At 35.4% G+C, this 72,089-nt stretch overlaps 1 protein-coding gene across 1 annotated transcript; it reads right to left on the reverse strand.

Moving 5' to 3' along the window:
- Nucleotides 1-2,038: 2,038 nt before the first annotated feature.
- LOC110459244 (transcriptional regulator ATRX-like) lies at nt 2,039-41,148 on the reverse strand. The gene is made up of 31 exons (XM_021511410.1): nt 41,031-41,148; nt 39,002-39,030; nt 37,174-37,298; nt 36,632-36,721; nt 35,949-36,070; nt 34,990-35,170; nt 32,612-34,471; nt 30,629-30,997; nt 28,974-29,113; nt 28,215-28,272; nt 27,545-27,728; nt 27,055-27,277; nt 24,303-24,506; nt 21,948-22,101; nt 21,311-21,420; nt 20,421-20,570; nt 19,469-19,646; nt 18,715-18,852; nt 17,839-18,014; nt 16,614-16,847; nt 14,749-14,945; nt 14,295-14,359; nt 13,203-13,383; nt 11,871-12,138; nt 11,113-11,237; nt 9,225-9,402; nt 8,441-8,626; nt 7,977-8,160; nt 6,940-7,109; nt 6,215-6,319; nt 2,039-4,935 (listed from the first exon to the last, which is right to left on the reverse strand). Exons 2-31 carry the CDS (start codon nt 39,028-39,030, stop codon nt 4,801-4,803), a joined length of 6,519 nt encoding a protein of 2,172 aa, XP_021367085.1. The 5' UTR covers nt 41,031-41,148; the 3' UTR covers nt 2,039-4,800.
- Nucleotides 41,149-72,089: the final 30,941 nt, after the last annotated feature.

Genomic DNA, 72,089 nt, shown 5'->3' on the forward strand with positions numbered 1-72,089 from the left:
GCGATTCCTGAAAAATCATTTCCGGTCAGTGTGTCTCTTTGTGGCATAATAACTTTCTACCGCTCCAAATAAACTCTGTCCCGCAGTTATCCTAAATATTTCACGCAATGGACACGATGACCTCGGTGAACAATTTGATAAAGAAATATTCTCGACATCGCATGTTTGTATTACCAAGGCTTATAATTTCCCACGCTTTTGTTTTTTAGACTTTGGAAATGGCTGCATGGGTTACTGATTCTTTGTCTTTTGTCCAAAATATCTTAAACATTTTCTCTTCATAAGGACACATTCCTGATCTTTTTTCTGTAATTAATTAGAGAGGTTCGCGATGATATATTCTATCTTTCCAATATTCTGTTTTGTTCCTCTATTTTTAACCTTTGCATGCTGTTTAATTTCTATCTCTTGATTTCAGTTTTGTTTCAACTGTGTTTCAGAAATTGCCGTCTGATTTGTTTTAAACATAATTGACTATTGTGACCTTGAATATGAGTCAAGGTCATTTCTTTACCCAAGCATGCCACCAAGATGCTCGGCATTTATGATGACCTTGAATATATGTCAAGGTAATTTCTTTCCTTATACTTTGTAGCACTTACTGCCAGCCAACCACTGGCCATATATGCATAGATCATGACTCAAGAACTCGCGGTGTTTCAGACAGCGTTATGAGGGCTTTTAGGTTCTTCAGAAGACGCCTCTTTAGTGTTACAACATATTTGATCCCGATGACCTTAAAAATAGGTCAAGGTAATTTCAATTCCCGTATTTTGTAGCACTTATAGCCAGCAAGCTACTATCCATACAACATGACTCAGGACTGTTTGTGTTTTAGAAATACAGTCGTTTAAGTGTTTTATTACAATTGGCATTTGTGACCTTAATATGGGTAAAGTTTTTGTTCTTTTGCATACTTTGTGGCATTTCATGACATATATCATGACTATACAACCCTTTGGATCTCAAGAAAAAGCTTTTGAACAATAGATTTGACCCCTGTAACTTTAGGTCAAAGTAATTTCTTTTCCCGTTTCGTAGCACGTATCGCCAGCAAACTTATGGCCATATTACAAATTTAACCTTTGACCTTGAATAAACGACAGTCATTTATTTTTGCACTCTGCAGCATTCCACGCCAGGAAGTTACTGCCCAAATATCTTGACTCCATGTCCTCTGGTTCTTCAGAAAGACCTTTGAATGTTTAAACATTAGAGTACTGTACAATGTATTGTAAAGTGCCAACGTTTATATAATTTTCCTAAACAAACTTAAAATTGTTGTATATTTTTACATAATAGATATCAAAATGACATATATATATAAATATCAATGCTTTTTTCAAGACACCTGAAATTTTACCCGTTTTGCTTTAGGAAGGGGCCAGCCCCTTCTCGCAAATCTAAATTAACATCACCTCTGGATAATTTGGTTGTTATTGGTCCTAAGGGTTCAGAAAAATTTCAAAGAGAGGTACCACAGATGACAAAGGAACCCAATAGCTTAGCCAGTTAGTGAAAAGTTTCTTCTATCAATTATACATATCTATAAAGTTCACGGAGACAATTCCTTCACTCTATTAAAGAAGTAGCCCCTACAATCTTTGTTTATATAAAATTGAATTTGCTCGACTTAGAGATACTTCAAAGCATAGTATAGATTATTTTAAAAATGCTGACCACTCCCATATAAAAAGCTGGGTTGGATAGTCAAGTGTTACACATCATATGAACAGCTATGGTCATTTAAGGCTGTACCAGAGGTAGAGAAAAACCAATGATCTGTGGCTAGTACCTGGCCCCTGCCCCCACGTAGGCCTCAAACCCACGACCCAGAGGTGGAGGGCTAGTGATCGAAGTGATCGCAGAACATCAGACACCTCACCAGTGCCCACCATATTTACTTAACAGTACATGTACACTCAATAAAGATGAAGTATTGATGAAACACCATAGCATAAGCTAACTAGGCCTTTGTTGAGTTGAGTTAAAAAAATGTTTGGTCTTTCAAAAAGGACAAACAAAAATAACGTTGTGTTTTTAAATACCAATTTATTTGTGGACTATACATATCAAAGCATATAAATACAATGTACATGCGCAAACAGATGTAAACGAAAAATTGATTTAAAACAAGTTTTAATCATTGTTGTCCAAAATAAGCCTAAAATGTACATTTTCAGGTAAATTGGTTTAAAATCATGTTAATGTCCAAAATAATATTCATAAAATTGATGAGAACAAAAACTGATCAAATGCATTCTTCTAAAATGACTAAAATAATACCTTCTTTTGAAGTTTAATTCCATATTTCATTGCACATCTTTCACTAGAAGTATAATGTTGATCTATCATGAAAACTGTTTTATTGGAAGTGATCAGCAGAAAAAAATGCCATAGCTACTAGAAATATCCATTAAATATTAATAATCATTACTTACACAAAATTTAAGGAATGCTGTTTATAAAACGAGTTTACATAAACTTCCCTGTAGTCATCCTAATGAAAACCACATTAACTTCCCGTTTGTTGTACAAATCATAATGGCATTATTTTAAACAAAAAAACTGAACATTGTGATGATGTATTTCTCTAACAAATGGAGTATATACCTGTAATAGCTCTTTAGTGGAGATTCAATAGGAATTATTTAGTTGTAAGAGGCTATTCCATAAATAATTCAATCACCCATACATTTTTACACTGGACTTGCCCAGTCTTTGATTTGGTAAGGTTCAAATGTGACTTTAGGGGCAAGTGGGTTCATTGTATTGGGGAGGTGGGAGGCACCTGTATTAATATATTGTGGATGGTGGGGTTAAAACCAGATTTGCCTACAATTTCTTACATCAAATCACTTTTAATATTTGATAGGTAATAGGGTCTCTGAAAAAGAGTGCCTCCCATCCCTCCCTTACATTCATATTTGGAACAGCCCTATATTTTGGCCTGATTACTTTTAACCTGCAAGACTGTCCAGGTCTTACAGGTAATATCTGTGTTACTCTGGTAACAGTACTGAAACCATGTTACTAATTGAAACAAAACAAAAATCAATTAATTTGAATAAGACCAGATTCTCACATCACCGCAAACTCATGTTTTTCTACATCAAATCTCAAGCTACCAAAGGTTTTAGTGACCTTAGAAGCACTAGAAAAACAAAAGCACCAACACACACGATAAATGATGTAAAATACCTTAACATTACAACATTGGCTCTACTTTAATGACTTGTCAATCCTCGCACAGAAAACATGAATACCAACCAAGAGCTGACCTACCCATCATCCCATGCAAGACTTAACCACACGCATATCCTTTCATTCTATCTGATCACAGTCAAAAGTGAAAAGCTGAGGACATAAATAGTGTGCACAATGTATATTTTTACAATCTGAATGGACTCAACTGTTCCCAATTACATAAACAGCATCATAAATAAGGTAGAATCAATGTACAATTAAACCACATCCTAAACAGGTCAGGAGCATCAGATTATAATCTTGTTCTCCTGAAAAAGTCATGTGTAACAGATGTTCATCCTGTGCTCCTGAAAATGTCAGATACACCATACTAATTATAACTCTGTGTTCCAACAAAAATCAGGCACACTGAAATATAGCCTGGTGTTCCCACTGATGTCGGGTATTCAGGGTTTGTACAAGATTTTGACTATTTCAAAGGACTTAAAACTTCAAGGAGCTTCAAATACAAACATACAGATCATTATTATTATTATTTCTTTGAATAATCAGAATATTGCAATATGAGCAAATATCAATGCACAATGGGAAACTTTCAGAGATGTTTAAATGCAGACACCAAGAGTTTGACAAAGCTAAGAGGATTCTATCAAATTCATCAATCAATTCTGTAGTCTGTCAAAATTAGAACTATGGCATGAAAATTAAAATTTCATTCTAGGACTTTTTAGGACCAGTCATTAAAATTTACATACTTTTTCTATTCAGTTTCCATTTTTTCCCCCAAGAAATTGTATACAAACCCCGATAGTGTAGGACTATAATCATTTACCATTTCAACAATGAATACATAACGAGTGCTTTGTAAAATACATAAAGAGTGCTTTGTAAAATATGCAAAATTGAAAGTTGACATAAACATTATTACAAATGCCTCTAATTAATATCCTTCAATATTCAAATAAATTTGTCAATTTTAATCATGCTAAGACCAATTTAAATCTAACAATAACAACAAACTATACTCAAAATTTAGATTGCCTTGCTAGACAGTTGAGTGTTGAGTTATGTCCCTTTTTCTAAATGCTTTATGTTCATGATCACACAAGTTTTATTAGTTCAATTTAAAAAAAAAAAAAATCACATTAATTTAAAGCATCCATTTTTTTCCTGGTGGTATTTATACAGACTAGAACAAAGATTTTTTTACATATGACAATGTCACAACTGGTCAAACCCAATACATGGGTCCAGTTCTGCTCAACAACATCTTGCCAAGGTTTATACTTTACCGATACAAAAATATCATCTATAACGTTTATTTTCAAACTCGAATGCTCAAAAGAATCTTGAACAATAATAAATTATCCACAACCCTTCAGTAAGGTGTTATTAAGCTAAGCAGACTAACACGCTCAGAAAAAGATATTGAGAACATCATTCCTTCTGTCAATCGGCTGTGCTTCTTCATTTTGGTTTTATAATATATACTACTGTAAGATCATCATGCTGTGGTAACCCGCATCCTCAGTGTCCAATCCACAGCAGAATTTGCGTAAAGAGCACAATATCTGTAGCCTATGTCCACAAGGATTATCTCCTGTTGTTGGGCTGTTGATCAAAGTTACTCCCCATCCTCTGGTGTGCGTTCAGCTGCTGCTGCTGGCGCTGGATCTGGGCCTGGATCTGATGAAGCTGCTGCTGGTGCTGCATTTCACGTTGTTCCAGCTACAACACAAAACAGATATCTGTACTTAAAACTGGCTTCAAAAAGGCAGGTCTCAAGTCTCTCTACTGGTCAGAGACAGGTTTGTTTTCTCTACCGGTCTGAGGCTAATGGAGTCTATAATACAAAAGTATATGGGATATGGAATACACAAAGGTGAGAATCTTTTAAAATATTTTTGGTAAAAAATCTGGCACAAGAGGCGGCCTGTATCGCTCACAGCAAAATATTCACATTAAATATTATATTGCACTACAAATATTTCCCTCACAAACTTTGTCGGCTCCATCAGTTGAAACTACCAGCCAAATAATATTACAACATTCTATCCTTTTTTTTTCTTTTCTTCAGAACTTGTTTGAAATTTTGTTAGCTCTATCCCAAAAGGCTACCACCCAAATCTTATGAATCCATTACTTTTGGTTCTTCAGAACAAATAGCTTGAAATGTTGTTGACCTCTGTGACCTTTAAAGTAAGTTGAGGTCATTTTCATTTGCAATCTTTGGTGAGCTCTATCCCAGGAAGCCACCAGCCAAATATTATAATTTTATGCCTTTCGATTATTCAGAAGAAGTCGTTTGATGTTTTTGACATATTTGATCCCTGTGACCTTGAGAGTAGGTCAAGGTTATTTTCATCCTCAAAATTGTCGGGCTCTATCTCAGAAAGCCAACAGCCAAATATGAAGATTCTATACATATACCTTTTAGTTCTTCAGAAGAAGTCGTTTAAAAAGTTTGACATTAGGATTAGAAAAAAATACTGTATACCTACAGTATAACACCAATTTTAGCTCCATGCCAGTGACCTTAGGACAAGCAATAACTGTATGTTTCTTAGGTGGTGTCACTTGCTGGATGCAAGATTTTCATAGTCAGTCTAATGACATTTTAACAGGCTTAAGCTTGTTATGTCATAGTATTCCGTCTTTGCGTATTGCAGAGTTATCTTCTCTTGGGAGCAGATATTGATTGTTATGTCACTTGGTTGTGAGAGTAACGTCATCAATTTTTGAGAAAACGACATAATTTTCTCACACAAACCAATGACGTAACAATCAACACCTGCTCCCAAGAGAAGATAACTCTGTAATACGCAAAGATGGAATAACACTATCATCAGACTGATGGCACAATAGTAAGGGTCATTGAGTAAACCAATGAGGAATACATCCATCTCACACGAATGTAGAGGTGGGAGAAAGGTCTGTTCTTTCTATTTCCCCTTGTCTCTATTCTCTCTACGGGGCAAAGACAGGTATATCATTAAGCTGAGCTTACCTGTCGTTTCTGCATTTCCTGCTGCTGCATGTACTGACTTGTGATGATGTGACGTATAACGCCCTGTACTCTGGCCGTCAGCTGGTCCTCAGGCAGGTTTGGGAACTACAATCAACAAACAACAAAATCAAGTTCCTTATTTAAAAACACTACTATTATATTTCACCGATTTCAATTCAAAATAAATTTTAAACTAAAGATTGTTTTAGTGAACAAATACCTGTTTCCCCTTATCAGCCACTGTGCATATTTGCTTTACATTTATTATTTGATCTTTCACCACATGATGAATGTCCAGCTAAACTTAATATAGTCATTAGTGCACTGCAAACCCACCTGGGGGTGATTGCTGGTAAAGTTCAAGTTTCATAAAGGTATATTTTACGGTTTAAAAGTTACGGACCAGAAAATATTTTCAGAACCAGTACTAACAACATGTTTCCTTTCATTTCAAGGGGAGATATAATTCACCAACTTTTAGAAATTTTAGAATATTTCATTCTTACTAACTCTAGTGTCAAAGCTCACTCCAACACGTTTCCTCAGTATTCCCTACAAATTCTAAATTTAGGGTATATTTATAAATTTTCAGGATCCTATAACCCCCCTCCAACATCATTCTTAGTGATATAGGACAGTCCCTGATAAAAATGTTTGGTGTAAAGCTGTTTTGGAGACAAAAACGTGAATTAGGGGACACTTTAATGTTTGCGAGTCAAACATACCCTGGTCTTCATATCCTGGACCAACTGCAGCAGGTTCTGCTGGTTGAATGGCATGTTGGAGCCAGGCATACCACCCATTGCTGGGAGCCTTAGGCCGCCTTGCTGCATCAGCATATTCATGTTAATGTTAGGGCCCATTGCCCCAGCCATTCCTTGGAAGTTGTTCATACCTAGAACACACAAAATTATATATTCATATATTGTATTTTCTTCAATTATATTTGATTACAATCTAAAGAACTGTCAGGACTATGGACCTGGTGAGCATAGGCTGCATTCATTTATCGCAACCCAAACAGTTGAACCAGAGTTGTTCGTTTATGAAAAAAGGTCGGACCTAGAATTCTGTTGTTGCTTTCAGGCGAGTTGAAAGGGGCCCTAGAAAAAGTCTTTCTTAAAACAACAGTCTTTGTTCCAAATATGCCTGATGTGTTCCCCACATTATTTTAATTGTCAGAGCTAACTGTTAAATTTCTAGAGTGTATCAAGGACCAAGTGACTTGAGTGAATAATAAAATAATTTCAACCACTATTTTCAACTTGTTGTAGTCAGTCAATATCTTTTACAAATTTTATCATGCGATCATTATTTCTAGAATTTGAACTTCATTGTCATTCGTTTCTATCGGTCAAGTTTTTGTATTAAACTTAAAACATTTGTACAAGTTCATCTTGAGATTATCTTAGAAGTATGAAATTGTTATACAATGTAAATGTTGTACTTCTGATTGATTATATTAACCTGTTTAAAGAATATAATAGTTGTGACAATTTAGAGAGTTCTAAAACACATTCTTAGCAATTACTAAGCAAATTTACAATCGACTTGTAAATTATCAATGCTGTTTGTCTGACATATCACTGATTAAGCTGATCATATCTTCCCTTAGATATCTACTTGTTGACTGGCACCCTTCCATGCAAACTTTGTGACTCTAGTTTCCACTATTTTAAAATCAGATATCACATGATTCCTTTCTTACTACGCTATATGCACAAAGACCAGATGTGGACTGTAGCATGACATATTGACTAACCCATGATCTGCTGGCGGACATTATTTGCGATGCCTTGCTTCTCCTCCTCAAACTCTTTCCAAGCCGCCTGCCTCTCCTCCTCAGTCAGCTCCTCACTTATCTGGTTTTCCAGCAGCGAATCGTGCTTATGGTAACAACAAATCCATTCCTTGTGGCTCTGGAGCATCTCAGCAAGCATGTGGTCCTACAAAGATTTTTTTAATAAACCATACATCAACAGATGAACATTTTTTTTTATCCAGACAAAACGAATCTTTGTACTGCATATTACTTCTGCATAATCTTTTTTTCTTATTATTTGTCCAACTATTCAAAAATTCATGTTTTATCTTGTTAATGGTCTTTGCACAAAATGATCTGGCCAACTGTTGACAACCCAAATATTTAACCACATCCTGGTAATATTATCACACTTAAGGGTTATCGCTAAAATTGAACTGCGACAGCCGATTGTCATTAAATACCTTCGGCAATTCTGGTGTTGGCTTCTCTTCCCTGTTGGGATCGTCTAATCTGTCAGGTTTGAAGGTGTATAGGACCTGGAGGTCGTGGGAGGTGAAGTGACGCTCTATTTGGTGTTCATCTACTACACGCTGAGACAATGACTGCTTTGTTACTTGTCGTTCATAAATCTTCTCCTCCATGGTGCCCTATATCATGGCCACACAAGATAGAAATGACTCAACAAAGCAATCAAGGATAGACATTGCTATAAAAGTTCAATGTTTTTTTTCTACCTGTAAAAATTTCCCACCTCTCATCCCGACACCTTTAATTCTAGCTCAAGTGGCTGGATTGTGAAATGGCAGGTTTACTTAGAGACTGTATAGAAAGGAGGAAATATGCCACAAAGCAATCCCACTTTTTTCGTCAGTTTTCATTTTATTTTTGTTTTGCTTAAAACGTTTGCCGAGCATCATCTGTACCAAACAAATAAAGATTTTTGGAAACTTGCTGCTTATTTTCCCATCCCATTATAAAAATTAAGAATCATCAGTTAAAACAGGGTCTGCTCGCAAAAGATTATCAAACTTCCAGAGAAGAATTAAGACTGGCTGTAAAGCTAGATTCCTAATAGACAGCCTGCCAAATGAAGTCATGCTTTGTTCTTCACTCGTCTTGTTTTACATACACCTGTAGTTTTAAAACCCTCCTTAATTGTTCACAGAGTCTCATTCACCTAACAGTTTATCCCCTTTGCCTGCTGTATTTCACCACATTTCTAACTATATACATGTATGTACTGACCTGTGCTAGGAATCGGTATATATATACAGGCTTGTTCTGTCCAAATCTGTACACCCGGAACACAGACTGCACATCATTTGACGGATTCCATGAAGCATCAAATATGATGACCCTGTTAGCTGCGACAAGATTGATTCCCAGACCACCAGCCTTTGTGGAAATAATGAACAACCTCGCCCTGCAAACAAGAAACTCAATAAGTCTAGAACTTGCCAGCTTCACTTGATAATTAACAAGGTGTCAATGTGGCCTTTATCGCTTACTTATTCTTGATTTATTTTCGAACTACAAACGAAAGAAATATCTAATGAATATTTTTTTTATTTCAACAAGAGGCCCAGAGGGTCTGTATCACTCACCTAGATAATAAAGAAACCATGGGAAATTATTCTTATTACATAAAGTCCCTCCAATGGTACAGAAGAAGAAGAAGGATTTAAAGGTTTAAACATCGAATTTCCCTATTGGGCCCCACAACTCGCAGCACCCAGAAGGGCCAAACCCACCGTTTATGCAAAATTAAGTCCCCTTGGCCAAAGGATGCTCCAGACCAAATTGGGATATCCTTTCATCCTTATGATAGAAGGATTTCAAAGGTGTTTACCTGTATTTCCCCTATTGGACCCGCTCCTCTGCCCCCAGGGAGAGTCAAAACCTACCGTTTATACAAAATTGAGTCCCTTTGGCCCAAGGATGCTACAGACCAAATTCGGATAAAATCCCTTAATCCCTACAGTATTAGAAGGATTTCAAATGTTTACCTCTATTTTCCCTATAGGCCGGGCCACTCAACTATGCCCCAGGGATGTCCAAACCAACTGTTTATACAAAACTGAGTCCCCTTGGCCCATGCATGCTCCAGACCAAATTAGGATGTATTCCCTTAATCCCTATGGTAGAAGAAGGATTTTAAAGATTTACCTCTATTTCCCCTATTCTGCCTCACCCTTCTGCCCCTAGGAAGGCCACACCGACTGTTTATACAAAATTAAGGCCCCTTGGCCCAAGGATGCTCCAGACCAAAATTAGGATAAAACCCTTTAATCACTACAGAAGAAGAAGGATTTTAAAGGTTTTACCTCTATTTCCCCTATTGGGCCCCTCAACTATGCCACCAGGGGCTCCAAACCCACTGTTTATACAAAACTGAGTCCCCTTGGCCCAAGCATGCTCCGGACAAAATTTGAATGAAATCCCTTAATCACTACAGTAGGAGAAATTTTTTAAAGGTTTTACCTTTATTTCCCCTATTGGGCCCCGCAACTCTGCCCCCAGGGGATCCAAATTTAACCCACCATTTATACAAAATTGAGTCCTTATGGTCCAAGGATGCTCCAGACTAAATTAGGATAAAACCCATTAATCACTACAGTAAAAGAAAGATTTTAAAGGTTTTAACTCTATTTCCCCTATTTGGCCCCACTTCTCTGTCCCCAGTGGGGCCACACCCACCAACTATACAAAATTGAGTTCCCTTGGCCTAAGGATGCTCCAGACCAAATTTAGACAAAATCAATTGGGTCGTTCAGGACAAGTAGCGTTTTAAAGGAAAAGTTGACAAATGGACGGACTATGGACGCTGAGCCATGGCATAAGCTTGCCCTTTGGGCAGGTGAGCTAAAACCCCATCACTTGCACACTTGTTTTGAATATCTTGCCAACTTGTGTCAAAATCTCTTGTGACATTTTTCAAAACACATTACTACATGCAAATCAGAAATCATTTAAACTGTTTATAACTGTGTTGGTAACTTTGGATATTTATAATTTAAAACACTTTGTCAGGGCAACAAGATGTTCAAATTTATCAGATGGAACTTGGAAAGTTGAAAATCGGTTTAAATCAGATAAAGTTTCCGCTTCATTGGAACAAATGCTAGGTCCTTACCGGTAGTTTTCGGGGTTATTGAAGGATTCTGCTAGGGCTTTTCTGTGTTGGGCACTCGTTGATCCATCCATACGTAAATAGTCAGCGCCTTTCGTCCATTGTTTACCAAACACATTCTCATCTGGCTACAAGAAAGAGGTATAAAGTGGAATTTAGTTAAATGATCGTTTCAAGAAAGAAAGCTAGTGCAAAGTTTTTTTCAGGAATTCAGAATTTAAAGTTAAAAGAAGATTTGGCAAAACCCAATTCAGCTGAAACTTATCTCCTCCTACACTTTCTGCCTTTGTAAGTGTTAAGGATCCCTGTCCTGTTGCACTATGTGTTCCCCTATAAACAGTAACCTCCCCTTAACTTCTGTTTATATATAACTGTTGTAGCACAGTTGGGACAGAACACTTCCATTGACCAGGTAGCTCAATCGGTTACAGCGATAGTATGACTGGGACAGAACACTTCCATTGACCAGGTAGCTCAATCGGTTACAGCGATAGTATGACAATCTAATTTAAAGCCCACAGCAATGAGCTCATACACAACATCTATACGGTGAAGATGTGAATTATGTTAACATGATCAATGCAAAGGCAACAGGACGTAAAGGACAAAACTGAATATAAATTGTGTTACTATAATAACGAGATGATGCTGAGGATAATGTGTGGAGGAAATGTATGTTGTATTTTACATTATAACCCTGGCCTTCCTCCTTCCTTGTACTACGGGAAGTTTGTGAACATAAAAGTGAAAAAAACATTTACTGTAGCCTCTTCATCTTTTTCTTTCTTATCCTTTTCATCTTTCTTCTCTTCCTCCTTGTCTTCTTTGTCTTTTTTCTCATCCTCATTACCCTCTTTTTTCTCATCCTCATTACCCTCTTCTTTACCCTCTTTATTCTTGTTTTCTTCCTCTTCCTTTTCTTTTCTCTTCTTCTCTTTTTCCTCAATTTCCTCTTGGTGTTTCTTGTCGATATTTTCCAAGAAATCCTCGATCAGATCCAATGACAACAAACTCTGGCTGAATACCAACCTGTGAGCAGTAAACAAAAGATTCAGAAAGTTGAAACCCTCATCATATGATACAATGCAACCCCATTTGACTAATTGAATTTTCTGGAGGATATTGTATATCAGAAAATGTTCGCCCTGTCAAACTTTTGCCTTTCTCCCATGAAACCAATTTTTGCCCAGTGTTAATTTCGGCCTGCACATTGAATAACTATGTATATTAAGCTGTTTACTTACATTCGCTGTAATGATGAATTTGCCCTCATTACGGAGTATGAAAAGGCAAATGTAAACTGCAGCGGAAATTTCCCCATATACAGTATGTACCAGGGACATTCCTAAACAATTTTAACCAGATCCAGGTGTTATGAATTAAAAAAAAATCAAAATTGGGAAAATTTGGATTTCAAACATTTACATAATGTCATACTCTTTTTGAATTCCTTAGTTTTTATTGCTGACTGAAAGATCTTTAAAAGGTTTACAATCCAATCCGAGTTAAGAGGATACTGGGTCTTCACCTGGGTAATGTCTGAGTTTAAGAATAAGTAAATTTGGTCCTGAATGCATTTCAAGTCCCTTGATCTTGACCTTTGAACCCCTAAATATCTAGATATTCAGAAATAATGTGGATAATGATTCAATTAAAATGGGCAGTAAAATCCACATCTAATGATTTGAAATATATTTTAAATCAATTAATTACAGTAATCTTGACCTTTGAATATATTAATTCATGAGTTCAGAACATCCTGTTAGGTTAGAAGGATACCTACATTCCTTTTATAGGTTTGAATATATTAAAGGAATAGGGTTTTGGCCAACAACACCACACAGATGAATGGACACAGACAGTGTAATTCCAGTTAAATCCCTAAATTTCATTTATGGGTGTAAAAACTTTCACTTAGGAATAAGTGTCATCAACATCCAATCCAATTGTAACTACATTGGAATGCATTATTTGATGTAGAAAAAAAGTTGCACTCAACTTTACATTAAAACATCTATGCCAGAGAATACAAGCCTGAAGTCCCAAAAACAATCATAAACTCTAAAATAGAGAACAATATCTGCTGTACTTACACCTTGTCACCAATCTCCTCAGACATACGAAGGATTTCAAACAGCAGTGACAGTTTGCCACTGAGCTCTATCCTTGTTGCGTCCTCCTCTGTGACATAATCGGCCCACCAGTCCGTGGTGAGAGGACGTTCCTCCTCCTGTTCTTCCTCAGCTGCCTTGATGATGCCTTCCCACTCGGTGCCTGGTAGGATTGTAACAATACATCAAAACATCCTAATAGGTCAACTCCAAATGAAAAACAAGCTAAACAAGTCTATAACGTCAATAACAATGGTCAATTGTCAATGCTTTCATCCTTGTAAAATCATAGTTGATTTTACTTTCAGTCTAGCTTGTGCTTATGCACCCACCGTAGAATAGCATAAATAAACACTCGTACAAGCTTTGGTGCTGATCTTTGTGAATTACATTTAGTGTGCACACAAAATTACTTGCTCAATTATCTACTATATTTGACTCGATAAGGGCACTTGCTCTAATGAGAGCACTTCAATAAACTTGCACTTGATTGCTTATTGTAAAATTTTGAGGATTTTTTCTCTCATGCAGATGTTTTTATTTTCTGAAAGTTGCCTGTTAGTTCTGTAAGATGGACAACTTCCATCACCTTAATAGTGATGTTACCGACCATCATCTGCAGATATGGTGACCAATGTAATCTTTTAGAGTTTTATAAAAGGAAATTCAATTTGAAATTGGGATAAAGACCTTTATGTCACAATAGTCAAAATACAAGCAATGCTTTTCGAGGAAAATGTGTCTCGATAAATGTCCGCCATTTGTCATCCAAGGGCGCCTGGCACAATCATTTGATAAAATATGATGATCACACACTCAAGATATTGTGAAGGACCTAATACTTCTTCAATAGCATTTATTCACAAGCTGGATTTTTATCGTTTAAGATAGTAGCATAAAAATTAGTCGCTAGTATTTGTGGATGGAATTTTTTTTACAATCATTTTTTTTTTTTAGGTCAAACAACATTTTTCAACTTAACCGCTGTAACAGAATATAATTTGCTGGTAAATCTATTCTACCAAATCAACATTCCAGCTTACATCGGTAGAAGTGACATATACACTTGCTTACCTTCACCTCCTCTTGACCTTGTTGTCCATTTCTTCACAACCTCTCCCTTGGAGTTGACAACAACTCTGTAACAGAGATATCAGCCACATATGAGCACCATATTGTTCTGTTGAAGCAAAGTCATTATCACCTCCATTTGGTATTATGACTATGGAAGTCACTCGGAGATCAGAATGTTGAATTTCTAACTATTATTTCTGACTTTTAATCTCTGTACACTAAAACCTTGATATAATGCCCCTTGTTTCATTTGCCTCTTTGCGACATATTTCATGTTTCAATGTCCCCCTTTTTTGTTTTTCTGAACAATTCCTTTACGTGTTTCCATAAATTTATTGCCAAACCCCTTTACCAAGCCAAAATTTCTCTGGATAAATGGGGGCAGTGTAGCAAGGTTTTACTGTATATATCCGCAATACAACAAAAGGAAAGAAGACCCTTATGAAAAACTCACTCATCTGAGTCTTTTGAGCTGCCTGCTTCCCTGTTGCCCCTTGACTTTCTTGGTTTATCGTCCTCATCGCTGCTATTGTCACTGATGGCAACCACATCACTTTCGCTGCTGCTACACTTGCTAGGTTCAGATACCGATTCATCCTCGCTCATACTGCCATCATCATCAACGAAGGAGTCCTCGTCGTCCCATTTGGCCTAAGTAAGTAGAATGAAAAAGAATCACACACGTGGTACAATTGTCAAAACAATAATATTTTTCTAAATAAACATGGATATCAAATCCTACATCTGAATCGTTTATCTATTATATGTTATTAGAAATATAATATACTTCTTTTATGGTTTGGTTGTATTCTGTTTAAGGTCATATTAAACAGCTAAGGTCAATTAAGGACGTGACTTTTTATACACTTTTTAACTTTTCGTATGGATGCTACTACACAATTGAATGCCATAATTGAACAACTCTCAAAAGATATTTACATTTGCATGATTTTTTCATTCTGCTGCATAACGTTAATCTTAAGATGACATCATAGACATTCATGAAATAAAAAATTCAGAACCTTGGCTAACATTGAGAAATTGTATTATTGTAATGACATACTTCAAAACTTCCAGATCTCCCTATTTTGGGTGAAATTATGTTTTTTATGCTAATTTCATACTTTGAAATAGAAGAATTCAATGTTCTTTCTCCTCAAATTCAATCAACTCATTACATAGAACATCTTCAACTTTGTCATTTATCAATAAGAGTAAAATTTAAGTAAATTTTATATATTCTTTTTAAACATGATTTTTTGAGCAAAATTCTCATTTAAGGTAGCTTTTCTCTGCAAACCAAAATAACATTAAAATTTGACCTTTGAATATATGTTTGATTTTACAGGAGTTCAGGAAACTACAACAAAACATCTTGAGAAAAAATGTATTTTGCAAAAAATATTTGAATTACACAAACTGATCCATAACAAACAAGCTGAAACGGCAATAGAAATGTTCAAGAAAGTGATGGAAATGTAACAAGAATGATTTCTGCAATATTTCGAGAGGCAAGATACAATTTACAAACTAAAATAATGTGATACGCTTTACTTTCATCAATACAAAATTTCATTTCACCATGTTGCTGTTGCTTCTTATATCTTTAATGAAAGGATTTAGTTGAAAATTGTTTCTGCTAAAAGCAATACCTGAAAATCTTTGAAAGACAAATATGTAAAGCATTTGATTGGAAATTGGGTAAAATTACAGACAGGAAAAATCTTTGTTACATTAACTATAATTTCGAGTGTTCAACAATTTAACCATGCAAAGATAACGAAATGAATTACTTTGCTAACATTATAACACAACGCTTTTATTGAAAGTTTGATTTTCTCTGTTTAATCACAAAATACCTTATTTTTTCTCTTCAATTTCCGTTTCAACCGTTCTTCCTTTTGTGTAATAAGAATAGATTCTGAACATGTAACATACAGTTGTATTTTAGTCTGTAGCAAAGCCTTATATTCAAATTATCCAGGTTTTAGAATAAAATAATGTACAACATGACAAAAGCCTAACCATGATAGGTTATGTCCCTTTTGAAATGAAGTGGTCTGTCAGAAATATTCCTGTCCAACTTTTTTAATTCAGATTTTGGTGGTCACTGATAGGGGAACTATTTGATTTGGGCATTTTGTTTGACCCAGTAACAAATTGCAGGGCTGATTAAAATGAAATAAAGCTTGGGAACACTACTGAAAATTATCAATCAACTCAACAGAGGGTTACTGACTTTTAGCATTGAAAGGCTGCTTCTCTTCAACAACTGTTCAGCAGTCTTTTTGATTTCTGGCAAGTTCAGCTTGATCATACCTTTTTTTCCTGGCGTACTTCATCCATCTTGAGGACCCAGGGGTGAGTCCAGATCCTCATTAAAGCCTGGTAGTCAGAAAACAGCTTCGCTCCCTTGCCCATAACATTGTTAGCACTGCCAGTTTTGTCAAGGTACTTCTGGTACAACTCTATCTGGACCTTAGACAGCCGCACAGAAATCACATACTCATACTTCGGTGACAGGAATTTGGTGAGGGCCGAGTAGTCCTTCCTCTGCAAAAATTATCACACATAGCATGAGAGAGGTAACCATAAATCAGATTTTCTTCAAAAACTATTTTTAACTGGTAACATTTTGAACAAATACCTGTGTTGAGTGGTCACCTATGGGAGATAACGATTTTGGCTGCTTAGTCAAGGTTAAAGTAAAGGCCATCATACAAACTATTTTAAAACATTCATCAACAAGTTTACAGTGAGCAAATTTTGTTTAACCATCATACAAAATATTTTATAACATTCATCAACCAGTTTACAATGAGCAAATTTTGTTTAACTATCAACCAAACTATTTTATAATATTCATCAACAAGTTTACAATGAGCTTTTTTTTTTAAATCATGAAGACGAAAATCTTCAAAAATTTTCTTTGTCAACGCAAATATGTATATCATGTACATTTATAATGTTATCACTTATAATATTGGTATATATTGGTTAATTGACACTATATATAGCTTTTTACATTATTTTCAGGATACTAGCCAGAAATAAAATCTGCTAGCCCGACAACTAACAAATGGATCAAACTGATTACATGATCACATGATCTTATACCAGCACATTACATTCACAGATGGATGTTTTCCTTTAAAAAATTTTTATTTTTATTTTATATTCTTATCTTGAACCCCCAAAAAATAAATATAAATTCTGGTATTATAATATAAGCATAAAAAACAAACATGGCAGACTAGCCGTCCCCTCTTTGCACTTGTTGTCTTTATCTTTATAATATTACGGCAGTATGTTGGCACTTTTCCTAAACCCTGGTCAGTGACGTCCTATCATCTTTAAACAAGATATTTTGTCTCTTTAAAACCAACCCTTATCATCTTTTTTATTATGGTTTTAATTCAAACATAAGAGTATTGTGATAAAACACTGTCTCCATATTTATCTTGTATTGCTAAATGCTTGTTTACTTTTGATATTTTAGGTTGTTTACCATTGATTCTGTCAATGTTTGAATAAACTGTCTTACCTGGACACATCCAGCCAGTTTTTCATGGATTATGTGTGCACGACGTTTCATGAGGCGTACATCATGAGATGACGAGTCTGTGCACTGTCCATTGACGATGGGATTGACAAATCTATTACAGAACTCCTTTCTTGTCCCCAAAAGGTTTGGCTTCACAAAATTTACCATGCAGTGATCTGGAGAGAAAAAAGGGACATTTTTTCTCCATTGCAATTTGCTGAACAAAAATTCAAAAATATTATATAAAGAATGCAAGAATTTAACAAAATGTATTCCGTCTTTGCGTATTGCAGAGTTATCTTCTCTTGGGAGCAGGTATTGATTGTTACGTCACTTGTTTGTGAGAGTAACGTCATCAATTTTTGAGAAAACGACGTCATTTTCTCACACAAACCAATGACGTAACAATCAATACCTGCTCCCAAGAGAAGATAACTCTGCAATACGCAAAGACGGAATAGGTTTTGTCTGGTGAACTTGATAGAGCATATTTGACAAAGATTTAGGAACTGAACAGAACAAAATCAAATCCTGGAACTGCTATCACCATTCATGTTGGACTCAACTAGTCTTATCAAATCATCAAAACAGGCATGTAATGAAACTTGACTTATTTCTACCAAAATCAAAATCTATTTAGAAATTAAGTTGCTAAGGCGATGATGGCAACATGGTATGTTAACCAGAAATTACAAATTTTATTCATGTACTTGACTTTTGACCATGATCATCAATAGGGTCCATCCCATCGATATGGCCTTCCGTAATGTTTAATCGATTGGATAAACAGCCGTAAGTTTGAAACTAAAAATGCTTCCAATTTTACATATGGTTTTGAAAAGTTTAATACATTATGTTATTAAAGTGTAAACCTACATTCAACTAGATTGTTCTGGAGAGGAGTTCCGGTAAGGACTATCCGCTTCAATGTTACAATCTGGTTCATAGCCTTGGAAATGGCAGAGGCATCGTTCTTGAGAATGTGCCCTTCATCGCACACACAGATATCGGGACCTGCAGAAAACAAAAATTGGAAAACTCTTTATGAACTGCTGATGTCATGTAGCAAAAACCAGTGCTCTGGTCCACCAGCTGCAGCACAATAGTGCGTTAATAAACAGAAACTAACTTTTTATTCAATAATTGTTCTGTATTTGACATGCGAACAATGCTCTTCATAGATAGTTAAATTACTGAACACATGTCAAATATTTCATTTGAAAGTAATGTAGAAATGTTTGCAAGCTTGATTTCCATAAACCTATTCCAGATCTAGGTGAATAAAAAAACAAAGTGACATAATATACCATAATCCTACTCCCAATCACTAACAGAAAATCATTCAAAGTAATAAATCTGATTTCAGGTTCAAAAGACATCTGTTCACAAGTTTTTACTTTGAAACAATGTAGTAGAACGAGAAAATGTTTGTAAAACATAAATATGGCTGAGCTTCCATGAAAATTCAGCTAATCGAAGGTCAGCGAGTGAAAAATATAGGTCACAGTGACCTACAGTGGATATATATTGGTGTTATTCTCATTAAGATGTATCCAAATGTGAAGTTTGATCATTGTTGGATTTCTAATATTTACAGGAATGGGGCTAAAAGCAAAGTCAAACCGATTACCTGGATCCACCAATGTCTCCCTAAATATTTGTTTCAGCTTTTTGCTGCGACAGTGATTGCCCTGTGTAAGGTTGCGGAACATCTCGTAACCAATTATCATCACTCCTCCATTCTTGTGCCAGTGTTTCAACACGTCAGCTCTCGCGACATTCTGTTTCACACTGGAGATCTCAAAAACCTGGCAAAAACAACAGTGAGAAACACCATTAATAGACGTCACATCAATACCATTATACCATACATCGCTACTGTCTTCCGCTAAGGTATTATTGTGACAAAGATTTTATACAGATCAGGTACTCGACTCTTTGTACTGCTGCTGAAGGAGTTTTAAATCAACGCACTTGAGTCAAATTAACAAAAATCTTGTGGTTCCTCGGTACCTACCTACCCTAGATTTGTTTGTCTAGCCTGAAGTTTTTATTAGCATTTAGTGATATGCACTGTTAAAGTCAGAACTCCTGCTCTATATAAGCATAGTAAAAATATTTTTCGAAATAAAACAAATTGCCTACCTACCCTACATTTTCTGAGAATGAAAGCGGAAACACAATTTATATTTGTTTGGCCTTATGCCATGTGATGACTAATTGCATTGAATTTAATTGTACCTAGGTTCATAAAGCACAACCGGCAAGAAGTTTATGATAAACATTTCAAAGACTAGTATGAATCTGTTTTAATGAGTTTAGGGTTATCCTTTCAGCTACCTACTTACCTTAACCCCCCTCCCCTTCACATTTTAAATTTGTCTTCAGTATATGCCACAGATTATATTAATGTTATGTGGAACTTGTTCGGAAAGAACATGCATGGCACAATCAGGTACCATACATACAGCATGAAGGTCTTCACGTATCTGACTTCATAACCTATTCAAAATGTTTGGCCTGGTGCTTTCATTTTCTGCAAGATTATAAGCTTCTTTCATTGATGAAAATTGCCAGTTTACCTCATAAAATTCCTCTCCCATCTCACCACTAAGCCAGGTTTCAAACTCATTTTGCCAGTTGAGAACTGTATTGAGAGGGCCCACCACCAGAGCCTTTTTGATTCCCGTCAAATCCGAGTGATTCATCACAGTGTGTAGAAATGTTATCACCTTAAACAAGAAACAACAGCAGTTTAACTAAAACATCAGTATTAAAAGAATTCTGATCATAACAATGTTTTCAAATGCATAAGCCAACATAGAAGGTAGAACAAATCTTTAACAAATACATCAGTTTACATGAAGGTCACCTTCAAATCAGCACTGACCACCACAAACGCTCAAAGTAGCTTACGGTAGTCATTCATACACGACTTTGATGTTCATGTAACGTAAGTTTCAGGGGATATTTTGGCACTGCCAAAATTTGATGGTTTTTGGTCAAAACGGGGAAGTGAAATTTTGGTGCGTCAACTTTTGGCTTTTTGACGATTCTGTGTGCTAAATTGACTGCTTGATCATCTATAGCTTTTGTTTATGTCTAGTACATGATATTCACTGAAATCATATCATTAAGGTACAAGTTGTTTTCAGATTCCATAAATATACAACCTATTTGAAAAATATAGCCCATGGAAGTTAGTTATTGTTCATAATCTGGCATCATGAAATTTTGTTGTGATTTATTTTGGCTCATTCACTCCACTCGCCAAATAAACCAAAACATAACCACATCCAAAATATCCCAAAGTATGTTATTGAGCAAAGGTAAGAATAAGTGAACGAGAATTAAATCATAGACAAATCTTCTGGACTACTTATATATATGGAATTATTCAACACAATGTGCCATGCTCGAAGCACAAAAACAGGTTCTCCAAAATTCTTCATGTAACGAACATAAACCTTACAGATAAAGTCTTGCCCAGGCCCATACAATGAGCTAGGATACAGCCTGCTCCCTTCTCTTTTTTCGTACGTTCCACAGACTCAATGGTGCAGTCCCACATGAACTGTGCAGCTGTAACACATAAGCAATATCATTGAGTAAAGAAAAAGGGAAATTAACGAGCAAAGTATGGTATATAAAGAAAGGACAAGAAAACGTTTATTCACTACCCAACAACCTGTTCCTTCATGAATTAAGAAAATAATTATAGCAGTAAATGGGAAGACATTCCTCCTTTTTAGAAAATAAAGCACTTTTTCGACCTAGCATAATCATCACTGGTATGAAATAAGTTTCAATGCAGATATCAATCAATGCAAGACATTTGATCAATGAAAACCATCAAAATTTTGATTCAGTGATATTTTTCGGGTGAATTTTGAACCTTATAAAAAGCTCCTTCCCCTCCATAATTTCTGCTGTAAAACTACCAGGCACAGGACCTGTTGATTGATTGCTTCGAGTGGTAGGTCTTCACAACAGCTAAGGTCATCTGACGGTGGGGACCACCGCTGACAATGCCGCCACTTCACAACCTCACCAAAATGTCATATAGCCTGTACACAATATTTGTCTTTGCATTGAAGAATAGAACTTACCTTCAACTTGATGGGGCTTCAGTTTGGTGATCAGCCTTTTATCAACCTCTATCAACGGTTCCTTGGTCTCTTTGTCATACTCAAGGACCAGCTGTTTTGTGATAGGGCATTTGGTGGGTGATGAAGGGTCGTCTTCCACCACAACGTTATTGAACTGAAATTGTAGGGAAATTATTTAAAGTACAAGTGAAATCTTACTTAACATCCTTTCTATTATGACTGCGGCATACTCTCCAGTTGGTGTTTGAATACACTTTGATTTGATGACCAGAACTTTTGATATTTTTTTTATCAATTTTTGTGTTTAAAGAAATTTCATCACTTTGCAGTTTCAACAATGATACTATCACAGATGGTAAAGACAGATTGAGGTATATACCCCATGTCCTTCAACTGAACGAGATTTAAATCTCAAATACGAAACCATCATGGCAAAAATCTCAGTATTTCAGTGACATCAAACTTTGGCACTCAGTATGTGAAATGAAGTAATGTTAAAATGTAAAATTACAATGGGTGAAATTTTGTTATTTCAATTATAATTTACATTAGCAACATCTAAATTACTCTTCATTCTTACGAAAAATAGACATGCGTAAATACACGGATGGATTATGTGCAAGAAATATGGTTATGTATGCATTATTCATATTTGGGACACAGCCCATTGTGTTAATTCTGTATGAATTGTAACCCAGAACAAATTTCATTTTTCTTTCAAGCTTACAACAGACATAATGGCACATTTTCTACAGACACTCAGTACAGTGGAACCCATTTATTATGATATTTTTGCCATGCACCAATTTTTTCCTTCTTTAATTAGCATTTTTTTTTCGTATATTATGATATGGTCAAAGGTGGGACCCTGCTTATGATATTTTTTTCTGCTGTGAATGGATTTTACAAGGTAAAAACTCAGGTAAGTTGTCCATGTGAAACACCTGGACAATTAAACAAAAGGTCCGGCTAACTGTACATCGCCCGAGGTGATCACCTGTCCACTCCGGGTACATTTTTCACACCTTGCTTCACCCCAGTCAGCAGAAAACAATAGATGGACCATTGCTTGCTTGTCATACATTTCAGTCTTAACAAAATGGGTGATGCAGTTAATTGCTATCTAAAATACACTGTAGGACTGTGTATCAAATTGAAATTATTAGGCCTACCGACCTTTTTCTAACATAAATTCTGATAAGAAAACGAGCATAAATATATTCAAAGTAACCTTGACACGTCATGTGATAAAATCATGCCGATTTCAATGAAAATATTACTTCAGAAGAAAGATGTGTGTTATTAATCACTGAAGCAATAGTTTCTCTTTTTTTTTAAGAAGTTGATTTTCCTGTGTCTCTGTTGAAAAAGTGTCAAAATCGGGACAATAGCGCCCTGACAGCATGGTGCCAGAAATTGATCCAAAGTTAATGTTATTGTCGTAAACAACTAACGACGGCTGCTTTATTTACAATTTACATTAAATAAAATATTCAATTATTGTTAAAAAGGGAATATTTGTGTTTTTAATTCTTATTGTTTCTTTGCAAGTTGATTTCACCGCACGACTTGCAAGGCATGTGATTGTCACGTGATCGTAATTGACATAGCGCGGCAAAATATTTTTATGCTTATGAGACAAAATGTAACATTACGATATCGTTAGCTAGGATGGATTATATAGATAGTGCTTAGGAATATACTCGAAGTTATTTGAAAGTGAAAGTAGAATTTACATACTGATCATTACGACGGCAAAATGAAATCTTCTCAAATTTTGAGAACACGCCGATATAAATTACAATTACCAAATTATTTCAATTATTACTTTATCGTTTTGTATTTATATTTTTCCATGCATCCACATCAATCTATGTCTGATTAATATAGGGCATCTCACTTCCGTTTTAGACAGCATAAAAACGATCGAAAACAGCTTGATCGGTTATTATGATATTTTTCTCTGGCAAATAGAATATCCTAATAAGCGGATTCCACTGTATCATAATCAAAACATATATGGACACGAATTGTGCCCAGTTGCACACTTACGACATGTAGTTCATATCTAAACCTTTCGATCAACACAAGTCAATACATGGTGTTAATATTGGATATGTACCCTAAATACACAATTTATGAGGGAAGACAAATTTCCAACCATGCAATGTCTGGGCCTCGAGTCATATACGTTTTTTGTGTTTTCTGTCCTATAAACAGCTATGGTTATCTAAGGACATGCCAGGTTTTGACGGTGGAGGAAAGCCAGAGTTCCCGGAAAAATAATAATTGACCAATGGCCGGTACCTGGATCATATACGGTAAGCTGATAAATGACCAACAATGATATACTACCTCCTTTTGCTTCTCTGTAATTCTCTTTCGGCGTTCCTGCTCAGCCTTGACAGCTTTGCGTGTTGAATCAGTCAATTTCTTGTCGGATTTGATCTTACGGATCTTTTTTCTGCCCTTGGATGGTGATCCCTCCCCATCTTCATCTTCATCATCATCCGATCCGTCTTCTTCCGAACTAGATCCTTTTTTCTTTTTCTTCTTTTTCTATAAAACAAATAATTATATATTGTTGCAACTACAATGAAAGGAATTTTAGTGTGACTGACTTGAGAATGCATCGTCTTCCATTGTCAAATATAGCTAGGAAACATATTCCCACAGAGACATAGGGGAAACTGATGATCAAGGTCATCCCATAAATCAATATATAACTCCTTTTCATATAATTTCAAACAACATCACAAAATGAAAGACCATTTCATGTGACCATATCAGATACAACCAAAAAATACCTATTGTATGTTGCTGGTATCCCTACCAGTACCAACCTTATTTTTTGACAGTCTATCTCAAGGTTTTTGAGCCAATTGTAGACGCACACTTTTAAGATCAATAATACTTGTTCAATATAACCTGTATTATATGTAATAAAATGTTTCTCTACCTACCCAACGTAAGTTTTTACAGGATAAAACCCGAAACATATAATATTTTTTTAGATCTTATTAATTGTCAGAATAATATGTCTGTTTTCTGTTTTTTGACAATAATTCATATAGAGTTATTAAAAAAGAATTACTATGTTTTAACATTAAACATCTGGTAACAATTGTATGTTAGAAAAGGAAGGAAGGTTTGATAGATAGTTAATTATGGTCCTTCTTGCACATGTAAATATATATCACTAATCATCATCAGTTACTTAGGCCACACCAATTTGAATTTTAGTTCTTTGGGAACCCAAATTTTAAAACAGGAGCGAGCAAGCGATTTTTGTGTGTTTTTAAATACATATTTCCTTCGTCGACAAAACGCAGGCGAGCGAAATTTTTAAATATTTTTTACAATACACAGAAGCAGGCGAGCAATATAAAAAAAAATACGTTTTATCTCGGATGGCTGTTTCTTTATGATGTTGTACACTGTAACACATGTGACTGATAAAAATACTACTTGTATAGCAACACAACTAAATAATCTGTTATGAAATAAAAACAATTCTGTTCCAGAAGTGAATGTCATTGTTGTCTTTTTACCAATACAGCAGTTGAAAAACATCAACAAGAATATTAAAATAGTATGAAATTTAAATGGAGAAAAAACAATAATCTCGACTTTTGGCACAGTACCGCACATACATTCCACTAATTGGTTTTCATTATTAAATACTTTGTTCATGTACAACAAAAAGCATATCAAAACAAAACAATTTGTTTAGCATCAGAGCTTTCAAAACAAATAATAATTCCTGTCATTAATGACTAGAGTTAAAATAAAATAAAAACATAATCTTCTTTTTGTCAACCTGAAAAAGGTGATATTCCCCAAGGCCGCAGGCCGAGGGGAATATCACCTTTCTCAGGTTGACAAATACCCGTATTAACCTGAATAAAGTCAATAATTGTCTCTCACAGCTTCCAATACTAATAATAGTTCCTGTCTGGAATTAATAGAGTTAAAATAACATTTCTTTTCTATTGAACCAGTACAAACACAACTAGACAGACACTTACTAAGTTTAACCATGATCCCTTCATTAGTTTTTGAGAAATGGTGGTAACAAAATTTGTTTACGGACGGACAGCAGAATGGACCACGGACAAATGGCGATTTAAACAGCCCCTCATCTGATAAAGGTGGGCTAAATTACCAACTCTCATACAGAATCACCTTCTCAAATAGTAATATATTACAAGCCCCCCTCTTAACACACACGATAAAGACACTCATGTTACCATTTTACGTTTTCCGAACGATTTTGACTTCGCCGCCAAACATCCATGTGATAAGCACGCTTAATCGTTGGAACTAACTAATATTAAAGCACAACAAACGCAGTTGTGACGGTGATTGCGGAGTATAATATCATGTGAACCGGTCAGATAATTATTCTGATTATTTGGGAAGCGGCCGATTACAGCGACGTGCGCATGCAAAAAATTATTTATAAATTTCTCAATTAGGCCAAATAAAATTAATTACTTGGTTCTCAGGCCAATTTTTTTTTCAAAATAGATGTGGCAGGGCGGTATTTTTTTTCTTTATTTAACATGGCAAAAACGAGATGAGGGCGATTTTTTTTTTGATTGTGTAGTTTGTAAAACGTTCATTGTGGACATTACCTTGTCTTTTTATAGTTGTGTAGAGACCCGTCACAGAGCAAGCCTCCGAAAATCCCCCCACGATGTTTCAGACGACAATCACGAACCCCCCCATTCTTATTTGTTCCGAAATGAGCGCCATTTGTACACAAGACTGTAAGTCTTTATCATTTTAACGCTAGCCTGTATCTCAATCCTTACCTTTATTCAAACGTTTTCAGGACTTGGGTGACTAATAAGTAAAAACGACATGCGGACCAATTTTCTGATTTTTTTAAAAGATGGCAGCTGGCACTCACGATAAAATCGGCAATGCGCACGGGCCTGAGAACCAAGTAATCAATTTTTTTTGGCCTTATGATGTGTAAGGTGCGGGTGGCCACCGCGAACGAAAGATCAAATTGGTGTGGCCTTAAGGTAGACTGATCATTGTTCATAATACTGAAACTACTTCAAATCTATACCAAGACATGGCACTAGTTTACACAAACCTTTTTCTCCTTTTTCATTTCTTCTTCTCCTTCTGTGCTCATCTTCTCATCAGAGGACTCTGATGCTATCTTTATACGTCGTCTCTTTTGTTTCCCCTTTTTGCCCTTTTCCTTCTGTTTGGAAACAGCAGACCTTTTACCACGTCCTTTCTTCTTGGCATCACTGTCCTCCTCAGTCGACTCATCCTCCTCCGATGAATCTGTCTTTGCTTTTCTTTTCTTACTGTTCATAAAAACAATGGTATAGCTTTATGAAAATAAAACATCACCAAAATTTGAAATGTGTGTATATTGATCAAGTGTATGAATTGACAAACAGGCGTTTTTCCCCCCAAAACAGTTCCAATGTTTTTTTTCTTCCGGCCTTATATTAAAGATAAGAATATATAACAAAAATAACAACCGACTTTTCAATGTTCCTATGTAATTCAGAAGTCTGTCAATGTTGTGTAAAAATCTCTTGTTCACATACTATATTAAAGAAACATACCCTTTTCCTTTCTTCGATACCTGGAAATCAGAATCATCAGACTCCGACAATTTTGCATCTAGCAGTTTTGTGCGCAGTGGTTTCTTTTTTTTGGGTGCATCAGAGTCAGAAGACTCTGATTTCTTAGTTTTCTTAGACCCAGTTTTTCCACCTTTTTTCTTCTTCGGACTGTTAATGATCACTTCTACAACCGAAAGATCAACCAATTAAAAAAAATAATTACACTGTACTTAAAAGACAGCCTGGTCAAAAATTCAAAACTGTATATCACATTTTATTTTTCTAGATTGAACACCTTATTTGCCTGTTTTTCGGGCCAAATGTTTGCCCCATTCAAATGGAAATAGGTGAGGTTATCTAAATTCCTATTAAAAAATTCCCAAACTGAACTTGTTCTATATACTGCACAATGCATCATTTTATGCACCTGCAATATAGCCTGTTGTGTTTCAAAAAGGGCAACATATACGATTCTATTTCAGTCAAATCAACCACCCATTGATTTTTAATTTTCCAGACAAAGAACCACCTATAGAAATTTATATCAGTTGCTGTTCAACCCCCCCAGAAAATAATTTCTGTGAAAGTCCTCAGAAATTGCTGCCTTTTGAAAATATGACTAAATATATATATATACAGTTTTGCGGTTTTTGGTTTTGGTTTTTCTCACCAGAATCACTACTGTCATCACTGTCTTCATCACTACCCTCCACTTCTGTAGAAGAATTCTGAAATTATATCAAATGCAAATTATGTATTGTTCATTTGAGCATAATCTGTAACTGATGTATATCAGTTGATTTTGTTTTATACTAGAACTTCAATCACAAGTTTTAAAACCATTTTCATTTCCAGAGCACAAAAAATGTAAAAATGGTAGGAATATTAGGGGGGCTTATTAATACAATAAGATGTGAGTTATGATAGAAGATGTGCAAATTCAACTGTTGTTATCACCAAAAGACATTATAAACATTTCAGTGTGGCTGGAGGTTTGGAAATCAAATGGTTCATGGTAAGTAAGTTCAGCGACAATCACCATACAAAAATCTCTACTCTGAAGATCATTGACTGAACTGGTCAGGTCTGGTAGGGGAAAAGGGTTTAACTAATTCAAGTCTCCTCGAAAAAGGGGGAGGGGTTCTCATAGGGGGTGCTTAGATGGAAATGATAAAGTTGTATTCTAAACCCAAAGTTTTACTTAAGTCAGCGAAGCAGAAAATATAGGTCTTGTGACCTACATTCACCACGTTGGAGTGTAGTACTCCTGAAGATGTATACACAAGTTTGATGACTGCTTGACTTAACAGATGGAGCTTGCAGTCTTAAAGAGCAATTACAATTGTTTGTTATTCTTTTTCTTTTGGTGGATCAATAACTGGATGTGATACCTCCTTTTTCTTCAGACCAATAGCTGGATTGTACCTACCCCCTTATCTGAGAGGTCTGGGGGAGGATCCACAGTGTCCATGGGTTCCTCCTCTTCCTCCTCCTCTTCTGCAGCCTCCCCAGGATCATAGTTATCTGTACCTTCACTGCTGTCACTGTCCCCCTTCTCCTCCTCCTTGCCTGTAATTATACCAATACATTATCATACATGCCATAACTTTCCGGTGCAAAATAGTGAGATCAGTGATTATTTTTAGTGAGATTTTATCTCTGAATTCGTGAAAAATTTGTGAGACATTTAAAACATAAATTATATAGCATATAACATAGTATTGAATCATTTGTGTTATTCTGAAGCCTCTAATTACTTTGCTAGAGCCAAAATTGAAGATTTATTGATATTTTAAAGGATTTTAGGAAGGTTTACACGTGACATACCGATACGGTCCATATAAAGCTATCCACATTTAAAAGTAAATAAATCACATAAAAGGCAAAAAATCAGAGTAATTAAAAAAATAAGAAATTCTAGAGGGCTGTCGGCCTTCTTAACCCAGGTTCGAAAAAAATATATGTCAAAACATTGGGAAAATTTAAAATTAATTTGTTGGGAAAAAATAACCAATAACTACTATTTTGATATATATATCTAATTCTAAAGAAACTTGTTTTCTTCTATTTATGTTATTTATTCTGACGGCAAGAGAATGAATTCCGGATTCAATGTCATATTAATTTTATAGTCACCTCCAACATTTCCGTTTTGGTAAACCATGTTTTTGATTGTAATGAATTAACAGCTCTTAAGTTGCTGTTTAATGTTAACATCAACTGTCATCACATATTAATTAGCAACTAGCCCCCACTTGATGTGGGGTCACTGATTTAATTGCTTAACAGTTCACACATCGGTGAGCAAGTCACCAAGCCATGCCCCAATAATCGGCTGGTCGGGCCCATTCAGATCTTTCACACCTATATATGCTGCTAATTGGTCTGGCCTGTAATTTAAGTAGCTGGCGTGTGACTTCAGACCTCTCAGTGACCAAGGTCAGTGTGAATCCATGTAGCTATTGTTTATTCACAAAGATTGACCAAATTTCGTTTCTTTTCGTGTCAGAGACCAATTTCATACCAAGTCAAATTGGCGGATATTACATCGGAAGATTTTTCGTGAGATCAAAATATTTGAAATAAAAAGCGTGAAAAATGGGTCCCACGCTGTGAGACATTTTGAAAGGCTATTTTTCGTGAGTCTCCCGCCAAAATCGTTAGATATGGCATGTATGCATTATGAAATAATTAGGTTCTTTCCATGCCGAATCAATGTTAAGAAAAAAATATATACATTTTTGCTTCACACAAGTTCTTTTAACTTTTGACCTTAAGTTACAAAACAATTTGCCCAGAGATTGAATCACAAATTATGCATACTTTCACTGAGTTGAATTCACTTGTTTAAAGACAAAAGACACAAATCATGCATACTTTCACTGAGTTGAATTCACTTGTTTAAGGACAAAAGACAGGAAAATTTATGAAAAATCTCTGAAAAATCTCTTGTTTTAAAGTATTGTACATCCCCTCTCGTTTTGGTGATATTGATGGCTTAAAATTCATACACGCATATCATAAGCTTTAAAATACAATTTTTACAGGCATATATTAAGAGAAAGCAGTACATATCTGAATTACCTTTAGATTTCTTATTTTCTTCTTCTTTAATTCCTTTCTTGTTCCCTTTCTTTGGTTTTACTTCTTCCTCTTCTTCTTTCTCGGATTTCTTTTTCTTTTTCTGTACTTTTGGATCTTTTGCTAACTTATCTATTTCGTCCTCCAAGTCAGAGTCAAAATTATCAGACTCTGATTCCACACCCTTTTTCTTGTCCTTGCCTTTAGATCTACTATCTTTATCATCAGAATCCTGGGACTCCTCTGCCGTCTTTGAACGACTGCTTCTCCTCTCACCTTTCTTTTCTTCTTTTTGTTGTGATTTACTCCTGGTAGGTAGTCGCAGACGTATTTTCAAACTCCCTTTGCCTTTCTTTTCTGATTTTTCATCTTCTGAAATGATAGTGATAATAAAACTTTTAACATGGCAAATTATTATGATTTTCTGTGGCATTGTTTCATGTTATGCATACATTGATTTTGTTATCTTGTATGTAATAGAAATAAAATCAAAACTTAAAACTTATAGTTATACACACAACAAAGTAGTGCTGTAGTTGTTGCCCTTGTCCTGAGGTACCCTTGTTCGGCTGCCTAAGTTTCAGTGACCAGCTAGCCTTTAAGCCAGTTATAACTAGGGTCATACAAATTCACATGCTTATTTGCCTTATGAGTGGGGACATTTTGCATGACATTTTAGTGACCATGACCTCTGTGACCTTGGTTAAGTTTTTCCATCTAGATTGGTTATGGACTAAAGTCATGCAAATTCACCAACTATTGCTTCTCTTTATATACAGTTTGTTGTTTACCTTTTTGTTATCTTGACCTCTGTGACCTTGCTTTAGTCCTTAATTGTGTGGGAGAAGGCCTAGGGCATTCATGTCTAACACATTTCCAGTTTGAAAGTTTTGCTTTCATTTCTATTGTATGTAAGATAGTTCATAATGTATGCATAGGAAATCAGTCTTATGGGTCATTTACCTAACAGGTAAAGACAAAAGGTTCCAAGTCTGTCTTGTATACTATACCAGATACAAGAGCTGGAATAGTTAATCAGTACATGATAATCGTCCAAAATGTAGGTCAACACTTCTTGATTTTACCAGCCATAAATATCACTACTTTCTAAGCACTTGTGATCAGGATATGATTGAACCATGCGACGACTACATATATAATAAATTGAAATGTTGAACTGTGTAACCTGTAAATTTATGACGGACATCTTCTGGAAGTAATACAGCAGAAATACTCACAGATTGCCTTAACAACACATTTGTGTACTGGAACATATATAGATTGTAAATTTCAACTCTATTAAATTGTGAATCATGCCAAATCTTATTTAAATATACAAATCTAATTTTTTTAAGGTTAGCAGAATAGCTTTTACGACACTGTCATTTTTCTTCTTGGTTAAGCTATGAAAATAACCACAAGCGTACCGCGGGGCAGAACAATATACGCCCGTCGAATGCCATATAGTGTTATATACTTTCTTACATTGAAATAAGATCTCTCTGCGTCATTCTAAGAGTGGTTAGCTGACATGCTATAAAAAATGTAGGATAAAATCTCCGGACAAAAAATCAAATACTGAAATGAACAAAGGGCAATAACTTTTGCAAAAATTGTTGAATCAATTTCTTTAAGGGAGACACAACTTCATATCATGGTTATAATGTATACAAAGTTTCAAAGAGATCGGTTGAAAAATTTAGGAGGAGATTGCCGGCCAAACAAAAGTTTACGCCGGCCGGCCAACCCCATGCCATAATACCTCTGTCAAATTTGACGGGCGTATAAAAACTGGATACAAATCTTTTTATCCACAGAACTACCCCTTAGTAGAGTTGTTAGCCCCTGTAAGACCTACAAGTATATGCAATAAATGTAATATTGAAAATGTATTAGATTTTACATGTACTATTATAATTACATAAAGATCTATAGGCATTTTTTAAAGCAATAAATCTTTTGTCTTTCAGAATTGTCTTTGTTTACCTTTCTTGGCCTTCCTCTTCCTTAATCGTCTCCTAGCAGCAGGTCCAGATTCATCACTATTCTCACTGTCTGAATCACTTTCATCATTACTGCTTGCACTGGACACAGGTTTATTTTGATTGTCCTCTTCCTCGTTTTCACTTTTCTGTTTATCTTTTTCATCATCTTTAACATTTTTCTTTTTGTTGTCCCTACCCTTTTTAACCTTACTACTTTCAGATTTCCTATCGTCATTCTTTTCTTTTTCCTCAACAACATTTTCCGTTTTGTCTTCATCACTTTGCTCTTTATTTTGACAATTGCTGGTATCATCTTCATCCTCACACTCTGTATTTTCTTCATCAGATTCAGAATCCGTTTTCTTGCCATTCTTTATTAACTCATCTGCTAGCTCTTTCAACAGTTCTAACTGAGCCTCTGTATTTTCAGAGTCAACATTATCATTTCCCTCTTTTTCATCACTAGATTTCTTAGGTTTCTTGGGACTTTCTGTTCCTGTATTCAACTGTTTCTTGGGACTTTTCTCTTTGGACTTTTTGTCCAATTTTTCTTTAACTTCATCTTTAGAAGTTGTGTCCTCGTCAGCTTTAGCAGTTGTGTCCTTGTCAGCTTTAGCAGTTGTGTCCTTGTCATCTTTAGATGTTCTATCCTCTTCATCTTTAGATGTTGTATCCTCTACTTCCATGCCCTCATCATCGGATGATTTGTCCTCTGTCGGTTTTTCTTCCATTTCCTTGTCAGTTTCAGATTTTTTCTCATCATTTTCTTTTGTTACATCAACCTTCTGAGAAACATCCATATTAACCGGTACTACCTCTTCCTCTGAATCAGATTCTACTATAATCTGATCGTTGATGTCGGGCATCGGTTTGGTAGGAGACTCTATCTCTACCACCTCTGGTTCTGAGTCATTTGCATTGCCAGAATTGTTTGAAGTTGACACATCTGCAGCAGAACCATTAGCCCCCTTAAAGTCACTCTTCTCTTGGGGTGGCGGTACATACTCGCCTACTGTTGTGATTTGCAGTTCTTGAAGAAAGAGCTCCAACCCACTGACTAAACAGTCGACTGCTGTTTTTCGACTCTGCAAGCTCATGGCATTAACAGATTCAAATCGTGGCGAACTTATATGATTGTCCATGATGTTCATTTTAATCGATGACATCAACAAAGTTAGAGAGTTTGTAATACTCATCAGCTTAGCTAGAACTTGTGGAATTGTTGTTGGTGTTATGTTCTTTTTGAATTCTTCAATCAACATGGGAAGAGTAATCAATACTGGATCAAGACTAGATACAAACCCCACTCTACCCATCACTGGATTTGACATTGGCAGCTGCTGTTTCATCATTCTGTGTACAGGTGCTTGTTGAAGCGCATTCTGTTGCGGAACAGAGGGCATACACAAAAGGTTTTTGAGCTGTTGTTGTGCAGGCCCAAGTGGCTTTTGTTGGGATGGCATGTTCTTGGGCATTGGTTTGGGCTGAATTGCAATGGGTACTTTTGGTCCAACCACTACTACTTCAACCTTGGGGTTAATACCAGGGGCTATTTTTCCACCTGTGGATTTCACAATAGACTGTTTAGTGTCACTAGATTTTGAAGATGGAGGATTTTTAACTGTGTCACTAGATTTTGAAGAAGGAGTGTTTTTTGCTGTGTCACTAGACTTTGAAGAAGGAGTGTTTTTACTGGAAGGGATATCCTTCTTATCTTTATTTTTCTCTCTTTCTTTTTCTCGTTCCAAGGCGTTTTTTGCTTTCTGGTCCTCCTTCTTAATTTGCTCAAGCACTGCCTCACACTCATGCCGCTGTGGTCTAAGTGCCTTAGAATTGCACACATAACACTTCCACTTGTCATCTGAAAAACAGAAAAACATGGAAAAACTTCTCAGAACAGTAAATTAACAGTAAGAGTGTTTATTCCTGGATCCATTATTTAGAGATATTTAATATCTTTGTCCAGTTCCCATGGTAACCACTAATGCGAATTCTAGGATACAAGTCCTAATACAAAAACATGTTAGCCCTAATTATCGATTCTATTCTGATTTAGGCAAAAATGTTCTGGCTTGGAATTGCATGGCATCTTATCACTACAGAGATTAGATTTTTATTTACCTTCTTTTCTCATGTTTTTTCTTACAAAACTAATAGAATTAGAGGCCATAGCAGCCATCTTGGTTCCCAAAACTATTCTTCCCTTTGTATAAATCCTAGACAATTGGCAAAATGGAACAAAAGTTATAACAGCTATTGTCTAAGTCAATCAAGAGGCCATGACAGCCAACTAAAAGACTAACATCCATATCTGAGATACAAACTCTGAAATAACACAAATTGATTGCTGTTTTATTTTAAATTTAAGTGCTATCTTACCGTTCTGAACACGCATTAGTTCTGATCTCCCTAGGTTGTGTATGATGCAGGACCTACAGAAGGCATTGTGACAGAAGTCACATCCAAACAGACGTCCTCCTTCTCCACACCACCGACACTGCTCATCCAGACCATCCTTGTCCTTCTGTATTGGGCCACTATCGTAATAGGTACGACAGCGCTGCAACAAACAGTTCATCCTTATACACACTTCAGATCCATAATATCACAAGACCATTGTTAAAATGATGAACATTTATTGGGATTAACAGAAATATTTGTTTAAACTTGTTTTGTTTGTCTTCAAAATTGGTAACCGGGTTATAGGGAAACTAACAAGTTGTGTAAGAAAACCAAAAGCATTGTCCATGATCTTTTCAATAGACACTTGACAAGTGTTTGGAAGACGTATTTGACCAAAAGTTTGTAGACAACGGCAACTTTTAAAAAAATGGAAATCATCAGTTCAAAACAATAAATGTTTGATCATAAGTTGCTAGTTTTTTTCAAATACTTAAATAAAATTTCAAAATATGCAAAACCTCAATTCACAAGTTATCTCCCTTTACACAGTTATGTAGGGGAACGTAAAAAGCAACAACAACTTGTGATACCTATTTGTCTAGGATTGAAATAAGGTATGTAATATTGTCTTTTATCACAGAAAAATTATCAAATACTTAAAAAGAATAAAGATATCATTATCTGCATTATTTCATTTAAAAAAAAATCATCCATGATCTTCTTGTGTAGAAAATGGATTCTTGTAATTTCTCAGAAATTCAGTGCTCTGGTTACTGACCAAAAAATAATAATTTCACTTTGCAAAGAATCCAGCCAGACAAAATTCTTTATATTATACAAAGTGTTTCACATATTCCTTGAAATTTGTATAAACTATTTTTGTATCCTTTGACTAATTTCTACGTCTGGAGTTGCTGACAGTGGTGCTAGCTCACCTTACAGATGAGGACTTTGAGGAGAGGATGTCGTCGAGCAGACCCTTTCTTGTTTGTGTTGATTTGTTTGTGGCAGGCCGTACAGGTCACACGGGCCATTAAGCCACTGGCATCAACGATACCTACAAACAACAAAATGTTTACATACAAACACTTGTCAGTAGTTTCACTTTGAAAAAACAATTCTGAAAATATTTGTCTCAATACCTTCACCTTAAAGACCTGTGCCGATAGATTATTGGACACTGCTCGTCTAAGTGCTCCAAGAACATAGTACCTGAGCAACTAGGGTTTAAGTTTTATTTTTTACATATTCAATGAAAACTTTAATGCATGCTTTACCATACTTAATGGAAACATCAGTATTTGATATCGTACAATTTAAGATGCGATTGTTTTAATAAAAGATTATGACCATGTATATAAGCAAACAAAATAGATCTCTGCATTAAATCCTTATTATTTAAGAACCTAAAATGTAGGTATCACTATTTGACAAAACACCTAAATGAGTGTACTTAGTACCTGTGGGTTCAGAATATTGAAAGTCTCTGAAATATACTGCTCATCTAAAATCAATGTGGAACATCTACCAACTGAAGAATGATACCAAAATCAAGACATACTTAGTCGCCAAGGACTTACAAATGAGTCACATATATACATAGTAGATTATTTGTTACCTGTGCTTTTTCGTTTTCCTGACACAAATTCAGGTCCCTTGAAGGTTGGGTTTTTCTCCTCAACTGGTTCCGGATTGACAACCACTGTACCTGTGGAACAAAGAAATTTGATACGGCTGTGTATTTTCTTTTCTCTAATAAGACCAACAAATGCGCTTATTTACATATATATACAAAGGGGCAAAACACATACATTTAGAGATCCCACACCATTGTCAATATATGTGTTATAGGGAATCATGGGAATTAACTCTCCAGAAAAGCAATCTGCACAAATTTTATTTCATTAAAACTTAAGTTTAGCTAATCAGAGTTTCAAATTTTGAGGGACTGATAAAAACTAGGGCAAGAACAAAAATGCAAACAGAGTTTTTTTCGTTGTTGTATGCTTTTAAGATGTTTAGAACATCCACTTGATAAACAGATCCTTCTATATCACCACTTGGTGGTGGTGGTGGTGGGGGTGATAAAGTCCTATTGCCAAAGACCATACATATTGTGTGAAGTTCAATCCCATAACAAGATGGCTATTATATGATTACCTTCTGGCAGTTCCTCTAGAATATCCTCTTCTGACTGGGAGTCCCCGTTTTCTTTTTTACCATTCCCAGCATCATCCTCATCCGAGGAGTTTTCAAATACTGCACGACTGACCTGTGCAGGTTTTCTGTGGATACAACAAGGTTTACAAGAACATGCTACTTATGTTACCTAGGTAACACCATGCATATCAACTTTCATTTTCTTTAGTTCTTTAGTGGAAGTGAACAAGTTTAGAGTTTTTAATATTTCTTCATAATTCTGAGGATTGTACGAGTGGCAGTTGAGCTTTCTGTAATGCTAGTACTTTAACTAAGTGACAAGTGTCAAAAGACAATTTCCATCAACAGAAAACTCTTAAAGGTGACATCATTGAGAGCTGATAACCAACAAAACTTGTAGAGGAATGCTAAAATTATGTAGTAAATAGATCTATGCACTTAAGCATGTGTAGTATTTGACCTTCCTTGTAGGCTTTTTGAATGTTCACAAACATTGTTAAATTTGCTTTAGTGAAAAAATAAACTTAAGGAGCTTATCAATAGACAAGAGGCCCATGGGCCTAAACGGTCACCTGAGTCTACAGTATTTATTTTTGTTGTTGAAATATGTACCAATTTGAGTAAAAAATAGTATAATGTTAACTTAACTTTGTCAGGACCATGAGCTGATCATTCCTAGACCAATTTTAAGTGAGATCGGCCTATTAGAACTTAGTAGCAAAATAGCGGCCATGGCAGCCAAATTGTATTTCTGATTGACCCGAAAAATAACAACACTTTGTCAGGACCATGAGGCGATCATTCCTACCAACTTTCAGTTCAATCGGTCCAGCAGAACTTGACTTTAAGTTTGAAATAGGTTTTCAAAATGGCGGCCGTGGCGGCCATATTGGATTTCTGATCGACCCGAAAAATAACAACACTTTGTCAGGACCATGAGGCGATCATTCCTACCAACTTTCAGTTCAATCGGTCCAGCAGAACTTGACTTTAAGTTTGAAATAGGTTTTCAAAATGGCGGCCGTGGCGGCCATATTGGATTTCTGATCGACCCGAAAAATAACAACACTTTGTCAGGACCATGAGGCGATCATTCCTACCAACTTTCAGTTCAATCGGCCCAGCAGAACTTGACTTTAAGTTTGAAATGTAAAATGTTAACGGACGACGGACGACGACGGACGAAAACGGATAGCAATAGGTCACTTGAGCTAAAGCTCAGGTGACCTAAAAAGCTAGTCATTTGAAGTAACTGATTTTCTCCTTTAAAATATTTCTTTTTTTTAATTGGGGTAGATAGTCAGAAAGTTCTCCATAAGCCAATAAGGTTTTCGTGAATATTGGAGAATATCAACATGCTTCCTATAAACAATGTGCTGATAAAAATGTCAACTATTAAAACTTTGTACTGTGGGGCAGAACCATCTACGCCCGTCGAACGCCATATAGTGCTATACACTTTCTTACATTGAAATGAGATCTGCATCATTCTAAGAGTGGTTAGCTGACATGCTATAAAAAATATAGGAGAAAATTTTGACGACCCCATACCATAATACTTCTGTCAAATTTGACGAGCGTATAAAAAGTATAAATTTTGTATATTTAAATATATTGTTTTATTATTACACATAGCCTGGTTGAAGTTTAAAACGCTGGTCAGTGATTTTTTAAAGAGAATTTGGGGTCTTCAACTCTTCATCACCTAGATTATTTCTGATGTATTTTCCCTATGCAAATATTGTGTTTCCCCCTAAAAATTGTGCATTATATTAGCCCAAAGTCACAGGCCCTTGTCAAAAGAGGTGAAAAAATTGCTCTCACTTACCTTCTGGAAGATCCACTTCTAGAAGACATCTGAAAGGTGAAAACAAGCTAGTTAGTAAAAACCACATTTTATACAAGTCTCTCATACCTGCCAAGTGACCCGATATCTTCAGGTTAAACCGAGGATTTTAGTCCTTCCCCCGACAGGTTATGAGTTTGACCCGGATTTCATTCATTTCACCTGTTTTTGCCCGAAATCTTTTCATATATTAGAAGTTACTCGGAATTCTCTAAGACTTTTCCATCCTTTGTTATAAGAAAGACGATTTATTTCCTGTTTCCGTTTTTCATCGACAGGTAAGTTGTGAGTTGTTTATATACGTACTAAAATTGATTTTACAAATGTTTATATAAAGACTGTTGTTACTGAACTTACCGACAAGTAATTAGTGAGGTGTTTTAACAAATAATTGAGTTGTTTTTACAATTGTATTTACGTAGTATAGATCGTATTTTAAAGGTAACAGGTCTTCTTGAAGGAAGAAGTCGTTATTGGGACTTGCAGGTTCTACTACATGAAATGCTTAAAGAAAAGATTCGTGCAATCTACACTCTAGTCTTTGTTAATCGCATATTTCAGTTTGATCTGGTGCTAAAAACGACGTTACTAAGACATTCAAAAACACGCACAGGCATTTGATGATTTGTTTCTGTCAATCAAAATGATCCTGACAATAAGTGTTCAAATCCTACTCGTATAAAACTGATATTTTATATGAATAGGGTGCAACTTCTTATTGTCAGGACCATTTTCATTGACAGAAACAAAATGGTATTTTATATGAGCAGAATGTGACATCTTATAAAGTTATTGTCAGAACCATTTCAATTGACATAAAAAATGCCTGTGAAAACACAGTATCATATATATTATTATGAATTAAATTTATAAGTTGTGTTGTTGACAAATCTATTTATTTTTTAAGCTTTGAATTTGGTATTGTGGATGAGGATCAGCTAAATCTGCTGGAAGAACAGTTCAATGAATGTAGAATGTAACTTTTACATCATTAACAATAATTAAGTTCTAATTCAATATCTATTTTTCTTATATTTGTTGCAAAAAAACCCGCTATATGACCCTCTCTTTTATTTTCAAAAGAGGGTCATCACCAGGTACCCTCTTTTAGTATCTCTGGGATTGGCAGGTATGGTCTCTGTAATTTCACAAATGAGACAAACAAATTGAATTCTGTAGCACAGTGAAACTTCTACAAGTCAAATGTGGTGAGTTAAGCAGTAGATATGGGAATATTGTGATTTGTGAAAGAATCAGAATCCCCCCAAATTTAAATTCACCCAACAATAACATTGCTCAGATATTTGCCAGGTTTTCACTAATGGATTGATTTTACATCATTTATCAACATACTTTGAAGATTTTTTTTCAGAAAAGATTTATTTTTACTGAGTGACTGTCAAAACTGTCGGCATTACTTGAAAGACAACCAATTTTGAAGATGTCTGCGGTGTGGTCAGAACAATGTGTTCAATCCCAACACTATATGGCGTACATGCTATATTGGTCTCAAGCTAACAATGCAACATCTTGTTTAGAGATCAGCGGAGATGAATGGGGATTTTTAACAAGCTAATCACTATTATGATTTGCCTATATGTGTAATCCATGAGGCATTTTTTTAAACATTAGAATTATATCTATGTAACTTGTGTTGCAAAATCTTCAGTCAAGATCCAAAAGGCCATCATACTGGTTATCACACACCGGTGCATGTGCGTTGCGTTGTGTTTATTTTTCACCAGAGACGATCTGAATGGGAAATCGGCATGTATTTGTAACATACCGAATATACTAGTTAAACATGTGCGTCTTTACACTTAACTGAAACTTTTCACGGTATAACACAGAATACACAATGCATGTATATTCGGTCATCCGCGACATTTATTTTCGGACGAAGATGGCGCTAAAACACGAATGAATTGACCATGCAATCGAACCGACCATGTTTATAGTCCACAGTCTGCACAATCCCGAAAACACACAGAACAAGCAAATGTATACTTACTGTTGTTATGAAGACACCAAGACTTCAACGTCTCGATGAAGAGATGGAGAAAAGATCGACTTATGATTAGTTTGCCATTTCTCTCTTGTTCTCTGCAAATGGCGGCATACAGACGATGACGTTTGGTCACGTGATGACCTCGTTATCATAAACTAATTTGCATAATTTATTCATGACGTCAGAGGTCATTAACATTTAATTTGCATAAAAAATAGGTCACGGTCACTTGGTTGGGGAAAATGTTTTTCACAAAAATATATTGACCATACCTGGCTCATAACGTCGTTTGATGGTCCGAGAAGCTGTCAACGTCGGTACGCTAGCAAACGTTATCTGAGAAATATAGACGTTAGGACGACACTTTTGAACAAAAGTAATCCTGAAGGTACCTTAGTTCACTTAAGTGTATCTCTTCTAATTCATTTTATATGTGATTAAAGCACTTCGACGTAGAGAAATCGTTTTTTCTACCTCTTCATAAAACCCCGGCAGAATATTCAGGATTTTCCCCAATCTATTTTTAGAACAATAACCTGTATACACATAGCTGTCTAGCCGGAACAAGGATCGATCAATTATTCAGGTGTGTTTATTTCTTCGATTTCATTAGGTAACGTAAACATCTCTGGGTTATATTAAACTATGATTTAAAGCTAAATATTAGACAGCCACATCACGGACTTAAATTTAATCCTTGATCTCATGTGGTTGTGTCCCATATAGGTCATATAGGCTATAAATATATCAGACACACGCCTTGTACCAAATCGATCGTCGCGGTTAATTCTACCATGTTATCGATGTAAATTTTCTTCAAAAGAATACTGGTTGGAAAATCTTCAGTCACGTCTGCATAATCATACGGCTGATAATTAAATCGCAAATGTCAATATGTATATATATTATTATAATGTCAAGTCGATCCGTTGGAAGACTCGTTGTTGAGAATTTTTCTGTTATATAATATATATATATAAAAAAAACTTGAAGAGCCCTGTGAAGGGTGAAAGCAGCTAGTTTTTTAGTCGGTCGTTAACCTTATTTTTTTCGATATATATATATATATATATATACGTTGCACGATAGAGCCCGTGCATGTAAAAAGAATGCTTATTTCATATTATTTTCCCCCGTGTTAGAAAACGCTGAACGTATAGTTTTAGAAGACTTTGGAAGGGTGTTGCTGTATCATTTTCGTGTTACTAATTCAATTGGTTTTAATAAAGAATCTTTTCTATAAAACGTTTCTAGGTTTTCTAGATTTAAAGCTGATGTCTGCTAAGTGGTCTATCAAATTAACAGTTTTGAAAAATTTAATTAAAGATATTTACAAAACTCAAATGCACATCGCTGCAGGTACAGGTGAAACGTATCTCTCTAATTTAAATAATAAAAAATAATAATGGGAAAGAAAACTGCAAACTACACAACTGAAATGTAAAATAATTGTAATAATAGTACCAATAATCCCTGACAATAGTTCATGTATACATACAGAAAATTCTGAGATGCCTATCCATCTTTGTTTTCGTTCTTACTCCTTTATATTATCATTTTCTTTCTTCTCTAAATAGTGCAAAACACTTGATATTATCAGGTTTAAGATTAAAAAATAATCTGATTTTTTTTCTTTGTTCCATATCTACAATGCATATAATATTATTCAGCGGGATGTGGTTTTAATTGATAAAGAGTAACGATGTGTCTGAAAATAATTGTCTGAGGCAGCAAAGGTAATTCGGAATTAATACCTTGATCATGTATTATATAATTGACGCTGTGACATTTTGTGTTGACGCTATTCCATTAAATATGTTGACGCTGAATCATTAAATGTGTTGACACTGTAACATTAAATGTGTTGACGCTATATCATTAAATATGTTGACGCTATATCATTAAATATGTTGACGCTGAATCATTAAATGTGTTGACGCTGAATCATTAAATATGTTGACGCTGTAACATTTAATGTGTTGACGCTGTTACATTAAATGTGTTGACGCTGAATCATTAAATGTGTTGACGCTATATCATTAAATATGTTGACGCTATATCATTAAATATGTTGACGTTATATCATTAAATATGTTGACGCTGAATCATTAAATATGTTGACGCTGTAACGTTAAATGTGTTGACGCTGAATAATTAAATGTGTTGACGCTATATCATTAAATATGGTGACGCTATATTATTAAATATGTTGACGTTATAAAATTAAATATGTTAACGCTGAAACATTAAATATGTTGACGCTGTAACATTAAATGTGTTGACGCTGAATCATTAAATGTGTTGACGCTTTATCATTAAATATGTTTACGCTATATCATTAAATATGTTGACGCTATATCATTAAATATGTTAACGCTGAATCATTAAATATGTTGACGCTGTAACATTAAATGTGTTGACGCTATATCATTAAATATGTTGACGCTATATCATTAAATATGTTGACGCTGAATCATTAAATGTGTTGACGCTGAATCATCAAATGTGTTGACGCTGAATCATTAAATATATTGACGCTGTAACATTTAATGTGTTGACGCTATATCATTAAATATGTTGACGCTGAATCATTAAATGTGTTGACGCTGAATCATCAAATGTGTTGACGCTGAATCATTAAATATGTTGACGCTGTAACATTTAATGTGTTGACGCTGTTATATTTAATGTGTTGACGCTGTAATATTTAATGTGTTGACGCTGTGACATGTTTTGTTGACGCTATGATATTTTGTGTTGTCGCTGTGACATTTTTTGTTGACGCTAATATATTTACTGTGTTGACGCTGTATCATTAAAATGTGTTCACGCTGTAACATTAAATGTGTTGACGCTGTAACATTAAATGTGTTGACTTTGTAACATTTACTGTGTTTACGCTGTGACATTTTTTGTTGACGCTAATATATTTACTGTGTTGACGCTGTATCATTAAAATGTGTTAACGCTGTAACATTAAATGTGTTGACGCTGTAATATTAAATGTGTTGACTTTGTAACATTTACTGTGTTGACGCTGTGACATTAAATGTGTTGACTTTGTAACATTTACTGTGCTGACTTTGTAACATTAAATATGCTGTCGCCTTAGCATTAAATGTGTTGACGCTGTAAAATGTTTGTTGACGCCGTGACATTTAATGTATTGACGTTTTGACATTTCATGTTGACGTCGTGACATTTAATGTGTTGACACTGTAAAATGTGTGTTGACGCTGTAATAGTTAATGTGTTGGCACTGCATTATTATTAACGACACTTGATAAAAAAAAATCATAGACAGCACTTCTAAATTAAATACAACAACCCCCATGAAAGGGGCTATAGCCGTTCTAAATATCAACCCCCTAATAAGTCATATTCAAAGACCATAATCAATATTCGAAATTCATATAACTAATTTGAATATATTGAACTTGTACATTGATTATTGAAGTGTTCCATATCGAGGTTTTTGTAGTCAATAATAAGACATTAAGGCTGATGTCGTCGTAAAAATAGTTCGCCTAAATTATAATATGTGAATTTCTTTATCGCCCCAAATGAATGCGACGAAATGACATATTATTTAAAGTTCATTTATATACCTAGGTCATGTGGAGCTTAATACATCTTTTTTTAGCCGTGGAGAGGCATTCCGGTCCTACAACAAGGGGATTGTGGCTATGGCCATGCGCAAAAAAAACCCAGTATCATGCCCGAGTAACACATTTTAGCGTTATCAATATGTAAAACCTACAAACGTTATTTAAAATGTCCTTTCTGGACATTTAATATTTTTTTACAGGCTAGTCATGTTATAAACATTATAACATATCTAACGCATTCATAACATCACGGAATGTTATGAAATTGCGCATCCACCATAGACTTTTTTTAATTTCTAACATGGGACTGGGTAGTAGTACATATAAGGAAAATAAAGAGCAAAGAAGGTAAAATATCATCTGATGTGGATCTGACAAAGATCCTTTTGTGATCTCTTGTATAGAAGTAAAGAGCGTTTGAAAGCTCTGTTTTGAGTACGCTGTGATAGGTAAGAGTGGCTTCCCTTTGAACAGGGTTTCTGGAAAGTTTTCAGATATGTGAAGCTAACTAATAACAAACTTAAATGTCGGTCTGGACAGGTTTTAAAATATTAACATCAATTTGGGCAGTTGTATCAAGGCTTAATGGAAGTCGTTTGGATAGATACATAAAATCTTACTGTGAAAAAGGAAAATGATTACATTCGGCTACCCTCGGTACTCTAGGGGTTACGCTCACTTTCGCTCTCTGACCCCTGGAATATGTCGCAGCAAAATGAAAGGTACGCGGCTAGAAGTTTGATTGGTCTCAGGTAAAATCAAAACCTGTCCAATCGCTAGGCTGATACCTGTCCGACGAAGATAACAGATGAGTGACACTCGTCTTCAAAGTCAGACAATTTTTACCGTTACAAAGAGATTTTGTTGATGTACATCAAAGGATCAAACTAGTCTTCTCGTATCAAGATGGCACACACCGAGCCTTCGATTTTGCTATGCCGTATTCTAGGGGCGCAGAGAGCGAAAGTGAGCGTAACCCCTGGAGTATCGAGGATAACGTTCAACATGCAGACAGATTCTTTCCTGAACCAGCAAAAGTTACTTTGTAACTTATACAATGTATAGGATGTCTCAATGCAAATAAAAATAAATAATCAGATAGCTTATATAGCAAATACGATAACTTTTATAATACAAAATAAATTCTCATTTACAATACTACTCATTTACTATATTTACTCATCTATATATCGGCTTACAATTTTAATTTGCATATTCCAAACTTTCACTGTACATATTCCTACACAACAAGCGTGAATGGTCTATTGTCATAACATATTTCATAAAATACATAATCGACATTGCTCCTAAAATAAATGTTCAGTTGGTTTGCCGTAGATGAAATCACTTCATGAAATACAGAACTGACATTGCTCCTTGAATAAATGTTAAGTTTGTAAACGCGAAGAAATATGTCGACTTACAATTTTAATTTGCATATTCCAAACTTTCACTGTACGTATTCCTACAAGACAAGCGTGAATGGTCTATTGTCAGTGTTATGTTCCTGTTATGTCACATGTAATCAAATCTTCGACAAAAGCGAAAAATAGTACGTAAGTACTACATCTATCCATTTTCTCACATATTGCAGAAATATTGTATAAGGTCATGTGTATAGCTACCTATGTGACCTATTGGCGAACGTGTTTATTACACATCGCCCCAAAATCGATATTCAATTCGATTCCTTCTTTTCAACCGTGAAAACAACGTACGTAAACGATACAAATGGAATGACTAGGTTTGGAATTAAAAACTCACATGTTAGGCAGGTGACGCAATACCTTTTCACGTCAGATTGGGGAATCAAACCCCGGCCGTCTTGGTGAAGACGAGCGCTATCAAACCTTCACCCGACCATCCGTACTGTAAATGCCTCCTCCCCCCCCCCCCCCCCCCCCAATCTACAAAGCTCTCTTTTATATTTTCTTTGTTTTTGTTTTGTTTTTTGTTTGATGAGTCCTGCATGTTAATTTTGATTTCAGGTTATATAGTTGCTGTATACACCAGAAACTGCTGTAAGCATTATTGATTATGATAATCCATAAGTATTACCAATAAAATAAATGCTATTCCAGGATTTAGAAACACTTAGGTATCCTGTGTTTTTCCTGTCACAATCAAGGTATAATAAGTATTGGCATATTGCCGCCTTGCAATTTCAATTAATTCCAACATTAATTTAGAATGTTAAGTCTCAACAACACTTTCGATCTTTTTCGTGTCCTGTCTTTCCTGTCTTCTTTGCGGTGTCTCCCTATAAACCGTCCTCATATGACACTGGCGGTTGGGAGGACTTTAATCCGAAACAAACAAACAAATAAAACTCTCAACAGTTAAGGCCAATATATCCATTTAAAGAAAAACTAAGCCGTTTGCTTCACTAGTAAGATTTACTAACACGGCTTCCTCACTAGTGTGCTTTGTTTCAAAATTCTGCATGCATAATAAATTGAAAAAAAGACATCTTCTAAGCTGAATCCAGATATACACGTTACTTTGTTTTGCTGAAATTTGAAAACAAAATACTCTTTTGTAACGTTGTTACGTTGAACGTATGTTTTGCATAACTCGTCACCTCGACTATGAACCATTGGACCAGCTCAGAGGGATGCTATTATCCAGTATTATAAATGATTGAACAGGTATATTGTTCTGGTGATGTATTTAGAATTGAAACTGCACGTGATTTCAGAAACCGAAAAAGATTCATTTTGTTTTCGATGACAAGAAATATTTCAAATTGACACACACCATTGTTACGTCCTCAAATGTCCTTATATGGTAATAGGGCGCTCAACCGATAAAACACTAAACCCAAACAAAACTCACCACTGTAGCCCATTGTTACGATTTGCATCCGCGACAAAACACAGTGCATGCTTCGTTTTCCCAGAAATGTGTTGTTTAAGCATGTTTACACGAATGCACGTCTTCTATTAGCATAAAAGGATTTGATATAAACAGTTTAGGCAACATATGCCACCATTATTGGCTAGATTTGATGGTCAATGATAATACAGTTATTATCATTATCTTATGTTTGAGTATGAATGATAAAAAGGGTAAGCTAAATAAATGAAATCAGATCAACGGTATTTACTTCATTCTTGATATTTAATCATATAAAAACATACATATTACATCAGCATTATAGAAATACAATTATTATTTAGTATCACAAGTATAATAGAACAACATCGCATGTCTATAATGTCACTGCAATAGGCTTCTAACTTTGAGTTGTGAAGTCCTTCCAACACCACAGTTGTGCATGCACATCGCGTGTGTATGACATTCTTGAAGATAAAATCTATTTAACTCTTAGCGTCCTTTATCGAGATATTTCTTATTCTTGAAATGCCTCCGTTAGAATTGGCATCTGTTTGCAAAACGTAGAACATTTTCTGATGTCTTTCTTTTTATGTGTCTTTGATATTGGCTGAACAAATGATAACCATTCCACCACGTTTTTGGATGTCAGTGTGCGAAATGTCATGTAACTGCCCTCAGTGACAACCATAATGTCTCGGTCACTTTCCTCACTGAATAACACTTCGCTGTTCTTCAGATTTATATACAGAGAGCTGTTTTGATTGGTTTGACTTTCACAAACTACAGCATAATGTTCTAAACTGTTCTTGTACACTCGAACAAACACGGGAATAGTTTCAATCTTTCCATTTACGTACCTCTTCATATAGAAGTGACCGGATTTCATAGTCAGTTTCTCTCACTTCACAGCGACGCTTCGACAATCGCACGTCTGTTGTTGAAAATTCATACTGTTCAAAAAGTCATCGAAACAACAGTAATGGTATATATAGGTACGCAGACGTGTATTTATATCTATTTAGACATATAATGTAAAAGTATTATAGAAACGTCTTCAGAAGAACTGGCTGGTTGTCGTCTGCTCATTAGAAAGGTTGCTCTGCTGGTCCTTTTCACTTTTCAATCTATAGATATACTCTCATAAACAACCAGCTAGTGTTAATTGACTGACGCATGTCGTGGGAAGATGAATCTGAAATACCGAACCCTTGCTTCGAATTGGTCGATTGTTTGTGACGTCATTTGTGTCATAGAAAACAGTATCGTTTTTTAAGATTTATATTACCGAATCTGAATTATGTATCAGTTGATACCGCCTCTCAGATAGCAATAACTAACAATTGTTTTGTTAAGTAACGCTATCTGGGAGGCGGTAGCAGGTGTATGCGATCACAATGACGCTTAAAAAACCTTGTGATACACAATCTTGGCTAAACACAGGTTTGCATCCATTTCCTTGGTTATTTCGTATCAAATGGCCGATGAGACGTACTTCGTGGGGAAACGGTTTGTGTTTTTATGATAAGCATATAAGTCTTCATGTCTGGTTTATGATATCAAAGCATTTAAAGTCAGTTCATTGCTATAAACTGGAATCTTTCAATACATCAACAAAGAACAGACAGACTTTAAAACACATCATGGTTAAACTAAATCCATGAAATTATGAAACTGTCACTATTGTCACTATCAACTATGGTTGTAGCAGCGAATCCCCACCAATCTATCCTAGTATATATATATCCTACCCAATTCCACCCCACCGCCAGCCCCAATATATCCTAGTATATATATCCTTCGCAATTCCACCCCCACCGCCAGCCCCAATCTATCCTAGTATATATATCCTACCCAATTCCACCCCCACCCCCAGCCCCAATATATCCTAGTATATATATCCTTCGCAATTCCACCCCCACCCCCAGCCCCAATCTATCCTAGTATATATATCCTACCCAATTCCACCCCAACCGCCAGCCCCAATATATCCTAGTATATATATCCTCCCCAATTCACCCCCCACCGCCAGCCCCAATCTATCCTAGTATATATATCCTACCCAATTCCACCCCCACCCCCAGCCCCAATATATCCTAGTATATATATCCTTCGCAATTCCACCCCCACCCCCAGCCCCAATCTATCCTAGTATATATATCCTCCCCAATTCCCCCCCCCCCCCCAGCCCCAATCTATCCTAGTATATATATCCTCCCCAATCCCCCCCCCCCCGCCAGCCCCAATCTATCCTAGTATATATATATCCTACCCAATTCCACCCCACCGCCAGCCCCAATCTATCCTAGTATATATATCCTTCCCAATTCCACCCCCCCCGCCAGCCCCAATATATCCTAGTATATATATCCTTCCCAATTCCACCCCCACCACCAGCCCCAATATATCCTAGTATATATATCCTACCCAATTCCACCCAACCGCCAGTCCCAATCTATCCTAATATATATATCCTACCCAATTCCACCCCCACCACCAATCTCTCCTAATATATATATCCTACCCAATTCCTCCCCCCCCCACCAATCTCTCCTAATATATATATCCTACCCAATTCCTCCCCCCCCCACCAATCTCTCCTAATATATATATCCTACCCAATTCCTCCCCCCCCCACCAATCTCTCCTAATATATATATCCTACCCAATTCCTCCCCCCCCCACCAATCTCTCCTAATATATATATCCTACCCAATTCCACCCCCACCACCAATCTCTCCTAATATATATATCCTACCCAATTCCACCCCCACCACCAATCTATCCTAGTATATATATCCTACCCAATTCCACCCCACCCCCACCACCAATCTATCCTAGTGTATGTATCCTACCCAATTCCACCCCCACCACCAATCTATCCTAGTGTATATATCCTACCCAATTCCACCCCAACCGCCAGCCCGGCTACTGGCTTTTTGAACGGGTAAAGCATCACATATCTGTCTGTTCATTCTGGATCATTAAATGTACGAACTGATTAAACCCATGTACAGGTTCTCTATACAAAAGTTGTTGTAAATAGTAGTTAGGAAATATCGTGGATTTTACATAATGATTTTTGGTAACGTTCTAACAGTTATAGCAATTAATTAGTTCATTTCTCATCAAATGGCCGATGAAACGTACTTCTGGGGAAAATGGGAAGTGTTTTTTATAAGCATATACGTCTTAATATCTGGTTTATAATATCGGTAAACTTTTGTGTTTGTTTTTACATTGATGTCAAAGCTATGTACCAAACTGGGTCACACGTGCAACACATTTCATTTGAAGTTCGTTACAGAATAGTTTTGTGAAATATCTTTTACACAATTACTAAAAAGTACATCAGGTCTGGTCAGCTGGTCTCAGTCTTACATCGGTCTTGAATGAGCATCGGCATCAGTATCTTATCTTCTTATTCCATTTTTATAGTAAAATAAGGTTTTCATTTAATTTAATGGTGATATTTTAACTGTCGGTCTCCAACAAGAAGGTTTTCAAGCTAACCATCCAATGACTGTACATATAACCTCGTTCTACTGAACTCTTCATACCAGGCGAAATTAGCGGGCAGATATTTATAATCATTAACAACAAGTTCGAGAACATGAGTTCATTACGCACTGATTAAATGGCACTAACTCGATAGAACCATCAAACAAGGATATAAGGATGACATTAGTTAATCTCATAGTAGTTAGGCATAAAAGAAAATATTGTTTGTTTCCCCTTTATCTACCTACCCACCAAAATACCCCCTACCCAAAATATTTTATTGACAAAGATGTTTATATATATTTTTGTTAATTGTTAAAAAAAAATCGTTCTACTAGTATTCTGTTTGCATTTTAAGTTATTACCTACAGTACAAATAAAGACAAAATTGAAAAATATAATAACTTCCCTACCTACCTACCTACCTACCCATGATTTTTATGATTTGGGTAGGTAGGTAGGTAGGTAGGTAAGGGAAACAAACAATGATTTAATGTAGCTCTTATCTCTTTAAATATCAATCGATCACTTGTGAGTAGTGAAACGGTGCATAATATACACATTTAATCATTGTTAATATGAAATTATTCAGTAATCATATACTTTTTGAAATTGATTTGATTTAAGGATAAAACGAACCTCCTCTCCTTTTTCATTATTAGTTTAGACCAATTTTGGCTTCAAATTTTTGGTCCCATTAAAAATCAGTACTAGAAGGTCGAAAGAGGTAACAGACGTCTTTAAAAGCTCGCAAAATAAGATGTGTTTACTGTGTGTGTTTAAAACAAAATTAGCATTTATTAGTCATACCAAACATGAATCGCATCAGGTAACGATGAGGTTTATCCCACTTAGTTCAAGTCCAAAAGATTAGTTCGAATTGTATCCTTATAAGAGCGTTCGGCGCCCGAGCGAAGCTCATTAATGGTAACACATGCGTGCGTAAACAGAATTGCTTCCTCTTTCTACACATTGCCTTTAATATGTTTTACGACACGGCCGTTAGGGAGGGCGGAGCCAGGTTGTACTGTAAATGTTCAAGCATTGAGTGGTGTGTTAAATAACTAAATCAGACCTACATGTATAACTATACAGTGTATAGTACAGTTAAGTTTCCTTTCTTCAGGAGTTCATGATGAAATATATATACATGTGTATATAGAATTTTGTCTAAAATTTATACAAAATAACACAAGAATGTTTTTTGACCAAGATTGGTTAAAAATTGTCTTGGGTTCTTGAGAAGTCAAACATGTTAAAAGTTTACTAACACAAAAATAAAGAAATAAAGTTTACTAACACAAAAACAAAGAAATGGATGACAAACTTTGATCGGGAATTTCCCTGGTTCAGATGAGTTAAAACGTGCAGTTAGCGACTGGCATGTCACCCCGTGACTGCACTTATATATATACAAAATGGAATTTCGCTTGAAGTCCCAAGAGTCATTTTCATTGAAATTGGAGTCAGTATCATTTATTGTTTCTTCAAATTGAATCGCTTGTATTACTTCTATGTCACTAGCGACAGACAAACATATGAAATAATACCATTTATTTGACAGCACATCACTAGCATGCACTCTATCATACAAATCTTTGTATGATGTCTTCATAAAACAATTTTGTATTGTTTTTCTACTACGTTTCTTTGTGGAACATAACAAAAGGTCGCGATCCCATCTCATAGTGTGGTAAAAGCAAGTAATGCAGAATTAATAGTTTTCAAATCTTCTCTTAGTATTTTTGCTGTAGTTGTCTTTCCTCTTCTGAATACATAGAATACTACAGTTTTCGTTTCAATGTATTGAAATCACGAAAGTTTCCAAGAGAAACAGATGGAATACATGTGAATTTCACAAAAACGTTTTCAAGTGACTAAAAATAATTTGAAATATCTATAAATTCAGAAATGATAGACTGCACATTTACTTTAGATCTAACATACTCTATCTCAGTTCCACCGGAATGAGTATATTTGTTTCAGCAAATTACTGACTATATGAATAGTTTTAGCAATAGAGAAAATGTATAATTTCCACAATTAAAAATTGTATCAGTTCAGCACATGAAACTGTATAGAATATTTTTTTCCAAATCATACAGATTTGTAAAACAGCAGATTTAAAAATAGCTGGAAGATAGTAATCAAAAATGAAATTGTTATTGATTCAATTTGTTTTTTCTATTTTTTCGTGCAAAATATCAATTAAAAAATTCTTATGAAAATACGTGTATGTTTTTTTTATCGTATCATTTTGCGTCACTGTGATAAACTCCCTTTTTGTTGACAACCAGCACGTTGTTTTGTTGATATTACGTTTTCTAAATATATACCACTGCAATCTCTACCTTTTTGTCATCAACCATGTTCTGTTAAAATTTCTACCGGGAGATATTTTCAAAAAGAGCCGCATTAAATCAATAGGTCAACGTGTACATATATTTTTCATTGTCTAAAATTTCATCAGGTTTTTATTTCGATTTGTTGAGAATATGAACGAAATAATTAACATTTTTTAAAAGTCTGGTTATAGTCTTTACATAATATATGTAAGCATCACCACTCATAAAAGAAACAATGGATAATTCATTTATGTCGAAATCAACAATAAGTGTGCCCTGACGGAAGCACGCAGATTATTTAATTCTTAATGTAGGAGGAAGATGGAGCATCAGAAGAAAAACCCGCGTGGTCGGGCAAGTGACCGGGATTGAATTCGGCCCGACCATCTTGGTGAAGACGAGCGTGCTATCCACTGCGCCAACCGACCAATCATATACGTTACGCACAAGAACAAATATCTACTTTAGCTTCGACTGGAAGAAAAAGGCGTCATTGATGCAAAAATTATATTGTGAATACATTTTTACCAATCATCAACGATACAAAAAATCTACATACGGGAGACAGAGGCAAGTTCGGCCACCCCTAATATTTTTGTTTTTGAGCTGATATTTACATTTTTAAGGAACTTAGCAGTTTAGTTGGCTAGGTGTTCACAAGAAAAAAAGGGAAAGAAAAACTCTAATGTAAAATTACTAAACATGAGAAAATTACTTTTGAGAGGGTAGTATCTAAATAAAACCATGATATCGCTTCTATAGTTATGCGAACTTTCTGTAAACGGAATTGCTATATTTTAACGGTCAAACGTGTAACATACTGACAGCTTCAAATGATATACATAAAAGTCAAGCCTAACACTCCTTACCATATTGCTATACGATAAGAATTTATTGTAATATCAATTTTATCAATTTGGGCCCGGACAGTTTCGGCCAATGAAACCGTGGCAAGTTCGGCCCATGTACATTGTAACACATAAAAAGTCGTAAAATTGGCGGTAAAATCTAACGTTGCATACTTATGACGTCATAATTAAGCTGATTCCAAAGGGGCCGAACTTACCCGAATGCCTGTCCGAATGTATCCCATGGCAGGGCTCGTTCGGCCATCCGATGTTCAAAAACGGACGTGCATGCTGCCATACTTCCCAGAACGGACTTTAATAATAAAAAAGGGCCGAACTTGCTCCTATCTCCCCTATTGTTATGTCGGTCTTAAACTCATTAGAGCTTTTGTTTTATTGTTATTCCTCGACTTGCCGACTTTAAATAAAGTTTATCTTACCTCATTCTGAAAGCAGTATTCTGAATCATTAAATATCAGAAATCAACAAAAGCTACGCTCTTTTAAGGCTTTGCCTTTTCATATTATTTTTTACTGTAGGTCTCTGATTACCAGGGTAAGTTTAGATGTTTTATACATTTAAGCCAGTATCATTTTGAAATATAACGAAAAATTCAGTGTACATGTAGAAAAAACACAAATACCGACAGTTTATATAATTCTATATTTTGTTTATGAACTTAACAAGTATTTTTCTTTCAATTATGCATACAAGCTTTTCTAACTGATTTTCGCCTTACACAGTTTTACCCTTTCGATAACCAATTTTGTTATACGCAGGAGGGAAAGGAGGGAAAGGAGGGGAAGGGAGGAGGAGGGCAATATAAGAATCCAGGATTCAGCATTTCCTATTTATCTCCAACGTCTCGCATCATTCAACTTACAATAGTCGGTGGTTTATGAGAGTATATATAGAGATTGAAAAGTGAATATATGAATAACTGTGATAGAGTAAAGGACCAGCAGAGCAACCTTTCTACGGATCAGACGACAACCAACCAGATTCTTCTGAAGACGTTTCTATAATACTTTTACACCATATGTCTAAATAGATAACAACAGACGACTTCGTACCTTTATAGAATAATAATAATAATAATAATTTGAGGTTCTTAAATACCGCTTTATCACAACCTAGTTCGTAGGTCATCTCAAAGCGGTTTAATGGTATATATACCATTAGTGTTTCGCTGACTTTTGGAACAGTATGAATTGTCGAAGCGTCGATGTGAAAGGCAAGAAGTTTGAAATAAAATTCGGTCACCACTATATGATAATGTACGTAAATGGAAAGATTGAAACTATTCCCGTGTTTGTTCGGGTGTACAAGAACAGTATAGAACATGATGCAGTAGTTTGTGAAACTCAAACCAATCAAAACAGCTCTCTGTATATAAATATGAAGAACAGCGAAGTGTTATTCAGTGAGGAAAGTGACCGAGACATTATGGTTGTCACTGAGGGCAGTTACATGACATTTCGGACACTGACATCCAAAAACGTGGTGGAATGGTTGTCGGTTCTACAGCCAATATCAACGACAAATAAAAACAACAGGAACTGGTAATTTTCTGCTGCTTTTTCAAAGTAAATATTCCAATGCTTCTGGAGTTCTTGGATGTATAAGAAACATATCGGTAACGGCGTGTCATTTTTAGACGTACATCGAATTATAAAATGTCTCTGTGAAAATTGAAGAAATGCTCTACGTTTAACAGCGAATTCAATGCAAATCGTCTATAGAAACATTTAGAAGAAACAAATGTCGTGATATTTGTAATGTAAGGCGCGATTGCGATTTCAAAGTTGGCAGATTGAGTCTTAGATGGCTTTCTGTGTGGGCCATTTTCCAAAATCAGGGTAAAGATTCGCAGTTTTCTTTGAACGTTTCCTATAAAATCGGTTTATTTTTTTCATCGGTGTTTCACACACTAGAGTTATATTCTGGATGTGTCTTAACCAATGCTTTAAATAAGAGATTAAACATTGATTTATCTAAGCAAACAAATGCAATAATTGCTAAGCAAACGTCAGGTACTCGAAACCTGAAACATTCTGTCATCATCGGTCTGGCTGTTGGCTTGTAGCAAACCTTCCAAGCATGACTCAACAAAGAAAAAGCAGACTTCAAGTGACAAGTAATAATACACAAAATCAAACTCTTCACAACAGCCCGATAAGTCATATGTACAAGTGTATATGGTGAGTATTTCTTTGGACTATTTGACAATGTGTTCATAAATAAATTAGCAGGTTGTTGAATATGAAATATCAACTTGATCTCTTTAAGACATGTTTAAGATAATAGCTACCCCTTTTCTTTCATAAGATTCTTAAGAAACTACATAGTTGCTTCTAGTATCTATACTCCTAGAACATGGAAACAATCAAGAGTAATTTCTTTATAGTGCACCTTCCATAAAACAATACCTTTTTTTGTTCGGTGAAATTAAAATGACTTTGCATAAAAATGACACATTAAAAGCCGTTGTTTTTAACCACTTAAAGTTGGTTTAAATAGTTACTATGTTTCTTTGTTATCTTTCTATATTATTTTGAATCATCTGCGATCCTGTCCCAATTGATTGAACCGCTATCTTGCATCTATTGTTGGGAAAGTCCTCAAACCATGTTCACTATTCGATTTCTAATTTCATGACCTGATTTCTGATTTCACAACCTGAAAGTTTCTTTAATTGGCTTTTATCAAACAAACCCATATACATTCAGCAAAATAAAATGTTACTCGAAATTCCATTGAAATTACTATATATCTTGTCTTCACAGATATTCACTCCATAGCCATTGTTCCTGTAAATTTGAGTTATTTTCTTTTAACTTTTCCTTTGATCGTGACAGGTTTCCATGCCGTTGACAACGATACAAGATATGTAAATTTTCTGCGAAAGAGACACGATTTTGTGATGTCATCAACAGCAGAGGTAAGAAAAGTTGACCAATACAAAAATGTAAATTACTTTTATGGAACCGATCACATGATTATATGTTTTATCAATGAAATTTGTATCTGCTGATCTGACTAATGCAACAGATAAATTTGAAGAATTCCAAGAAAAAAAGCAAATATCATGACTAATGGACCTCTAAGTCAATAAGAGGATGTTGATAACGGGTTTTAATGCCTGTTAAATCTGTAACCTGGAATAAAGGTATTAAAATATTAACTTTATTTATTTGAGAACACTTAATTAATTTATCTATTTCAACTTATGGTGATCATTCTTGATGACCCGGATGTAGGCACGAGGGATGGGATATCTTAATTTGAGATGAAACCGGAGTCCTCGGAGAAAACCACGTGGTCGGGCAGATGACCCAATACCATTTCACGTCTGATTGGGTGAATCGAATCCCAGCCTCCTTGTTGAGAGGCAAGTGTGTTATCCACTGCGCCTCCAGACCACCATTAACTCTCAGAATATCGGCGAGGGTCATTCTTATTATCAAATATTTATATACGTGGGCAATGTGAGAAAACTAAGTAACGCCCGAGTATGTCAACGCCCGCATTCACTTTTTTATCATGTCATTCGCACTGTGTGGCAGATTACAACTCTAACATGTGATCGCAATGCACGTTTCATAAAAAGCTCGTTCATATCCTGTTACGCAAGTTCTTGAGCTGGAGAGAGGTTTCGATTCTTCAGATCTCACTTTTTTATAGTACCATCTTTGTATCCCAAATGGGGTATACATCGCGCAGTCGATTCGGTTGTCATTCTCTCTCTTATTATCCTGTATGAGAACCACTGACTGCTGAGTGGTAGATGCAGGTTGGTAAATATAACACGTTTTATTGTCACAATCATGATCTTAGTAGAAAATGCTATATTTCCTATTGTGGTATGAATGCCAATATCTATGTTAGCATGCTCATAAGTGTGCCTTGAGGTTTTGTTGGCATGCCCTTGGTCACACTTTGAGGATGTGACATAACTCTGATACGACATAAATTTACATAGTGTTTGTCGTCGAAAATACGGACGACGTTTCCACTGTTCTTGCACGCCTTGAATGTTTTCAACGGTATCCACATTACTTTTTCGTCCTAGCTTCATCGGTTGGAGGTCGGATTATGGTTTTGCTAATATTTTGGTGTTTCCATGATGTTATACTGAATTGTCATGAGACAGAACTTTGTTAAACATCATCATGAGATTTTGCATTTTCTTGGGAGTGTAATGATATCATGAACTATACTGAAATGTAATATGACACTATGCATAAAATTGGAATGTCATAATACAATGTCTTTTAAAACTGTCATGAAAGAGCCGTAATATACACATGTGATTGCAACTTAAACTACCTAATTACTTGTTTTTTCCTCGCTCACATTAATAATTAATGATTTTATTTCAAATCAATAATGATTAAATTGTGTATATGAGACTATGAATAATGCTTTAGTGTCATGGAGCTCTGAATTATACTGAAGTGTCATGGAGCTCTGAATTATACTGAAGTGTCATGGAACTCTGAATTATACTGAAGTGTCATGGAACTGATTTATATTGTGCTTGCCTGTGACCATGTATCATATTGAAGTGTAATCAAACAATGAATTGCATTGAAGAATCACGAGACTATGAATTACAAAGAAAACCAATATGACAGAATGTATTATATTTAGATGTTTTACGATCGCATATAGATAAATTATATTTGTGGATAGATAATGCAATTAGTGACTGAGAAAAACACCGGAAAGGACGTTAATTGCTGAGGGGTATTTTCGTATTGATGGTTACGTAATATTATTCGTGATCAATTAATTCAGGGTGAAAATAGTAAAACGAAACACGACCGAATATCAAACAGGTCTTTATAATGTTTATTGCCACGTGGTCGGGCAGATGACCCAATACCATTTCACGTCTGATTGGGTGAATCGAATCCCAGCCTCCTTGTTGAGAGGCAAGTGCGTTATCCACTGCGCCACCAGACCACCATTAACTCTAAGAATATCGGCGAGGGTCATTCTTATTATCAAATATTTATATACGTGGGCAATGTGAGAAAACTAAGTAACGCCCGAGTATGTCAACGCCCGCATTCACTTTTTTATCATGTCATTCGCACTGTGTGGCAGATTACAACTCTAACATGTGATCGCAATGCACGTTTCATAAAAACCTCGTTCATATCCTGTTACGCAAGTTCTTGAGCTGGAGAGAGGTTTCGATTCTTCAGATCTCATTTTTTTTATAGTACCATCTTTGTATCCCAAACGGGGTATACATCGCGCAGTCGATTCGGTTGTCATTCTCTCTCTTATTATCCTGTATGAGAACCACTGACTGCTGAGTGGTAGATGCAGGTTGGTGAATATAACACGTTTTATTGTCACAATCATGATCTTAGTAGAAAATGCTATATTTCCTATTGTGGTATGAATGCGAATATCTATGTTAGCATGCTCATAAGTGTGCCTTGAGGTTTCGTTGGCATGCCCTTGGTCACACTTTGAGGATGTGACATAACTCTGATACGACATAAATTTACATAGAGTTTGTCGTCGAAAATACGGACGACGTTTCCACTGTTCTTGCACGCCTTGAATGTTTTCAACGGTATCCACATTACTTTTTCGTCCTAGCTTCATCGGTTGGAGGTCGGATTATGATTTTGTTAATATTTTGGTGTTTCCATGATGTTATACTGAATTGTCATGAGACAGAACTTTGTTAAACATCATCATGAGATTTTGCATTTTCTTGGGAGTGTAATGATATCATGAACTATACTGAAATGTAATATGACACTATGCATAAAATTGGAATGTCATAATACAATATGTCTTTTAAAAATGTCATGAAAGAGCCGTAATATACACATGTGACTGCAACTTAAACTACCTAATTACTTGTTTTTTCCTCGCTCACATTAATAATTAATGATTTTATTTCAAATCAATAATGATTCAATTGTGTATATGAGACTATGAATAATGCTTTAGTGTCATGGAGCTCTGAATTATACTGAAGTGTCATGGAACTCTGAATTATACTGAAGTGTCATGAAACTCTGAATTATACTGAAGTGTCATGGAACTGATTTATATTGTGCTTGCCTGTGACCATGTATCATATTGAAGTGTAATCAAACAATGAAATGCATTGAAGAATCACGAGACTATGAATTACAAATAAAACCAATATGACAGAATGTATTATATTTAGATGTTTTACGATCGCATGTAGATAAATTATATTTGTGGATAGATAATGCAATTAGTGACTGAGAAAAACACCGGAAAGGACGTTAATTGCTGAGGGGTATTTTCGTATTGATGGTTACGTAATATTATTCGTCATCAATTAATTCAGGGTTAAAATAGTAAAACGAAACACGACCGAATATCAAACAGGTCTTCATGATATTTATTGGTTAATGTTTAACAACATGCACATCATGATATACATACTCATAAAAGAAGTCGGTTAGTCGTACTTTATCTCCCGATCATAACATGGAAGAGCTTACCATTATGAGTCACTTGTTTACATGTTTCTATAATGACTTAGAGCGCCCACTGGCGGTCATGTTGGTATAATTGTTTCAGCCCATGCTCTTCCTAATCACCTCCCTATGCACTGTACATGTGAGTTATACGGTTGTGAATAGGAGCCAAGCTTGCACATGTGTTGCGTGCAGTTATGCTTTAGCCTAGATTTGTATTTTTCCAACCTTTTTTCAGCTCTACTTATCCCTGAAAGAAGCGTTGTGCTATCTTACTTACACTACAGTATTATTAGGATTATTTATTTTCCACCACCAAAGTTAGCAGTATGACGTTTTCCCCCCAAATAAATTACCACTATTTAACTGACCAATTAACTGATGACAAACGAACTTTCTCGAAAAGACCAGATTGAGACGATTTTATGATTGAGCTGAAAACATTATGAAATTAGAACATTATGAACATTCGGCGACAATAAAACCTGTTTTATGTCCTCACAATGATTTTTTTTTTGACGTTTTTTAATAGAATATTTAAGTAATGGGGTTTGACCACTCCTTAGCAGCTGACTACCGTCCGATCATCAAACCTCAAATTCAACGTTGTTCATATGTAAAGGACTACCCAAAGACACAACAAATTTGAAAACAGGTATTGTTTAGTAAAATAATGCACCATACCGTCAATACAAAAGAACAATTTCAAAACTCAAAATCGATATGAGAATTCAACCTCAGAAATTGAGGAGACTTTACGACACAACGAAATACGTTCTTAACTCCAACTGAAATATATGATAAAAAACCCAAAGGAAATAGCAGGTGGTCCGGAGGAGAAGGTGTATTCCTGTAACGCCTGTGACATCCGTCATGGTATGCAGGAAAGTAGATCACCAACCGACTAAAGCGTAACGAACGACACCTTGATCATGGCCGACACTATAAACTAACCCATGATGATGTTAGTAAAATATCCTCAGTCGAATGAAGTCATAAGGTTGAAAATCCTTGCTATGTATTGTGTTGTGCAGCAAGAAACCGCTCTGCATGGTATACCGCATTTTCTGTGATAGAATTCCAGAAGACAAGAATTTTATTTCTCGATGTTGTAATGTGTCTCACACAGTCTGATGATGAAGTGATCTTATTCCCCGAACTGTAGTTAAATGTCAAGATATGAACTTGGTAAAGAAGAATCTATGGCATCATTTAAGTTCTTGAGGATAAAGGGAATACCTCCCACCCCCCACCCCCCTCTCATTCTAAAAAATCGTGTTTTTCAAGGAGAAAGCATTATCAATACGCCTAAATAGCATTTATCGATCCGATAAGCATTTTCTCCTTTTTATTACAGTTCTTGTACGATTTCAGCAAAAGACAATTAAAAATCGAGATAATTTTGAAGCGGTTCCCAGTTGATATGAGGATACAGTAATCTGGTTAATTATTCTTTCATCAATTTCTTGGCCAAAAAAGAAGAAGAATAGGAAATCAAATAATTTAGTATTGGCCTGTCTGGCTTACACTAATTCCAAATCTAAAGAAATAAATCTTTGTGTTTTTGTTGCCGTTCGAGGGTATTGTAGATTCAACACACACACACAGCTGCGCGATTAAACATAAACGACCTTCATCTTACATAACACACACAGCTGCGCGATTAAACATAAACGACCTTCATCTTATATAACACACACGCTCGTTTGATAACATAAGTACCTGACTATATTTCATGCTTGCTTTGATATCCTCCCTTAAATCACCACCTGTCTGTGATTATAGTCAGGTTGTACCAGACATTAAAATAAAAGGTCTAGGTGAAGAACCTGATTCTTATTTGCGATTGGTAAGTGAAAAGGGGCCCACTTTACTATAACAGAAACACGTACAAAGGGAGGATTATATTATCACTTTCGCTAAAACCGCCTTCAGCAGACATCTTGATTATTTTGTAGTGCTGTTAGTTGGTTACATAAACATCTTGAGCTAACAGAAGGATTTAACACACAATGTAATTTTCAACAGTGTTATTTTACTCAATAACAAATTAACTCTCACTAACTAATTGAAAACCGCTCGAACCTACGTAGATAATAGACAGTTATCATAAACCTGACACAATTTATATAATGTTTGAAAGCATGCATACTTCTAGGCCAGGTTTTGGTGGTGGACGAAACCGGAGTTCCCGTAGAAAAATCACAGACCTGCGACCAGTAACTGGCGACTGCCCCACGGAGGCTTCGAACCCGCGACCTAGTGGTGGAGGGCTAGTGGTAGCAGAATGTCAGACGCTTAAACCACTTGGCCACCGCGGATACCAGAGAGTGTATTGTTTAATATACTGCATTGTACAAAACGTACTGAATCATTCGATTTAAAAACAATAATCTACCGAAGAGGTAAAAATAACCACTGACGAGGTTAACGAGGAAATTCCCTGCTACCAGATTGACCAAATGCCTATTTTTGTTTGTTTTTAGCATTTTTAGTTTAAAAGCAAAAGAAATTTGGTCGGACCCAGCATTTACTTTGTCATGAACCACTGATGATTGATGGATTAAAGCCACCATTTCATGAAGGATCCGCGTGCCTCTCCCAAAAACTGTACATACGCTTTGTAAACGTCTTTACTTTTATGATTTTAGTATTGGCAGTCTTTTCTGAAAAGAAAAAAACATAACTAGCGGAACCTTGTGAAAAAGGTAATGGGGATGAACTAAACAAAATAAAACTAACAACGATATTCCGAGTGTAAATCCTCAGCGGGGCGAGACTGGGATTCTAACCCTGGACTTCAGATTGAAATACCATCCCACTTACCGACTGAGCTACCTGATCAAATGAGGTGTCCTGGCCCAAATGTACTGTAGTTACATCCGAACCAAATTAAGGGGAGACTGCCGAATATACGAAAAACCACAGTGCAGTTGGACAGGTATCCTTAAATAATTATTTGTTTTGGAAACTTAAAAATTACGAAAGCTTCCGTCATAGAAATATTAAAATTTAAATTTACGTCCTTTTCGCAAGACAATTTTCAAATGTGAAAAAATATTGTCCCTTTCAATAAGATTTCAATGACATTAAAATACAGAAAAAGAATAGACACAACTAGAGCGCACACTTTACTTGATATCTATGTAGATCACACAATGTCTGCTGCTGCAGAACGTGAGTGGATAGTATTAGCACAATAAAGATGTTTATAATGAATGTGTTGAAATTTCAAGTTTTTGGCTAATTTCAATATTACAGATTGTGAACTATTCATTCTGAATTAATACCCAGACATTTGTATGACGATTCGTTCATTTGGACGACACTTCAATGACGAAAAATGTCTCATATTTATTGATTACATTGAGACACATGACCCTTAGATTACGCATATTGAATGACAACTCTTCAAAGAAATTATATAACAGTACGTGTCATAGAGTTACTTTGATGTTATAAACGTGACTTTGGTTAACAGTTCTAACTTGAATTTTATAATCTTTTACGTATAACATGTGGTCCTAGTTGCTTAGTTACACACGCCAACGCTCGATACCAAGGAACGTGTATATACCGACATTTGTCACTCAACCTGTTATCAACCTGCTTACTTGTTACCTATTCATTTATCTAATTTGTAATTAATATGTAATAGGACAGTTAGAAGAAGTGAACAGAGCAACACAGATGCAATTTGTCCACCGTCCTGGGTTAGAAAGTGCAATCAATTGAATCTTGGAACTTAAATCATCATCGAGTTCTCTGTATCACTCGTAAACACTCGTCGAGGGTACTGCTTCTACAACAAGATAGTAACAAGCGGATCATAAAACCAACTGTGTTTCTTTCGAAAAACAAATTTAAGAAAGTTCCTTTCAGCAAATTAACTAGGACGTTTAAATAACGTTCTAGAACAGAAAAATAGTCATTATATAGAGAGAAGTCTGATGTAATCACACTGTACATAATACAGTATACTGTTTATTGGAGAGTTCGCCCGTGATACATAGATAGAATTGGGTAATGCTACTGATGAAACCATCAGATTAGATTCACTGGCATAATAAATCTCTCATAAAGAAGTCTAAACCTAACAGATAGGTTTGGGCTTGTCCGATTTAACACTGATAGGAATGAACTGTAAATAGGTTATTTACCCCATAAAACTAATGTAACTTTCCATAGGAGCAGTGCCTTATATACATAAAACAGCATGACATTGTGAAAACGTATTTGCAGTGTTTGAGCCTCTGTGACTGAGTTGCCATATTTATAAAAAAAAAGATACGTGTGTACCAATGTACCTCGCACAAAACTTTTTTATTTATATATCAATATAATTATATCAGAAAAACATTCAAAGTCCTTGTGATGGTTAAATATAAAAAAAACACACACTGTTTACTGTTCCTCTGATGAAAGCTCTTGGGAGGTACTAAGAAACTCTTGTCATTTTTTTATATATATATAATTATATTATATATTGTCATACGTAGAGAAAACATATCCCAGCTACGATCTTTGTAAGACATATCTTTAAGGTATCATCTTTGAAATTTTTGTTGACACTGTCAAGATTGATAAAAATTATTAGAAAGCTGTCATCTTGTTGAGTGTGTTATAACTTTTACTTATTTCAAAGTGGTTTTATCAGTTATTTTTAAAATAAGTCAATAAATGGATTAAGACGATGCATTTGTAAACTGTAGATACGTAGGAGTATAAAAAATGGGAAAAAATCAAGAGATACAGGTCCCCTGATATAGTCAGACACAAATGACCTGTCGCGTTGACCTATCTTTACTTTAAACATATTTATTGCCAATAAAATTGAACAGTGGATTGGGCTCAAGTTATCACAACTGATCACAGCCTTCTCCTGTCATACATTTACAATTACATGACAACAATGATAATAGGTATGAACATGAAGTATATATGAAGTATATATATATATAATATTCACACAGGTACTAATACACAACTTTAAAAACACCGTTCAAAATCTAATGCTAGATTTGATGAAGTGATGCAATGTCTAAAAACGTAAGAGTTAAGGTCCACCGAAAGATCTGAACTGCCAAACAAAGGAAACTCTTAATTGAAATCTATACATAAGGCATTCAAATTTTGAAACAAAATGCGCCTTTCATTGCTAAAAAGTTGACACTCAAAGAAAACGTGAAAGTCATTCTCACATGGATGTCCACAGATGCAAAATGGACTTTCGACAATATTAACCTTTCCTTGGAGTGTTCATTCTGGCCGGGCATATTCCAAACAACAGGTATGCCCACCTACTAATTGATGTTCAGGTATATCGGGTACAGTAATTATACACGTACCGAGACTGCTTGTTAGTAATTTTGTCGGTTAAAAACATTTATAATTGGTTTGGTTTGTTTGTGTTTTACATTCTATTAACAGCTATGATCATTTAAGGACGTGCCAGGTTTTGATGGTGGAGGAAAGCCGGAGTTCCCCGCGGAGAAATACCACTGACCAACAGCCAGTACCTAGCGACTGTTCCACGTAGGTCTCGAACCTACGACCCAGTGGTGGAGGGCTAGAGGGCTAGAGCAGAATGTCAGACGTACTTACCGCTTGGCCACAGCGTCCACTTCAATATACCGACGTGGATTTCTGTGTGCTATGGCGTTTTAACTATATATAAAGGTGTCGTTGTGATTAAATATCAAGGTCTCTTTACCGTAACGTTAAAACTTGTCACCAATTAATCTTCATTTCTTTTCATATTAATACAATAGCACCTGATGAGAACTAAAACTAAATAAATGATTAACATCATCAAAACATTGACGTTAAAAAAAACCAGTCAGTGTAAATTGGTTGATTAACAAACAACAGTTTGTATTTATCGATTCTACCAGGTATTTTCGCATTAGATGAAATTAACATTTTTTAAATTAATTTGTGTTCTTTGACCATTTACACCAACAATGCTACACTCTACAACGGGCTATTTATGCATCAACCTTATTTGGTATGGGCAGATCAACCTTCACATAGTACGCCATGCTTTCTGTTTAACAGGTATCATGCATGATTATTAAAAGAAGAAATTTCTATATACTTACCTTGAAAATATTGCAAAATTAATTTCAACCCTTTATTCTCCTGAATATTTTTTTCAAGTCTAAACAGGAGACTTGTTAAAAGGGACACAACTGGCAGAGTTAGAAAATACAGGACATACTCTATTTCTTGATGGAGAGTTTTATTTCAGAGAAGGGTGAAAATCTTGACATTTTTCACAAAAAAAACCTCCACACATTTTTCATCAAATCGTCGAGAATATTCTGCTAATTATTGTTATTTACGTGTTTAACAGAATGAGTTTCGTTGAACAAATAGTTCATCTTCAGCCAAAAATATGCTGACGGCACAATAAGGAAAGGACAGGTCATTATGAGGTCACAAAGAAAAAAGCGTTTTTTGTTACTGCTTATACTAAATCTGCTTTTGTTGGGTTGGTTAAGTGTGAAAATAACTGAAAAGGCGTTATTTGTGAAAAAAAAAGGATCAGCCTTGTTTTTTACGAAAAGTTACATTTCACTGGTTAAAAGAGTAATACTTTTTCCTCTCTTAAATCACTGGTGTATGCTAGACCAATTCCGCTGCAATGAGAAAAGCATGCAAACAGTTGGTAAACGTTTTCTGCTACCAACATTGTGTAACAACCTCGTGATTTCAGCAGCAAATGCTTGATTATGATGTCGCATTAAATTGAAGAATCCAGTTTAGACAATATCGAAGTGGAAAACTTTTGGCTTCTGTTGAACATCTCTTTCTTTCAACATTTCATGGAAAAGAAGTTACCTTTCCTCATCATGACACTTTTCCACAGGCAAACTTAGATTTACTATCTTTATGTTAACATTCTGTGTTTACGTCGGCACAGAGTACAAAATGATTTTTTCTGAATTTGTTTTTAACGTGTGGATGACAGCAATGCTTCTTTCTTCAAACAGTCTTTCTATGTTGTGTTGACGGTTTGGAATATTTCATTTTTAATTCTCTTCATACCTATATGTTGTGTTTACGTCAGAATAGATTGAAGCTGCATTTCAATCACACTTTGTATTGTGTTATTTTCATCATTATTCGATGACATAAACAATCCTACAAATACAACTGTAAATATTCAATATTTTTCGATAAAATAAAGTGTCGATGAACGCTTTTATCTGTGCGCAAGATCTGTCAAGAGGAGAGAACAATACCTCACAACTTGAAAAACCGAAAGCCTGTCTGGTTATTGACTTATTGTGTTTATCGAAATGTTACTTGATCGTTTGCAATACTATATTGAAATAAACGACAATCAGACAAAATAGCACATTTTTGACATATTGTAAAAAACGCTTAAGGAATACATTTAAGATAGGATGTGTTGTAATGGAGGTATATATTTAGAACATACCTTTAAAAGGTGTATAAAAAAGTGCACTATCAAAAATTAATGGTCTCTTACCAATACCAACATATAAAATAGGTTAAATTACTTATTTCACGAAACGTTCCTCAAAACAAGATAAACTGCTTCAACAAACTAAATTTTATAAAGGTTATTCTTATGAATGTATTAAATATGAAATGTAACAAATAAAAACTACACTTGTATACTCATGCTTAACTAGTCATATATTAATATAACAAGGTTTTTGTTTTATTGGCATTCCTTTTTGTTCCAAAAGCTCTGTAGAGAGACTTCATCCTTTTGTATTTGTTCGAAATCTTCACAACAACCACAAAAACGAAATTAACAAATAATAGCAAAGAGTCATAACTCTGAATACAGAGGGACGTAAGACCCAATTTAATTATGTAACATTAGATATGAAAATAAAATAAGTTTGGTAAAGTCCAAAAGTAAGGGCGAAATGCTCTGAAAATATATGTGGAACAAAAAATAAATAAAGGGTTCTGACTCCGACCCTCCGCCTTACAAGAGCAAAGAGCAAAAAGTGCTGGTCCGGACAAGAAATATTGTTGTTGCACAGCCAGAGCCAACCGCTCAGACTGTCAACCAAATGACAACATACCATAAGTCCTTTAAAAACAAACAAAGTATACCAGTGTCAACACAGCAAGGACTAGCTTTATACGAAAAAAACAACAACAAACACCACCACCATAAACAACAACAACAACCGCGGATAAACCATAACATACACAAGGTCTAACTGATTTCATTTTTCAATTTTTCTATCGTAATTGTTTGTTCACGTTACTACTCGATAAAGAGTTTCTTAACATTTTCTTCATGTTGGTAAGTATGAATCATGAAAAGCTCTTTTTATACAACCAATAAAATTTCCAATGTGACGTTTCGATGACTAGTACGATATGTACACTGTCACCAAAAGCGTAGCCGAATCGACATCGATTTTGTGGACAACTCGTACGCATTTTTCACCTTTGTGTGCATACGCTTCACTGGTCATTTCTCTGATGAAGATGACAGTGTACATATCGTACTAGTCATCGAAACGTCGCAATTGAAAATCTTATTGGTTGTGTAAAATAACTTTTCATAATCGATAAAGAGATGCTTTAAAAACATGTCCTAATAACACAAACATTATAAAAACATGTGTAACATATTTCATATAACCAGATTAGTTGAAACAATGTGAAGTTTTTAAATACTTAAATGCGAAACATAGAAGCTTACGAAAAAACAAACGTTACTTTTTATCAGATACAAAACATGTATAAACACATTCTTCAAGAAACCCCCATTAGATGTAAGAGTGCTTTGCCTGTATATTCCACATTCATCTCAATTTTTGTTACTGTTTTTTGCCACGATGATAATAATTAGCAATGTCAAATTTTACATCTGCAGAAAGTAATTACGTCAGAATTTGTCAAGATGTTTTGTGGTTTGTGCATCTGTTTGACTCCTCAACCAAAGGAAACGTCATCGCGATGAACAATATAATACCTAAACATTTGAATTGTTCGATTTGCCCTACATATTTGCCTTTGCGTCAGAAGCTTACATGCATCAACTGTTATCTGGAATGTGAAACAAATAACCTCTACTGTTTTAGGAAAGCATAAATAGGTTGAAGCTTTGCAGCATACGGCTTCTCGCACTTCGCCTCTGGCAACAGCGTGGCCTTCGGTTCCATCAGCAGAAAATAATGACCTCAAACCTCAACAGCAATAGTGTTATGCTGTTATCGTCTAACAAAAGGTTCTTTGATACAATTTCGCAAAACATGGGGTAGGGTAACATAGGGTAAATTGTATAAGCTTTTACGTGTGCGCTTATTCTTTTGCTTAAAATGTGTTCCATATGTTTTACCTTTGTAATCTTACTGCGTGTGTACGTATGTAAGATAATGAGAATGAAAGAGATCGCTCAAGGTGAAATGATTTATTTATGTTTTGTCTACCTGTCATAACTGACGTTTGCAAACGAATGATTTTGTGTGAAACTCTCCGTTTATTTTCAAACTGAAAGAAAAACAGTGAACAGCTCAGAGCTTGTTTTATTGCTTTTTTATATAAAGTTTAACACGTAAGACAAATTCATATGATCGTAACAAATAGGGCCGTCAAACTTATATACACGTAAGTGACCTTGAGAAGTAACGCTATGGGACGGTGCGTGTTTACTCAGCCGGGGATCCCTCAACATATTAATATCATATACGTGACCCATAAACATGTTGATGTACAAGGTATATTAACTAGGTACCGGTGTAAGATTGACACCTTCTGCAGATTGTTTACCTATTCCGATAGTAAATAATGATATTTGTCCATGACGACATAGGTAGATCGCAAGCTATCATAACACTTGCACTTTAAACACGCTTCATTTATTTATCAATTACATGCATATTTAAATGGCCAAATGTGGGTTGTCACGTATATGAGGCAAATTGCACGTAGGCAATAAATTACCTTGACGCATGTGTTATCATAACAATAAACCAAGAGGATATCGAACCGTAAACAAAGCCGTTAATCGAACAAAAAATCGACGAAACTATTGCAACACATAAACAAACGAAAGCTTAACACAGAGGTCCTTGAAGCCCGCGTTAAGAATTTAGGACGCAGTTTAAAAGACAAACATATTATTCAAATCAGACAATGATTCGTGCTTATTTCTAGAAATTGCAACACATTTTTATTCCCTTATAGCAGATAGCTTCTTCTCTTAGAGTACCTCTTCCTCCTCCTTTTCTACTCCTCTTAAAAATAAACCGTCAAATTCCGGGGTGCTCCGACACAAAATAGATGTATATTAAGTTATTTGGGCTAGCAATGCCACTGCCAGTTGTTAATGAAGAAAGAAATACCGTACATACAATCGCACAGTTCCTTTTATTTTGAGGATCGCCAGTTAATATGCTTCACTCATTTGAGAGCAGGGTCTGTATTCATGAAACCGTTCTCATGTTCAAACTCTGATTCTGTGCTCAAGACCAATTTCTTTTTCGGGTGATAAATTAATAAAACTTTATATTTGGTCTTTGATCTAGAAATAAATTGGAGAGACTTCAAGCCATATACCATGAAAAAAGTTAGCATATACTATTTTATCTTGTCAATAGATTTAAACCGGTTACAAGAAAGTTGGGTTGAGCACAGAATTCATGCTTTAGCATGAGAATGGTTTAATGAAAACGGGCCCCGGTTGTTATCAAATCAATCACGATATCAGAAATTTATGACAGTACAAATTGCATGTGTAAACAATAATGGACAATTTTCGTACAAATGGCAAGTAGAAATGTAGTATCTTCATCATTGCGTGATACGTACTCAGCATTTTATTGATCACGTGTTAGGACAGTGCATGTGTGGAAATAGAACCTGAGTTGCCGGATATTGATTAATGCCATGATATTGACTAATAACAGGATATTACGTGACATTTTCCGGTTTTATTCTAATATAGATGGAACTTATTATGTACAATGTGAGGCATACAAAGTATATAGTGAAGGAACAATATCTCTAAAGATGCTTTCACTGCAGAAATGATAGATCTAGTACGAATATTAGTATATTTGAAAAAAATATTCAAATGTCATTAAGTTATTTATATTGTGTTATTATTTTTATTTCATTATCCAAATATTAGACATTCAAACATAGCATGAATATATATTCAACTACATTTTAAGGAAATCCTTTACAAAATAAATATATAAAGTATTTCTAGTGATTTATTTTCGTTACAAAATAGTTGAATCTGCAGAGGTCGACCATCAATAATCTTGTTTAATGTATTTAGTAGGGTACGGTCTCACAAGATCTCTTTTGAATCTAAAAGGTACTCTTGTAACATTAAAAAGGATTAAATAGGCGCCTCTTTTTTCTTCATTTACTTTGTTTCTGATCACTTCAGACAAATGTGTTCTTGCTTTTGGCTTTAAATAACATTATTTAC

This window comes from Mizuhopecten yessoensis, unplaced genomic scaffold (genome assembly GCF_002113885.1).
Source record: "Mizuhopecten yessoensis strain PY_sf001 unplaced genomic scaffold, ASM211388v2 scaffold9987, whole genome shotgun sequence".
Classification (NCBI taxonomy): domain Eukaryota; kingdom Metazoa; phylum Mollusca; class Bivalvia; order Pectinida; family Pectinidae; genus Mizuhopecten; species Mizuhopecten yessoensis.

Coding starts and splice junctions, on each gene's coding strand:
- LOC110459244 (XM_021511410.1), bottom strand. CDS start 39,030: ATGTCTTCTAGAAGTGGATCTTCCAGAAG. Junction 35,171..35,948: donor TCAAAGTCCTCATCTGTAAG/GTGAGCTAGCAC, acceptor TGTTTGTTGCAG/CGCTGTCGTACCTATTACGA. Junction 13,384..14,294: donor AAGGTCAAGAGGAGGTGAAG/GTAAGCAAGTGT, acceptor CAATCCTACCAG/GCACCGAGTGGGAAGGCATC.